The sequence below is a fragment of the Magnolia sinica genome, chromosome 5, assembly GCF_029962835.1.
Source record: "Magnolia sinica isolate HGM2019 chromosome 5, MsV1, whole genome shotgun sequence".
Lineage (NCBI taxonomy): Eukaryota > Viridiplantae > Streptophyta > Magnoliopsida > Magnoliales > Magnoliaceae > Magnolia > Magnolia sinica.
Genome location: NC_080577.1, coordinates 44,733,381 through 44,805,469, shown reverse-complemented (window position 1 = coordinate 44,805,469; position 72,089 = coordinate 44,733,381). Strand labels below are relative to the sequence as shown.

Genomic DNA, 72,089 nt, shown 5'->3' with positions numbered 1-72,089 from the left:
GGCTATGGCCCTGATGTCGCTAGGGCATACAGAAATTATATCACACAAATGCGAGATGCATGAATCATATTATCCAATCATGCAGTAATTTTGCACGTACCATGCACTCATGTGGGCAACTCGTATCAGGGAGTCCCATAATAATCCACTCAATGGTATGTGCTATGATCAATCACTCCTCATATCAAGCATACATATGATGCGCATAGACATGGATCGTGAAACTATACTAAGCATGTTATATGATGATGATGTACTCTCCTTATATCAAGGATGGGCCTAGATGGCCTACTCATATCAAGAATGGGCTAACAATCATGGGGGCCCAACGGTTTGGGTTAACCCACTAAGGGGAGGTGAGAATGGGCCTAACAATGGGCCCTTAGGAGAGTTACAATGTGGACATTTAACCATCATTGCTCTTAAATGTGGACATCAAACCATCATTACCCCAAGGCATGGCCCATCATAAACATCATTACATACATCATGGTAGAATCACACATTACATCGGTCCTCATATACATCGCTTCGGGCCTCACTCATGGACCTTACATGCATCACATTGGGCCTCATACAAGCGCCTCATATACATCGCATTGGGCCACATCCCATGGGCCTCAAATATATCACAATGGGCCACGTCCCATGGGCCTCAAATACATCACAATGGGCCACAACCCATGGGTCTCAAACACATCACAATGGGCCTCATATTTGGGCCCAATATACCTCACATCAAGGTGGGACCCAAACACTATTTTCATTTTATTATATCTACACCATACATCTATTTTTAGAGACTATTATAAAGCATTACCTAAAAAATGAATCATATCAAAAGTTCATCTGGACCATACCACAAATAGCAGTGGAGATAATGATTTCACCGTTGGCAATTCACAGGGCCACCATAACGTTTATTTTCCATCCAATCTGTTCATAAGGTCATAAAGGCCTGAGCTAAGAGGAAAAAAAAATTTCATATTGATTCAGAACTTCTATGATCCCAAACGGTTTCCATGGTGGACGTTCAATCCTCCACCGATTTTTACAGTGTGGTCCACCTGATAGGCAGATCTGTCTTATTTTTCTTCTCAACCCTTAAGACGAGCTTGCAAAGAGGATGGACGGTTGGGATATAACACATACCTCAGGATCAAACCCACAGAACTTGTTGACGTCCGTACATATGAACAATTTGAATATAACACATGCCCCAGGATCAGGCCCACAGAACTTGTTGACGGCATTACAGCAGCTATTATGCTGGGTCCACATAGATGGACGGTGGGATATAACATGTATCTCATGATTAGTCCACAGATGGACAGTTTGGATACAACATGTACATCACGGTGGAGTCTCGCAGTGGGACGACTTAGACAAAACCCATACCTCATGGTGGGGTCCACACGTGTGGCCCACCAGCAAAATGGACGGACAGCCTGGATATAAAACACATATTATGGTGGTCCCCACCATCCAGACCACTGGACGGTGTGGATATAAGACATGCATCACGTGTCGGTCCCACACGGATGAACGGTTTGGATATAAAATATACTTCATGATCAGGGCCCACAGAACTTGCCAACGTCAATACAGTAGTGGTGGGACCCACTAATGGGCGGTTAAGATATAACATATACTGCATGATGGGGCTCACAGGACTTGCAGGCATCAAAGCAGCAGTGGTGGGACCCACTAACTGGTTGACGTCCATACAAATGGACAGTTGGATGTAACACATATATCATGCATGACCCACAACACTGCTGACGCCCAGGGTAGCAACAGCTGCTTGCTGCGTGGGACCCACCGTCCTGCTTGGACGGTGTGGTTCCAGTACATATCAAGGTGGGTCCACACGCATGGGACCCACTAGTTTGGAAAAAACCTAATATTTGTGTTTCTCTTCACCTGGGCCTGTCCAAACGAACAGGCAGCAAGCCTGTCCGTTGGACAGTCCAGCAAGGTGGGCTCTGCAGTGAATCATCATGGATGAGAGAGGGAGAGACGGTGTAATGGAGGGATCCTGCCACTATGGGCCCCTCTTTACTTACAACACATACATGAAAATGGGTCCCATCACAAGTGGGTCTTTAAATGAAAATCAATGGTGGATATCCTAAGATCACCCACCGATTTCGCTCCTTTTTGGCTCCTTGGAATGCTAAGCTCCTAAGCTTTCTCTTTGATGGAGGTTGATGAAGTATGGATGGCCAGGATGAGAGATTAGGTGGTAGGAAGTGGGCCACACTTGGCTCTCTTTGGGAAGAGCTTGGACGATTGCTCTTTCTTGGTTTGCTTGGGAAATGGATTGAGAGAGAGAGAGGTGATGGGATGAAAGGGGATGGGTGAGTGATGTGTGAGTGATGGGTGGAGTGGTGTTGTGTAAGAGATGGGATAGAAATGTATGGGTATTGTTGACTTTTGGGTGAGAGAGAGGGATGGGTAGGGTATGGGTTAGTACTTAACTTGTGATGGGATGTGTACTTGATTGATTGATGAATTGACGTGATGGACAGTAGAGATTCTCTTGCAATTCGCAATGCGCAACGTTTTTCTCGAGATGAACACGGGCCCACAACTCCTGGCCTGGGTATCGCATCGGTGCGCAACTCATGGTGTTGGAACCGCGGCAACGGTGCGGTCGCTAGGGTACAAGTCTCGGGTCGAGTAGACTCAGATATATGGGATACAACTTAATGTCGCGCGCAAATGTCGATTATAAGTCGCGGGTCGCCAAAATTCGACAGGGAGGATCGCGGGAGTCTACGGAACGGTACGGACTAGGATACGGGTCTTACATATGTATGAAAACATAACCAATGCATTAAAAGAAAAAGATATAGTAGAAATTAGAAAACATACCTATCAATGATGTTTATATTCAATATCTACCTCGTCCATCCATTTTTCCATATCGTTTTAGGACATTATCTAAAAAAATGAAGCAAATCCAATAATTAGGGGGACCATACCATAAGAAACAATGGTGATCGACCATTAGTGGGCCACAAAAGTTTTGGATCAAGCTGATAATTATTATTTTTCCTTCATTCAAACTTATGTGGACTACACAAGCGAAAACAGTTGGAATTGATGCTACCATCAAAAACTTCTTGGAGCCACAAAAGGCTCTAATCAATTAATGCTACCGTTGAAAACAAGAGGGCCCACCTCGATGCATGCACGACATATCCGTATCGTCCATTTGTTTTGTAACTTGATTTTAGGGATTGGCCTAAAAATTGAGATAGATACAAATTTTAGGTAGATGTGGACCACTCCACACAAAATAGTGGTTATTGACAATTAAAAATTTTGTGGGCCACAAATTTTTTTTCGATCAAGTTGATATTTGTTTTTTTCCTTTCATCTAAGTCCGTGTGAACTTATCAACAGGTTGGATGGTAACAGTGGACCTTAGAAAGTTTTCAATGGTGGGGGATCGATGACCACTGTTTCTTATAGTGTGATTCACTTGAAACTTGTATCTGTTTCATTTTTGGGACCATGCCATAAAATAAGCAGTCCAAACAGATGGACCACGTTAATACGCAATACATACATCGAGGTATCCAAGCAACCAACAACTTGAATGGAACCGTGACCATGGGGCTACCTCAACATAAGATGGTGTATCAACACCATCAATTCATTTTAATGTATCATTTTAGGATATGGGCTAAAAATAAGGCAAATCCAAATCTGAGGTGGACCACAACACACAAAATAGTGGTTATTGAATGACCACCATTAAATTTTTTTTGGAGCTACAATTTTTTTAGATCAAGCTAATATTTATGTTTTTCCATCCAAGTTTGTCAAACCCGATAAATGGATTGGATGGCAAATAAACATCACGGTGGGCCTAAGAAGCTTCAATGATGGACATCATTGCCACCACGGTTTCTGTGGTGTGGTACACTTAAGCCTTACATATGTCTCCTTTTTGGGTTCATGCCTTACGATTACCCATGAAAATGAATGGATAGTATGGATTGGCTGGTGTACCACACACCAGTGACTTGGCTAACGTGGGTACATGTAGTGCGAAGATGAGCATTGACGATGGTCCAGCTCCAGTTGTACAAACAGTTCAAAGGATATCAAAGTTACATAGGCTCTAAAATAATGTATTTATTATATCCACACCGTTCATCCATTTGGAGAGATCATTTTAGATCATGAGCCCAAAAATGAGTCATATCCAAAGCTCAAGTGGACCACACCACAAATAGAAGTGAGATAATGATTCTCACTATAAAACCATTCGTAGGGGCCACCATAATGTTTATTTTCCATCCAATCTGTTCATGAGGTCACACAGACCTAAATGAAGAGGAGAAACAAATATCATATTGATCCAAAACTTTTGTGACCCTCAAAAGGGTTTCAATGGTAGACGTTCAATCTCCCACCACCTATTTCAATGTGGTCCACTTGATCTTTGGATCTGTCGTATTGTTTGGCTCAAGCTATACGATGAGCTCGCCAAATGGGCGAACGGTTTGGATATAGCATATACCTCATGATGGGACCCAGAGAACTTGGTGACGTCAACACACCATCCAGGTCGATGGTGTGCGGTACACCAACCCATCCGATTCTCGCAAGTAGGGCCGGGAGCCCTTTTTTTTTCAAAGGAGAGAGGGTTCCGACGTTTCAGAACCCTGAAATCTCTCCCAAATCTATGATTTGGCCAAGGATTTCTTTGGATTTCAACGAGGATTTCTCCGGATTTCAACGAGGATTTCTCCGAATTTCACCGAGGATTTCTCTGGATTTAGCGATTTCTCTGAATTCCAACGAATTTCGCCCGAATCTCTCCCAAATCAGAGATTTTGTTACGTCAATTCAAATGGCCCTTCAAATACAGCTTCTGATCAGAGTGATCTCCTCTACAGGTACCGAAATCTACCTGTTGAAAGTTTTTCTTTTTTCTTTTTATTTTTTTCGGATAATGATGTTATCCCAACATCCCCGAGTTGTAGTATCGTTGATATCGCATGATATCGAACGATATTTGGTGATATTATGATATATTTATCAATATATCGATCGATACAAAATATTCTGTAATTTTTTTCAATTTTTTAGTATCTTTCTGAGGGTTTCGTATCGCTGGACTGCGATACCGATAATATTGGCCGATAGTATCGATATTTTGAACACTGCATATGAGACATTTTAGACTTAATATTATTGACATTTAATTTATATTTTTTAGCCAAAAATATATTAATTTAACATATGAACAAGCTCGACTTAAAAGCTTTAGCAAACAAGCTAAGCTTCAATGTTGAGCTCGAGGGCAAGCTCAAGCTCGAACTCGAGTATAGCATGGACGAGTTGAGCCTAGCTTGGCCCACCTCGTCTTGACTCAGCTCGATGTACAGCCCTATGGCTAAGTGTTTATGGGCAATGATAATGCCTATAAAGTGGTAGGTGTTGGATTAGTGCGCATCAAGATGTTTAATGGCATGGAGCTTATCTTGACTGAAGTGAAACATGTTCCTTATTTGAAGAAGTGTTTGATATCTATAGGAGCACTTGAGGCATTGGGGTACAAATTCACTGAATCTAATCGTGTCCTTAAAGTTTCAAAGGGGGCACTCATAATCATGAAGGAACAGAGGAACAAAAACCTTTATGGATTGATCAGGAGTACTTATCAAGTAGAGTTGAGCGTCTGAAGAGGATTCCACATCTACACGAATGTGGCATGCACGCTTAGGCCACATGAGTGAGAGGGGCATGAAGGTATTTTCTGACAGTTGTTAGATTTTAATTTTTAAAAGCATTGATCTTAGTATATGCAAGCATTGCATATGTGGTAAACAATCAAGATTGTCTTTTAAATATGTGAAACATGTTTGTAAGGGGGTTCTAGATTATGTGCATTCTGATGTATGAGGGCCGGCACCCGTGGTTTCTGGTGGAAGGTCGTCATGGTTTGTCACATTCATTGACGACTTTTCTAGAAAAGTGTGAGTTTATTTTATGAAAAATAAATCCAATGTTTTCACCAACTTCAAGCAATGGAATGCAATGGTGGAAAAACCGTCGGGGTGAAATGTGAAAGTGTTGAGGACAAATAATGGTGGTGAATTCAATCGATATTGTAAAGATAAACGGATTATGAGGTACAAAATAGTACGCCACACACTAAATCAGAACAGTGTGGCTGAGTGGATGAATCAGACTCTCTTGAAGAGGGCTCGATGCATGATCAATAATGTTGGGTTGGGCAATGAATTGTGGGTTGAGTCCATTAACATGACTTGTTACTTGGTGAAACGATCCTCTTCTACAACCATTGAATGTAAAATTTTAGAGGAAGTTTGGAGTGGTTAGCAGGTAGACTACTTAGGACTACATGTATTTGGTTGCGACGCTTACTCTCACGTACCGTCAGTTGAAAGAGATAAGCCGGACCAAAGGGCTAAAAAGTAAATCTTTATTAGTTATAGTGATGTATGAAGAGGTACAGGCTATATGACCGGGTCGCATGAAAAATCATTCGTAGTCATAACGTCAAATTTGATGAAGGATCCTTGGTTCGTAAGGATAAATACAAGGAATGGAAAAAGTTGGTTCTGAACGTTCAAATAGACAGAGATGAGACACAAGCTGATACTGAGACGCAGACACAGGTATATAAGCAGGTGGATCAACCACTTGTGAGAAGGAATCCACCAAGGAATCACAAGTTATCAACGAGATATAATGATGACTTAAATATTGCATTTGCCCTCATTACAGATGAGGCTTGTAATGACTTGAAAAATTTTGTGCTAAGACCCGAGTACTACCTCTATTTTCCTTAGAAGTTATTTGTGGGTTATTTAGCGCTAAACTCGATTGCTTGTGAAATTAGCATCAATCACTTTAAATTTGATCTGTAGGGCTCAAAACCTGTAGAATCGTTAGCGCTAAGTTACTCTGAAATCTGGGATTCAACGCTAAGTCCAGTTGCTCTTGAAAATTTTTAGAAGCTTTAGATCGGACCTAAACCGCGCGTCGAAAGTCCGATAGCGATGATCTTAGGCAGTTATGGTCACCATGTTGGACTTAACCATCACCTCAAAAATCAAGTCCAGATGATGTCCTGGGTCGATTTGATTGAGTCCGGAGTAAAGAGTGTGAGAACGGTGAGAAATTAAATATGATTTTATGAAATCTGAGTCGTGTCACTTGCGCGACGATTATAAGCAATCTGACCGTTGGATTCTGACCCAATTTCACCATCGGATCAAGAAAGATTGCCCAAGCATGTCATAATGCTTGTAGACCTGATCGAGTTTCGGTAACCATTGAATTAAGAGTGGTCCGCCATGGCTGATCTGTAAATCCGATCAGTACGAAAACTCAGCCTGACCTAGATCAATGGTCAGTGAGCTTAAGTCTGACCGCACGTGGAGAAAGGACCACCGGAAGTGCTCCGTTGGATCGAGAGAGGCCCGATTTGGTTATAACCTAAGTATACCTTGGCCCTGGGGCTATTTTCATCTATTTTAAGCCTATATAATCTATTTTAAGCCTATATAAAGACCTTAAAACCCTCACTCTCTTTTCCATACGAATTTCCTAACCCTAGCTAAGAAAGAGAGAGGAAAAGAGAGAGAAAGTGAGAGAGAAGTTGGTGAATCATCTTAAGATTCTTTCCTGTTACTCTACATCCTTAAACCATCACTTTTGAATCGTTATTCCGGCGATTTTAAGTTCATCCTTGAGTAAGTTAATCTAACCCTAATCTGTTTAGAGCTTAGAATAGTCTATGTTTTAATGTAGCTCATTTCTATTCTTGCCTTAGGTTATCTAGTCGCCGTTGACGAAGACATATCGTCTGAATCAGTTTGGTGTGCTTTTTCTGATTTAAGGTGTGGACTATATTTGTATAGGTTATGGTTTTCAAGGCTTTCAATGTCAGTTAATGGTTTATTCTTGTTGTGGGTGAAATTTCACATGCCAAATGCTATGTTTACTTTGCGTTCCTGATATGTATGTGTTATATTGAGATTTGTGTATTCTATGTATATGTAGGAAGTATCGTATACGTATAAAATATGAACATGTACTTGTCATGATTAACTGTCGTGTATTTGTGCTAATTGTATGTGTGTCAACTCCTTGGCAAAAGGAATTGTCCAAATACGTGTATTCTAACATACGTCATGTATGTTGAACTATGTAGTCTAAGTGTTTGTATAAATGTCTGAATGGTCTAAAGTGTAACATATTATCCTCTTTGCGGGCGTTGAGAAGCGATTCTCAACTCTCCTATTGGTGTGTATGATTTCCTACATGCAAGTCACATTCTTTGTTGTTTAACTTCAAGTATTACTTATGTGTAAATCCATGTTAAGTTGATATTCTTCAAATGCTCACATACTACATGATTTGAATTATTGTTCCATTACTGTTCTAAATTGTATAGGCATATCTGTTATAATGGAATGTGTTTAGGACTATGAAGTAGTCCAGGAAATCAGTAAGCGGCCTTGAGTTCGTGGCTGAGGTTGCTTTTACCACGAACGACGTGATTTGACGAACCCGAGTCGTATTAGAGTTGTCGGCAGTGGTTTGGCCACACGGAGTGTTTGCGCACTTTATGTCGTTCAACCCAACATGCGCTCGTACTAGTCGAGTTTCAAGTTGGTATCAGAGCATGAATTGGATTAAACCAGACCTGGGTTATGGTCACACACCGCACGCTGTCGCCACCTTAGTGTAGGAGAGTGCGAGTTTATTGTACAATTTGTGTATGTGTTTCCGTTACTTCTATCGGCGAAAGTTTACTGAAAACGATCGCCGAGATCGAGTCTGTGCGCACTCCTGATCATACATAGCAACCCAAAATCTCTTCTAGACCGTCCATTGACGAGTTTAGATGGTTTATCTTCTCATCTCAGCCCTTAAAATGTCTGTAAACCTGTGTTTGTATCAGATTTTAATCCGAGTGGCCCGATATGCGTCGAATCGGACTAAGGGCCCGATCGGGGCAATTCCAAGGGGACCCACATCATTTTAGACTTAGGGGGCCAGGAGGACCTCGCCCAAATGGTGAGTCATCGCCGGATTGTCCAGAGACCGTCAATGACCTTGCTGGTTCGGCGAGCCCTCACCGCCCAGCGGGCCGGCTCGGGCCGACGCATGTGGGGTCTTGTGTGGCCCACTCCTCCATGGTTGCTCAATTTTAAACCCTTCTAAACCCTATTTCCTTCACAAACTCACCCTCCAAGCTTTTCTTTTCTTCAAGTCTCTCTCAAAACTCCACAAAAATCCCTCCCCAATCTCCTTCTTCTTCCATTTTCGTGCACACCCATTCAACCCATCTCAAAACCTCATCTTCATTGTTGTTTTCACTCCTTTTCCCTCTCATTTGAGCTCTCAAATCCTTCTTGGGGATCTCAAGTGTGTGGAAGCCTCACCATTCTTCTCATTTCTCCATTTTCTCTCATTTTCCATGGCCTTATTTAAGTTTATTACGGCCATGTTTTCCATCTCTGCCTTTCTATCTTTGATGGGGAAGAAGAGAGCACTTGTGGATGAAGCCGGGCCTAGCAGCCTAACCCATGCACGGAGGCCGAGAGGTGCCGTAGCGAGCACGACCGCCACCCGTGAGTTTTAGACCAAGCAGGACCTTGATCCTCAAGCTCCCATTGGAAGAACCTTGTTGGCGGAGCTATCTCATGGAGTCTATGAAGGCCGTAGGGTCCTTTTTTAGGCTCATATAGATCCGCGGCTATTTGGCGAGTTTCTCTTGTTGGAGCGCTTGGAAGAGGCCGGTTTGTGTCCCTTGTTTGAGGGCGAATATCGCGCCAATGCGAGCACTGTTCGAGCTTTTTATGCCATCATTCATGATCCTTCGCTGGAGCCTCTGCAGTTCAAGATCCCTTGTGGAAGCGGTTGGGAGGCCACGGTCAACATCGCTTTGATATCCCGACTCTTGAATGTTCCGCTTGGTGAGGTGCATGCTAATAAGAAGAATTTGAGTAGTGCGCGCGAGAGGGATCACCGCACGTGGCTCCTATGTGGTTGTCTGGTCGAATGGCAGCCGAATAGAAGCCTTCTAGCTACCAACATGACGGACGACTTTCGCTTGCTTCACCACATGTGTACATTTAATGTTTATCTAAGGTGGAGCAACCGCAGCGAGTGTACGCGCCTGATGGTAGATTTTCTGTATCAGGTGGGGCAAGGAGAGAAGCTATGTGTGCCAACGTACATCTTGCGTCAGATTATCCTTATCGCTCGTTCAAATAGGAGGACCGAATCACTCCCATTTGGCCGACTCATTTGTAAGCTTGCACATGAGTTTGGCTTCAGGCTTGGGGCAGAAAAGCCGGTACCTGTTCGCTACATTAATGAGATGACCCTAAATCAAATGGACATTGGGCCTCATCGACGACAAGCCTCAGAAAGTGAGGATGAGACAGAGAGCGATGAGGAAGAGAGTTATGGCGAGGGTGGAGCTGAGATTGAAGAAGAAGAGCAGGATGAGGAAGAGGTAGAGGCCCAGGATACGAGTGAGAGTTCTCCTCCTGTGGCACTAGAGCAGAGCGCAGATCAGGCTGCCAGGGATGCCCGTATCGCTCGGCTTGAGGAGGGTCAGGCTATTCTACGTCAGGATATTATGGATCTTCGAGGCTTTGTGAAGCATAAGCTTAAGAAGGTGACTAGAACTCTGAAGTCTATCCTGTGTTGTTTGAAGGATAAGGGTGCCCCGCCTCCATCTCCTGATTCCGACGAGTAGCTGCAGTTGTAGTCGTCCTTTGCTTTGTTTTGTGTTTGCCGTTGTTGGCATAGTAGTTGTTTGTTGTTTGTTGTTTGCAGCTTTAGATGTTTTAGTTCACATGCTTTCTCGGTCGTGATTCATGTAATGCTGCACTTCTTGTATTGCGACAATTTTGTTAAATGAAATGCATGTTGTTTATCGTTGAAGTCGTGCTGTGAATGTTGTGTGGGTGGACTATGTGGATGTTGAATCTTACAGGTTGCATCCTCTGTTGAATGTAGGGTATGCCTCCTAAGGGATCGAAGACTTCGGCCCGTCTCTCTTTGGTCGAGTTGCTTGCCAGGGTTTCTCCCCTAGGCGATAGCCAGACGGATCCACAGTCGGGCCCGTCTTATACTGGTGCTGGGCCGACACCTGTGATTCCACTTATGGCTCCTCCAGTCACGCCTTCGGTTCCTGAGACAAACCGTGCATCTGCGTCGATGCCGTATGCATCTTCGTCTGCTCCGCCTCCTGATAGGTTTGAGCAGATGATGTTGTTGATGCAGCAGCAGCAGATTCAGCAGCAGCAGCACCAGCAGCAGCAGCAGTAGTTCCTGTCTTCCATGGCTGACATCTTTGCTCAGTCGATGGGGGCGACTCCACCTGCTTCACCGATGCACCCATCTGGGAGCACTAGTGCGAGCGGCACATTTGAGCGATTCCAGCGCTTATGACCTCCCACATTTGCGGGTTCTCATAGACCCGAGGAGGCCGAGTACTGGATTGATCCCATCTTTAAGATGCTGAGGCCGCTGCATTATTCTGAGGTTGAGCAGGTCGAGCTTGCCTCCTTCATGTTTGAGAAAGAGCCCAGTTTATGGTGGGACAGTGTTCTTCGCACTTTGTGGAAGAGCATGAGTGGTCGTGGCAGGCGTTTGAGGCACGCTTCCACGAGAAGTATTTTCCGATTACGTACCAACACAAGAAGGAGAGTGAGTTTCTTCGCCTCCGTCAGGGAGGGATATCAGTGACGGAGTATGAGAACCGGTTTATTGAGCTGGGTCGCTATGCTCCTTTAATTCTGGGTGATCAGCCGATGCGGATGCGGCATTTTTCTGAGGGGTTGAGGCCTGAGATCCGATCGAAGATGTGCTGTGCTAGCATATCTTCCTATGCGGAGTTGGTGAGCATATCCCTGCGAGCTGAGCAGGACGGGGACAGGTCGTCCCGTATGCGAGCACCTATGGTTCCCAGACCACGACCTGACTTTTAGAGTGCACCATTTCTCGGCAAGAGGCCGTAAGCAGATTCTCCTCCGAGGCGTTCAGCACCGCCCGCTCAGCAGGTGCGAGCTGATTTTCGTTGTTCGTACTGTGGAAAGATGGGGCATTTGGATCGCACTTGCTTTTCACGTATGCGGGATAGTGGGTTTACTCCACCGCAGAGGATCAGCCGTCCGATGCCTCAGGTTATATCACCTCCACCTCTTCGTTCAGCACCAGCTCATCCCTCCTTCAGACCTTCTGTACCTAGCTTCAGGCCACCTCAGCGCCCCATGGTTCCTCCGCCGACTCGCTAGCAGCAGGCTCGAGTTCACGCGCTCTCAGCTGAAGCGCCTGTGGCTGACTTGATGTGGAGATCCTTCGAGGTACTGCTCACATCCAAGGTATTTCCGTTTCTATGTTGGTGGATAAAGGGTCCACTACCTCTCTTATATCGTATGCGGCAGTTAGGCGCCTGAGTTTGGGCACTGTTACTATGAAGGGAGTGACGCTCACTACCGCTATAGGGATCTCCTCTGCTATGAACAAGCATTGTATGGATTGTTTGATTGATCTAAGGAGTGGATCGATTCTTGTCACACCTCTTTACCAATACGATGTTATTATGGGTATGGATTGGCTCACGAAGATGCGGGCAGAGATTGATTGTGAAGCTAGGTCGGTGACAATCCATGGACCTGAGGGCGAGACAGTTACTTTTCCAGTTCAGGTCAGTTACCCTTTTCGTCTTGGTTATTATACTTCTCTGCTAGAGAGTATTGCTGGATCGGCGTTTGAAAGAACGCCTGTAGTTCGGGAGTTCGAAGATGTGTTCGAGTCGATTCCTGGATTACCCCCTCAGCGCGAGATTGATTTTACCATCGATCTCATGCCTGGTGCGGCACCCATTTCTTTGCCCACCTATCATATGCCTCTGAGTGAAATGGAGGAATTGAGGAAACAGATAGATGGCTTGTTGAATTTGGGTTTTATTCGGCCTAGTGTGTCTCCTTGGGGAGCACCTGTCATGTTTGTTAAGAAGAAGGATGGTTCCTTGCGATTATACATTGATTATCGCAGGTTGAATCAGGTGACTGTGAAGAATAAGATCCTTTGCCCAGGATCGATGATTTATTTGATCAGTTGAAGGGGGCACGGTACTTCTCGAAGGTTGATCTGCAGTCAGGGTATCACCAGTTGCGCGTCAAAAATGAGGACGTGCAGAAGACCGCCTTCAGGACTAGCTTTGGCCACTATGAGTTCCTTGTAATGTCGTTCGGTCTTACGAACGCACCGGCTGTGTTCATGGATTTGATGAACAGGGTGTTTCGGCCATTCTTGTTCCGATTCATCATTGTCTTTATCGATGACATTTTGGTATATTCTGTGAGTCAGGAAGAGCACGAGGAGCACTTAAGAGCGGTCTTGGATACTCTCAGGAAGAATCAGCTTTTTACGCAGTTCAAGAAATGTAATTTCTGGAAAGAGGAAGTCAAGTTCCTAGGACATTTGGTGTCCAAGGAAGGGATAGCTGTCGATCTTACTAAGGTAGCTGCAATTCAGGACTGGAAGCAACCTGGTTCAGTTACTGAGGTGAGAAGCTTTCTGGGTCTAGCAGGCTATTATCGACGCTTCATACGAGACTTCTCAAAGATAGCCAGACCGTTGTCTCAGTTGACACGGAAAGATTTGAAGTTTACTTGGAATGAGAGGGCGGAGATAGCTTTTCAAGAGCTGAAGGACAAGTTGACGTCCACCCCTGTGCTAGTATTGCCAGAGCAAGGGGTTAAGTATACGATATATACTGACGCCTCTTGCATTGATCTGGGTTGTGTCCTTATGCAAAAGGACAGGGTGATTGCATATACTTCGAGATAGTTGAGGAAACACGAAAAAAATTACCCTACACACGACCTGGAGTTGGCAGCTGTCATTTTTGCATTAAAGCTCTGGAGACATTACCTCTACGGAGAGGAGTTCGAGCTCTTTTGCGATCACAAGAGCCTTAAGTATATTTTCACGCATCGTGACTTGAATATGAGGCAACGCCGATGGATGGAAATATTGAAAGACTTTAAGTTCGATGTTTTTTACCATCCGGGCAAGGCGAACCTTGTGGCAGACGCGTTGAGTCGCAAGAAGGCTATAGAGTTTGCGGCTCCGCTAATGATAGCAGAGTGGGACATGTTGGAGTTTGTGCGAGACTTTGAGCAGAAACTTACGGTGGAAGAGCCGTATGAGGTTATCGCCCACATTCGTGTACAGCCCCTCATTGACGAGAGGATCGTTGCAACTCAGGCAGATGATGAGCTTTTGGCAAAGTTAAGAGAGTGGGTTGGTACAGATGAGAACTCCGAGTGGAGTGTTAGTTCAGATGGGGGCTTATGATTTCGTGGCGGGCTATATGTCCCAGACATTCCTGACTTGAGACGGGAGGTTCTCGAGTCAGCCCATACTTATAAGCTTGCGATGCATCTAGGTAGCACGAAGATGTATCAAGATATGAGAAGATCTTATTGGTGGGACAACATAAAAGTTCACATTGCTGAGTTCGTATCTTGTTGTCCCACGTGCCAGCAGGTCAAGACAGAGCATTGCTGACCTCCTAGGCTGCTTCAGCCCATGCCCATAGCAGAATGGAAGTGGGACTTCATCTCTATGGATTTTATTTCAAGGTTGCCGAGAACAAAGAAGGGACATGACTCTATTTGGGTGATCGTCGACCGATTGACGAAGTCGGCTCATTTCTTACTAATCAGAGTCACAAACTCTGCAGACGAGTTGGCTAGGTTGTACATCAAGGAGATTGTACGTCTTCATGGAGTTCTCTTGGAGATTGTATCTGATAGAGACATGCATTTCACGTCTATCTTCTGGACTCGTATTCAGGAAGCGATGGGTGTGAAATTGAAGTTTAGCACCGCGTTTCATCCGCAGACAGATGGGCAGACGGAACGTGTGAATCAGATTCTGGAAGACATGTTGCGAGCTTGTGTTTTGGATTTCAAGGACAGTTGGGATGATTGTCTCCCTTATGCAGAGTTCGCGTATAACAATAACTTTCAGGCAAGTATCAGCATGGCTCCCTACGAGGCATTGTATGGTCGCCCGTGCAGAGCACCGCATTGCTGGGCAGAAGGTAGCGAGCGTAGTTTGATTGGCTCGGAGTTGGTGCAAGCGACTTCAGAGAAAGTTGACCTTATTCGACGTCGACTTATGACAGCCCAGAGCAGGCAGAAGAGTTACGCTGATACGAGGCGGCGACCGCTTGAGTTTGAGGTTGGAGACCATGTATTTCTTAAGGTTTCTCCTATGAAGGGAGTTCTGTGGTTCGGTAAGAAGGAAAAGCTCACGTCGAGATTTATTGGTCCATTTCAAATTCTGGATCGAGTGGGAGCGGTAGCATACCGCCTTGCTTTGCCCACACCATTTGCGGGCGTGCATAACGTATTTTATGTTTCTATGCTGAAGAAGTACGTTCCTGATCCTTCGCATATTATCAGTTGGGAGCAGGTGCAGTTGAGTAAGGATGCCACATATGTACTGCGACCGACGCGTATCCTTGACAGGAAGGAGCAGGTATTGCGTAGCAAGGTCATCCCTCTTGTGAAAGTACTATGGACGCATCATAGTGAAGAAGAGGTTACTTGGGAGACTGAAGCTGAGGTCAGAAAGAGCTACCCTCAGATCCTTGAAGAATATGAGAAGGTACGAATTTCGAGGATGAAATTTTTCTTTAAGGGGGATAGATTGTAATGACCCAGAAAATTTCGTGCTAAGACCTGAGTACTACCTCTATTTTCCTTAAAAGTTATTTGTGGTTTATTTAGCGCTAAACTCGATTGCTTGTGAAATTAGCATCAATCACTTTAAATTTGATCTGTAGGGCTCAAAACCTGTAGAATCGTTAGCGCTAAGTTACTCTGAAATCTGGGATTCAACGCTAAGTCCAGTTGCTCTTGGGAATTTTTAGAAGCTTTGGATCGGACCTGGACCGCGCGTCGAAAGTCCGATAGCGATGATCTTAGGTAGTTATGGTCACCATGTTGGACTTGACTATCACCTCAAAAATCAAGTCCAGATGATGTCCTGGGTCGATTTGATTGAGTCCGGAGTAAAGAGTGTGAGAACGGTGAGAAATTAAATATGATTTTATGAAATCTAGGTCGTGTCGCTCGTGCGACGATTATAAGCAATCTGACCGTTAGATTCTGACCCAATTTCACCGTCGGATCAGGGAGATGGCCCAGGCATGTCATAATGCTTGTGGACCTGATCGAGTTTCGGTAACCGTTGAATTGAGAGTGGTCCGCCACGGATAATCTGTAAATCCGATCGGTAGGAAAACTCAGCCTGACCTAGATCCATGGTCAGTGAGCTTAAGTCCGACCGCACGTGGAGAAAGGACCACCGGAAGTGCTCCGTTGGATCGAGAGAGGCCCGATTTGGTTATAACCTAAGTATACCTTGGCCCTGGGGCTATTTTCATCTATTTTAGGCCTATATAAAGACCTTAAAACCCTCACTCTCTTTTCCATACGAATTTCCTAACCCTAACTAAGAAAGAGAGAGCAAAAGAGAGAGAAAGTGAGAAAGAAGTTGGTGAATCATCTTAAGATTCTTTCCTGTTACTCTACATCCTTAAACCATCACTTTTGAATCGTTATTCCGGCGATTCTAAGTTCATCCTTGGGTAAGTTAATCTAACCCTAATCTGTTTAGAGCTTAGAATAGTCTATGTGTTGATGTAGCTCATTTCTATTCTTGCCTTAGGTTATCTAGTCGCCGTTGACGAAGACATATCGTCTGAATCAGTTCGGTGTGCTTTTTCTAGTTTAAGGTGCGGAATATATTCGTATAGGTTATGGTTTTCAAGGCTTTCAATGTCAGTTAATGGTTTATTCTTGTTGTGGGTGAAATTTCACATGCCAAATGCTATGTTTACTTTGCGTGCCTGATATGTATGTGTTATATTGAGATTTGTGTATTCTATGTATATGTAGGAAGTATCGTATACGTATAAAATATGAACATGTACTTGTCATGATTAATTGTCGTGTATTTGTGCTAATTGTATGTGTGTCAACTCCTTGGCAAAAGGAATTGTCCAAATGCGTGTATTCCAACATACGTCATGTATGTTGAACTATGTAGTCTAAGTATTTGTAGAAATGTCTGAATGGTCTAAAGTGTAACATATTATCCTCTTTGCGGGCATTGAGAAGCGATTCTCAAGTCTCCTATTGGTGTGTATGATTTCCTACATGCAAGTCACATTCTTTATTGTTTAACTTCAAGTATTACTTATGTGTAAATCTATGTTAAGTTGATATTCTTCAAATGCTCACATACTACATGATTTGAATTGTTGTTCCATTACTATTCTAAATTGTATATGCATATCTGTTATAATGGAATGTGTTTGGGACTATGAAGTAGTCCAGGAAATCGGTAATCGGCCTTGAGTTCGTGGCTGAGGTTGCTTTCGCCACGAAGGACGTGATTTGACGAACCCGAGTCGTATTAGAGTTGTCGGCAGTGGTTTGGCCACACGGAGTGTTTGCGCACTCTATGTCGTTCAACCCAACGTGCGTTCATGCTAGTCGAGTTTGTCAAGTAACCCGATTGTCCGATGTATGTTCACCATGTATGGACGCTATTATTTGAATCTAGGGTGCCAAACTTACCGATGAAATTTCGTTAACCGTTGTACCTTGATCCGCTAAGACTCATGAGCCGGACATGGTAGTATGGGACACCATGGTCGAGCTGTCGGCCTACGCTGGGGTGACGAGCCTCCTCGTAATGACTAGTGAGCACACCAGACTCGTGAGCCGATTATGGTGCTATGAGACACTATATTCGTGCTGTCGGCCTACATTGATTGGTGACGAGCCCTTTGTAATGACCTCGAGCATACCTGGATACTGCATTAAGGCGATGAGCCTTAGAGTAGTAAAAAAGGTATGATAGGCGTGCATTGATTGGTGACGAGCCCTTTGCAGTGACCTAAAACCATATGATCGTATGAAATGGCCTAGGACTGACGACCCTAGAATGGAACACCGTGTGAAAATTGATATAAGGAAGGTACCTTAGCTTCCCAATCCTGCTGTATGAAAAGGACTAATAACAACTTGGTAATCATATTCATGCACCGCATTGCATGTGCGTGGAAGTCGTTGGCACTGCGGGAGGTTGTCATGTGTAACGTAAGATGAAGACACTGAGGGAGTGCAGGCGAGGGCATGCATCATTTATACATACATCCTTGCATTAACAAGAGTACTTTAGGGTTGTTTAATTGTATTGCCTTACCATTATTGCTTGATTGATTTGATATCATGTTAACTTTTACGGTATTGTTCCACTAAGTTGATCACTTACTCCCATGTTCTAGGGTGGTGTTCAACACCAACCAGACTCTGTCTTAGATGTAGATGTTGACGCGACCCCCGAGGCAGAGCAGGAGTTCGAGGATGATGAGGCCGCGTTTTCTTTTATGCAGTTCTCAAGCGGGTTCTTGTGAGCCATGTCCTGATGTGCGGGGATTCTGGGTTTTCATTGTAATTTTAGTAGATGATCTCATTTTGATGCTTGTATTTTTTATAGCAATACTTGTAAGTATGACCAGGCATGTATACGTATTTCAGGGACTTGCACATGTACACATATATTTCTTTAAGTCTTCCGCTTGCGTCTTTCACTTATCCCTGAATTATGTTTGCAGTTTGGCTTAATCTATTCTATGTTTTATGTACTCTTACAGACAGCATATATCCATCATTAAATATGTTGCATAAGTGATGTTTTAAAACTCGGGAACTGAGTTATGCTCGACCCCTGAATTTCAGGGCGTTACAAGGCTCTTGATGAGCCAGATGCCAAAAAGTGGAAAGCATCGATGAATAATGAGATGGACTCCTCATATAAGAATGAGACATGGGAGCTGGTGGAGCTTTTCGTCGGCGAAAAAGCGATCAAGTGCAAGTGGATTATTAAGAATAAACAGGATAGGTGTTGCTTAGAGAGAATGTGTGGACTTCACTGAGATATTCTTGCTGGTAATAAAGCAAGTATATATCAGATTTATATTGGCGCTGGTTGCCCAATACGATCTCGAATTAGAACAGATGGCTATGAAGACTGTCTCCCTGTATGGGGAATTGGAAGGGTGGATCTACATAAAGTAAGTCGAAGATTTCAAAATACAATGGACAAATAACAAGGTTTGCAGGTTGAAGTGGTCATTGTACTACCTGTAACAGTCGCCTAGGCAGTGGTATAAGAAATTTGATTATTCCATGGTAAGTCAGAAGTTACCATGAGTGAGAATGATCATTGTGTCTATTAGAAGACACTGAGTGATGGGAAGTTTATTATCTTAGTATTGTATGTTGATGACATGCTTATTGTCAGTCATAGCATGTCTAAGATCGACATACCGAAGGCTTAATCATCAGAGACATTCGAGTTGAAAGATCTGGAGGCTGCAAAGAGGGTTCTCGGCATTGACATACACAAAGACATAAAGAAGAGCAAGTTGTGTTTATCTCAGGTGGAATACCTTGAGAAAGTATTGAAGAAGTATGGGATGAACAAGGCAAAGCTAGTCAACGTTCCTCACGTGGATCATTTTAAACTTTTTTCTGAAAAATGTCCTAAAACAGATTAAGAAAGCAGGATATATCTTGTGTGCCTTATTCGAGCACAGTTGGTAGCTTGATGTATGCCATGAACTGTACTAGACTAGATATTTCATATGCGGTGGGTGTTGTTAGCAGATACATGTCTAACCCCAGCAAGCAACACTAAAAGGCAATGAAATGGCTACATCGATATGTTCGAGATAATTAAGATTATGTCTTATCATTTGAAAAATCATGAGACAAGTTAGTAGGTTATATGGATTCTGATTATGCGGGCAGTGTGGATAATAAAAGGTCGACTTTCGATTACTCATTTATGCTAACGAGTGGAGCAATCAGTTGGATGTCAAAGCTTTAGTGGCTCTTTCCACGACCGAAGCTGAGTATATGGTGGTGATAGAAGCATTCAAGGAAAGTGTTTAGTTGAGGAGAATGATTAATCAATTGGGGCTTCGGCAAGAGGTCGTGCCAATCAATTGTGATAGTGAAAGCATGATCAATTTGGCTAAGAATTTTGTTTATCACTTACGTACTAAACATATTAATATGCGTCACTATTTTATCTGATATGAGCTGGAATGAGTCGCGACTCTAGAGAAGATTCATACAAGCGTGAATTCAACTAACATGCTTACTAAGGTAGTTTCCACATAAAAGTTCAATTTTTGTGCAACTTCTCTGAGCCCGACGAAGGCGCAAATGGAAGACAATGTGCACGCGAAGCGATGGTGGAGCTATGATTGAAGGCGAAATTAGATATGAGGATAATGAGCTATGATGAATGAAGATTGAAGACATAGTGGAGATTGTTGTTGATGTCTTAAATCTGTCAATAATAGGGTTTGTCGATGTCATCGACAGACCACTTAATGTCATCAAGTAGAGGTTGATGCCATCGACAGGTGCTAGATCCCATCGAGAAAATCTAGAAAATTCCATGTTGGTTGCTGAAACATTTTAGTGTTGCTACTCGATGTCATCGAAGTAAGTTTGATGACATCGAGGGTTGTCGATGACATCAAAGGTCCCATCGAAGATACATGGAGAATTGCATACGTGTGAGATTTGTTTCCTATTCCGGTTGTGATAGTATATATCGGGTGTAATCGGGATTAGAACAATAAAGATGTCTTTCAAATTCGTTCCTAGGGCTTCCAAGGGCATAGTTAAGACTTGTGTAAAGTAGATTTGAGGCTTGTTCGAATCGGTAACACTCATCTCTTGTAATTTTCTGCTTTCATAGTGAATACTCGTCACTTTGTGCCATGGCTTTTTCTCATAAAGATTTTTCCACGTAAAACTTGGATTATTCTTGTTTGGACTAGGTTGTGTGATTGCGAGTGCCATGGCTTTTTCTCATAAAGATTTTTCCACGTAAAACTTGGATTATTCTTGTTTGGACTAGGTTGTGTGATTGCGAGTACTTTGTTTGATTCGTTTCCAGGTGTTTCCACAGTTCCCCAACATAGGATGTGTCACCACCATTTCTTAAATGATGCAAAACTCACAAAGGACTCTTTGCAGTTTACAAGAACCGTGCTACTCGTGCTATGTATCTCACGCACCGTGAGATCCACTCATCCATCAGGTACGTTACTCATGTTCTCCTTGTAACCCAAAAATCACAACCATCCGGAACTCAGGTAGGTCACACGAACCCTAAGAAGTTGGGATGGGACGCTGACTACTAGTTTCATGTAGGGCCCACCATAGTGTTTACATGCCATCCAATCCGTTCATCTGATGAACGTCATCAGGATGTAAGAACTAGCCAAAAATCAGAGTATTCCAAAACTCTGGTGGGCCACAGCAAGTAAAATTAGAGGTTGTTAGGTATAATTTTATGGGTGGCCCGAATGTTGAATCAGCCTGATTTTTTGGATCAAAACTAAATAAGAGGGAGATGCACCTGATGGACGGAACGGATTTCATGCACGTTAACTCATTTCTCCCATCGCAGTACGCAAGTGTTTTCCAATTTACCAAAGTAACAGCATCCTACTTCCACCCTCTAGGGTAATTTGTTTGAAGTGGAGGACATCAAAGGTACAGATAAAATAACGGTAGGAATAGGACTGGGGAAATTGCAGTGATTTGCCAGCACCGCTCTCAACTGACAAAATGGAAGTCACTGCAAAAACAGTATACTTGGGTTTTGAATACTGAAAAGTGGGACCCATGGTTCGGCAGTCTCTGAGGTTTCCACAGGGATCGCAAATCATCCCACCTGTCCATTCACAGCCTTTCCAGTTGAATGTGGGCCTTTGTTGTGTTTCTCTTCCCAACCACCTATTTGTAGGCTCCAAGGAGATTTTGGGGGGCATTGTCCATTACTGGTTCAAGGTCTCAGACAATTTCACCAAAGCCAATGGTTGCCTGAGTCACCCAAGTTATGACTAGCAGTGGCGACTTGTATCCAACCAGGAAAAATAGGGTCTAGGCAATCCATTTCCTATATGGATTGGGTTGGGTTTGTCTTGTCAACCCAAAATGAGGTTGTCATTTGTCACCCCGAAATTAAACAGGTCAGAGTTTGAGTTTGCCAGGCCGGACCCAATGGTCATGAGTATGGTCTACCTTTTGCCTTCTTGCTAAGGGCCCGTTTGGATAGCACCAAATAAGTTACTTTTTCTACTTACAGCAGTAGATAAGTAATTTATTTTAGATAAGTTTAGTTTAAGATCAATTATAAGTAACCTTTTGTACTTAAAATTACTTAATCATTTCATATTAACAAGTAGAAACCAAAATAAGCTAGGTGAGGCATAAGTAGCTTATCTTAAGTAACTTAAGATGCAAACACCCCCTAGATGCTAACCATATATTTGTATTACATGTTTATAATATAAAGTTCAAAAATCCTAAACTTTAGTTAGGATGGTTGTACTTTGTTTATGATAAGGGTTTGATTTTATATTAATTAAGAATTCTAAGTATGTAGCTGACATTTTTATATTTTTCTACAAAATGACAATATTTTAATTTAATTTAATTAATTAATTAATTTTTATTTATTTATTTTACTTACATATGTTAGGTGAGTTAGGTTTGGATTGACACATTTCTAGATAGGTTGGGTTTGAGTTGAGATTTTCAACCTGTTTAATAAATGGGTTGGATTTGGACTCATCCTCCCAATTTGACCAGCCCCATTGCCACCCCTAGTTAGAAGTGAATCGGGGTATCACACCAGATTAGGTCCAACTGAGTACGAGTCGACTCAGACATGTTGGGAGTCCCCTAGTTAGCTAAAGTCTACTTTAGACTCGGTGTTCCCAATACTGGGAAGAAATGTAGAAATGGTTGAACGCTTAAAACTCCGCATGTTACATGTTTAAAAGTCGGGTGTATTGCAAAAGATTAAACGAAAAATAGTATCTTTTCAGGCAAGCCATACTAGAGACAAAAATAATAATAACAATAAAAAGTGCTTCAAAGACTGTCATTGATCAAGTAAAAAGAGGAACTTTTGATTGAGAGCTATCAACATAGATATGAAATGCTTGAAAAGAAAAGAAAAGAAAAGAAAAGAAAAAGATTTCCTAAAGTCAAAGATCAATATTAACTTGCTATTTAATTACCCATGTACATTATTTATTACTCACGCACATTGAATTTTTACATTTTACTTTAAATTGATATCATAGTCTTATTTATATGAAAAATATACACACATTGTAGCTGCTTTTGTCACTTCGTTTTTTGGAGTTAAAAACGCATTGAACTCAAAACTTTTCGCTCTTATTATTATTATTATTTGAAACCACATCGAACCCAACCTTTTCATTCTCCATTTTTTTTTTTTACCATTTATAAGGATTGGAACAGAATTAAACACAAACATTGCACATAACTCTTTTTTTTTGCCGTATGCCATTTTACTAACCGACTTGTCCTATTATTTTTAAAACCATGGCCGACATGGACCATGCACCACTCCAAACAAATAATAATAATAAAATGCATAATCCAGGCAGCTGACATAGATAAAATGGGATTTTTGAACTCAAAATACCACTTGATGAATCCATTCGTGCCTGTTGCTCTACATTCAACAGCTTCCAGCAGCACCACTCCAGTCTGAATGATCGCACACTGATCACTGCGATTCTTTGGAACCTAGTGGAATACACCCATTTACAATACAAATCATAGAAGCAGGATTAGTCTTCTTCTTCTTCTTCTTCTTCTTCTTCTTTTTTTTGGTCTACAGGTTAGAATTACCTCCTTCGCCCTCAATTGTGTGAGAAAATCTGGTCCCCCAATTCCAACAAGCTATACAGAAAGGGCAACAGCACAAGCTTCCTTTACAAATGCATGTCTTGAAAGGATCCAATGTACTATACACTGACTGCGACCTGCCTATGTGCGAATGATACATTGGATATGGATGTCTCTGACCAAGAAACCAAAAAACGGTGAAAAGCTAGGGCCGTAGCTGACACAAATATCACAAAGGAGGCCCAGCAGAATCTGAGCATCAATATAGGATCTTTCCTCACGGCATTTAGCACCTTGTAAAATATCACTTTCAGTCGGCGATCTTGTAGTGCAACCTGGTAGAGGAATGCTGGTGATTCTGAAGAGAGGCCCATCGGGTTCTGTAGGTTCGCCATTTTCGTGCGAGAACTGTAGGGGCTTGCTATTTTATGGTCCCATCCAAGAGCTTTGATCATCCATAGGTGGAGCACGTCGGCAAGGGTCCTACTAACATGCCGACGGAAGAAGATGGCCTCCTTAGAAAGCATAGCTCGGACTAATGAAGTCGCATCCTGTTCATCATCATAAGAACCCATATGAGTTCAAGCACTTCTTTACCCAAATGAATGATTGACGGAAGAAGGAGACTCTGGCGTGTCATTGTCTACCACAATGAAATTAGCAAGTACAAAATAATTTGGATCAATTAGGGGGGGTTTGGATCATGAGTTACTTATGATATGCTACTTGCCTCAAGTAGCTTAGTTACTTATAATTGATCATAAACCAAACTTGCTCATCTAAAATAAATTACTTATCTACTTCTGTAAGTAGAAAAAGTAACTTATTTGGTGGTATCCAAACAGGCCCTTATTGAAAGAAAAAGAGAAAAGGAATAAAATACTAGAATAATTCAGCAGTTCAGTCGGTGGTGTAGGGTGCTTTCAAATCTTTCCTAGATACTGGTGGGCAGATGCGCACACCATTCCTAATATTTATCTAACAGATAAATTAACATATAATACAAATAAATGAAATCATGCAATGTATATCAGAAAAAAGAGCAAGAGAGGGTTGTGTGCCCCTCACAACTCCCAACAGACGAACCCACCCCTATAATCAAGCCCCACTTTTGTTATTCCTTAATCCACTTCCATTACTCCTAATAACCACCCATGGAGTTTATAGAAACCGCTCTATCCGACTCTTTTCCAGAAAGGCAACGGCAGCGAAAGACAGTGAAAACAGGAAATTACACAAGATTTTGACAGTAATAAAGAGGCATTTTTACCATTGATAAAATAAACCCATGTCGAGAATGCAAAAGGAGAAAAGCTGCATGTCTTTTACAGCTCCATCACCAAAATATCACTCAAGGATGGTGAAAAATGGCCACCCTTTCACAGCCCTACACCAAATAACCAACTCCCACCAGGAATGGTGTCCAGGTTTCCTTTATCAGTACCTAGATATGCCTTGGCAGCTTGTATATCACCAAAATATCAGGATGCGGATGGGGCACGGATAGCCACCCTTAGCCCCTGATTACTAACTCCCTCCAAGGATAGTATACAATGTGTCCTCTCGACAACTGTGATATGTTGACAATCCCTCCTATGAAAGGTATCCAAGTTGCGGAAGAAAGCATTCGGGGAACTGATATAGTGAACTTTCCTGAAGAGTTATGTAAATCAATGTGTTAAATATATCATCGATTGAATCTAACAGCTCAGATGCGCGACCCAAAAACTAAAGACTCATGATCATTGGATATCAAACCCAGCAACTATAGCTTGGATCTGACTTCTAATAAGCTCAATGTGACTGTTGAAGATAAAGTGGTGGGCATTAGATATCAAACCCAGCCATCCTAGATTGGATGTGACTGGTCAGAAGTTTGATCCAATCATTGAATACAAAGTTCTGTGGTTCCTGTATTTAATGGCTGGACAAACAAGGTTGAAGAAAGCATGGTACTGGTGTCAGAAGATAATCAAATTTGACGAAAACATGCTACTGATGTATGCTATCTGATTGCATATCATGTTCTTGAAAATAACCAATGGAATTAAAGCCATGAAGCATGAATACCACGATCACTAACTGTATGGAGAATCATTAAAGGATCTCGATGAGATGGTTCGGATAAAAAACTTCTATGAGAAAAAGAGGAGCTGCTTTCCAATGATAGCAATAAATAAATATAAACCATCTGATTGCATACAAATTTGCAGGTTTCACCAACGTAGGCTATCTATTCGTAAATAAGTCCTGATACGCACCGCAGTCATCAACAGTCTTCTCAGCACAGCACCATCTTTAGATGGTAGAAGCGTCATGACCAAGTTTGCAACTTCAAACACACTGTTTTGTTCACTTGTACCATGCTCAGGGTGACTTCCAGAGTCAGATGTAATGAGCTCATGCATGGATTTCCTGAATCCATCACAATGAGAAGAGAAACCAAATGTGAGAACTTACCAACTAAAATATTCAGGAATAAGTGAGAAGAGTGATTTTCAAGCATATTTTTGAATTATTAACCATATTATTATTCTACATACTATCCTCGGGGCTAGGACAAGGTTGATATCAGGTAGGCAGCTGGTCATCAAACTTCTGTGAAGCTACCATGAGAAATAAGCTGATCCCAAATGGCTTGGACAAGGTTCCGATGATAATAATGGTGATGTTGATGATTAAATAGTGTACCAGCACCAAAGCCCACTACCAAATTTAAGGCCATAGAAAAGAACTATACTCTCTTGCCATGCCTTTCATATGGCAAAAGAAAATATTAGGATTTTTTATTTCATTTTTTTTGAAGATTTAAGGAAAAGCTTAGGATTGCTGAAAGCTTCCAGAAACCTGTTTCATGGATGGTAAAGGAATTTAGGGAGGACTTAATGCAGCCAAATTCCCAGCCCGCACACATGAGGGGACCCCAAGTGGACCCCACTTGGGCACACGTGTGTCCAATCTGATCAGGAACAGTTTAGATGCTTGCTTGTGTATTTGGCAGGACATGCACAGCTGTACAGGTATATATGCAGCACCTATGAAGCTTGTGCATGATATTATAGCAAGTTTAGTAACTTTAGAAGTCCTTACTTATTTGTTGCTATTTGATTTTAGAGAACCTAGTTCTGGAAGTCTTTCCTAAGTGGTAACTATTGGTTTTAGAATGACCCTATTAGTATCTTTAGGGGAGAGTAGCTTACAAAATAGGAAACTCCAGACAGTTGTTCATACATAAGGCCTTGGGCTGTATGCAATGCATAAAGGAGATTATGATGATTTCGAATTAAGAAATTTCTGGATGTGATCTATTTTATGGTTCCATAAATGCCTAGGATTTAGGTTCCTTGATATATTTCTCTGTTGCAAAATCTGTTTCATTACTGGCGATTATTACTGCAAAATTCTATTATTTATCATTTAAATTTGTGCAATTAGTTCTCTCTGAATCTACTTTGCAACTTTGCATTAGGACCTCTTGACATGGAAGCCTTGAGCCTGTATAATTGGAGACCCACGATTTGGTAATCCAGATTGTTGATCTGATGGACCATGATCTAAAACTCTCCAAATGGGACAATCCTAACCTTCAATCAGTTGTCTCTGAATAATGTGCTGAGAAATAACACTGCAAATGTCCACATTCATTGGAAAAACAAGAAACAAAGATTGGATAGCTAGAATGCTCCAACCAAGGAGATTTTGGAGGCATGAACAGTTCGCCGTAGGGCCCATCAAATCAATTGGCTGGATCACCAAACATGGACACCACTTCTCCAGACTCAAGGTCCAAGGATACTAGGATATCCTCAGGTACATGATCATATCATTTGTCTAAAAGATAACCAAGGTCAACAAAAAACACCAATGGAGTTCCAACATAATTATGTAAAAGTATCTTATTCCATTGAAACGCTGCAGCTTACCTAGTTGCACCTACTCTCAAGAACAGTGCAAGCTTCTGCCATTGGAATTCCTTCCGCTTGTTGAAGACTACCTAAATCGGCATCATGAAATCAAGCATTGAAACCAATGATGATCAATTGATGCAGAAAGATTCCCAAGTTATTACTGAAATTAACTGTTACAGAAGTGCATAATTTTCTAGGTTTATTCAAGAAATGCACTTAGGAGAAAATGTAGGGTAAAAAGTCATAACCCATAAAGCATTCGAATTTTAGTTGTCTGATAAACAAAGATAGATACCGAGTGTAAGATTCTCCTCGTATCAGGTGAATTATCAGTAAGAAGTTTACGAACGACATAAGGGTATGCAGCTTGAAATGTCTTAAAATCTCGATCTGCCGCCACTGCCAAGCCTGATGAATAGAAGAAGAGTAAAATAAATTGAGTCCTTGAAATTGTCAGAAGCAATGGATATTCTAACCTTTTCAGCCACGTATGTTAATGGGGAAGTCGAGAAAGCCTTGATTTAGTGTTTATCCCTCTTTACAGCTTTATATTATAATTTATATAGACAAGAATTTCCTATTCATGTACATAGATAAACCCTAATGACAATAATATCTAAAATGTCAGTATTTATAACAGCACAGGTCAAGCAATTTAAATAATAGAAGTAAAACCTTTTTAACTTCACAAGACCTGGACTAATGCGCATTCCATAAAGTCCTTCCAGGACAGGCTGAACAAACATACAAACCAACTGGAAGTAACGTGGCCTATCTTACCTTCCAAGGAAGCCAAAGAGCGTAAAACCAGTGTATAATATGGCGGCATACGAAAATGATACTTGAAGGCTATAGACCAGATTTTACCAAGAACCTTCAAAAGATATAAGTAGCCATCAGTCATGTCTAAATCGAAAGCAGCAAGAGGTAATACATACATATACAAGACAAGGAAAAAACAAAGATAGATTCATAAAGTACCATTACAAATTATCCTGAGCAAGAGAAAAGAGATTGATACTTGAAATAAATCCCTAATTCAATATAATCATGAAGACAAATTCATGGAAAATATGGGTGTTCAATGCAGGCTGAAAGATGCAAAGTTACAAATATTTTCTTGTTTTTGATAAAAGAAGATAGATATACTATGGCGATTATATATCTAACATACAGAACGTCTTGCCTATGACTAGCCATAAATGCAACTAGTTGAGGCGTGAAGCCCATCATGGGCATCCAATAGGTCTAACAGGGGCTGCCCATAATGAAAATAGGATTCCCCAACATTCATGCCGATCTAACCATCAAGTGGGCGACCACGTGAGTCTTGGGTTTTTTGATATCTAACATACAGAACGTATCGCCTACGACTAGCCATAAATGCAACTAGTTGAGGTGTGAACAGGGGCTGCCCATAATGAAAATAGGATTCCCCAAAATTCATGCCGATCTAACCATCAAGTGAGCTACCACGTGAGTCTTGGGGTTTTTGGATAGTTGTCCATTGTTTTTTTTTATCATGTGGCTCACATGATTATTGGAACAAAATGATTTTTGGGCCATACCATTTTCATGGAGAGACAACACTACTAGATGGATTGGATGACATACAACATGGCAGGCCCCACATGCAGCTAGTTGCATTTTTTTCATCTACAACTAGTTGTATGTGAAACCTTCCCATATATATAGATCTATTCATGAGAAATGCTAACACCCAGATCCATAGCTCAACTGGCAGACTGAGTGGAGAAACCTCGTTTCAACACTTGAGGTCTTGGTATCGATCCCTAGCGGGGGTGGCTAATCATGCAAATAGGTGCATGTCGGGCACATCGGGGGCATGTGTATGGCATCAAATTGTCCACCAGGGTCCCCCCACCATGAAAATGGGACACTCCAAAAATCAGGCCAATCCAATAATCACATGGACCCCCATGTGACTTTGGAGGTTTTTGGGTGGTCCTCCATAGTTTTCTATAGCGTGGCTTACCTGATAATTGGATCGGCCTGATCTTTGGAGCATTCCACATTCATGATGCAGTTAGATGGGTTAGGTGCTATACACACACCACAGTGGGCCCCACACAGAGCCAGTTGCATGGTTTTCTCATCTACAACAGTTGCGTCTGCGACATTCTCTGTAAATGAGAATACACACACACACACACACACACACCCAAGAAAAGGGGTAAGGACCGTAAGGTATTAAGGACCAATGAGATAACATGAATCCAGATGATGATGTCAGGGAATGATACATAGCGCTAAAGAAGGAACATTGGATGATTACAAGTACGTCTAGATAGCAAACAGAAAGCTCCATAACATGAGACAATTTTCCCTTAGTAAGTTCATCCATAGGATTAGATGATTTTTCTATGAATTATGATGGTATCATAACTTGAAATTCAACATAAGTGGACATAAGAGACAGTGCATGCGTCAAGATAGAGTGAAGAGACATCAAAGTAGAAGTCATAATAAGATCAGATACTAACCCTACTGAACTTGACATCAGGAATTCCATCTTTAAAGGAAACTTCACCCAAGGCATCTTCCAATTCCTGAGTCATTTTTCAAACTTGACCGTCAGGCACAGCTTAAAATCAGCATGTGAGAGAATACACCCTCAGCTCTGAAGTTATTATAAACTGATATAAAAGAACACTCTACCATGGTCACGCGACGGATATTAGTTCCCGGCCTTACAACATCCATTTCTGTCAGATCATAAACAAGAGCACCCCAATCTCCATTTACTATGTGCAAAATGGATGCGAGCATGGCAAACTGATGTTTCTTCTTCATCCGACAAAGCAAACCAAAATCAAGAAACCTAACAAGAAGATTTCAAATGAATACCAGAATACTTTTTGGACAAGAAAATAATGAAGGATACAAGTGCAAACAGTGCAAAACACAATTAGAACTTGTGGCCTTTGCTAAATGAAGTATCAAGTACAAATACGATAGATGAAGAAAAGGGTCAATAAGGTACCCAATCTGTCCGGCAGTTGTATAACGCAAGTTCCCAGGATGTGGATCAGCATGCAACAGGCCCGTTTCGAGGAGTTGAACAAGTGTTGCTTCCACTCCTTTGTTAACCTTGAACTCAAATGAACAGAGATGACACAGTAATTCAATTTCTAGGAATGCACGTCAGTAGAAAACTACCAAAAAAAAAAAGATGATGGTAACAGAGCTGATCTATATGATACTCAACCAAGGATATGCAGCACCCACAGGTCTTCAGTTTGTACAAGTGTCGCCCATGGTTCAGTAACCCAGAGTATTGATCTAATGTGCCCCACCATTGGTGGACAAAGCCCCAAAATTTTCCCACATTGAAAGATACTAGCCCTCCAATCTTCGGCCTTTGTTAAGTTGAATGTGGACCATTGCTGCATTTCTTTTCTTGCGTAGGATTCTCCCAAAAGGAGAGATTTGAGCATGGTTTGTTCACTGTGGTGCTCATCAGATCAACAGGTCAGATCACCAAACCATGGGCCTCTTCCATAAACTGACCCAAGATACCATGTGTATCCTCAGGTCAAGGATTACATAATTCCTCACTAACAGATTTGGAAAGATCAAAAGCAGAAAACAGAATGTATTGCTAGTTAATGCTCACACAAGCTAAGGATACATTTTGTAAAATATAACTCGTTCCTACAAATTACAATGCAGCCAACCAAAACCTACAATTTTTATTTTTATTTTTAAAGAAAAAGTGCAGTGGAATATATTTGCTTTTCTTCATCTTGATAATAAGAAGGAAAATGAAGGCAGAACAATAAAAGAAAACTTCTGTGTGTGTTCACATAGGATCGCAACACATGTTAATGATCCACAACTAGAATCCACTTTAGATCCTCACATAGGTTTCAACAAGGTGAGGCAAAACTGGAGAACAACATAATGAAAAAAATGTCGACACTCAAACATCATTTGATAACTCAAACATGCAAAGAATTATGAATCCAAATTAACCATTCATTGTGTAGCACGATCATCGTTGTTGTCGTCATAATAATAATAATAATAACCTTGTCCCAGCAATTTTGATCAACTTTATGAATCCTGTTTCACCACTCAATACAATCTTAAGGCCCTATTGTTGGTCACTGAACAAGCCTTTACATCCCTTCTCACCATCTCATCCAAATCCTTTTAGGGATCCCTACTGATGATTCATCCCACGTAGCAATCATGCTTTTTCTTTTCGATTTATCCTTCTTAGGACATTTTAAAGCTAAATGTCTATATTCAGAGCAGTTGAAACATTGGGTGTATTTAGATTTAGATTTCCAATAGTTTAAGTTTCCTTTTCTCTTGTCAACTGGTTTTTGAAAATCAGATCTTTTCTTATTTTTGAAAATTCTATAGAATTTCTTTGCCAACATGACCATATCATCTTCATTTTCCTCAATATCTGAATTATTATTAAAATCATTTGATTTTGTTTTAGAGGATTTTAGGGCAATGGACTTAATCTTAGGAGCTTTGAAATTCAGCTCGTAAGTTTACAGAAATCCAACCAACCCTTCAACCTTCATTGTATCAGTATCTCTCAATTCCTGTATAGCAGTAACTTTAGAATTAAACCTATCAGAAAGTGATCACAGTATTTTTGCACAAACCTTGCTTTCAGGAATTCTATCTCTAAGACTACACATGGAATTGACTATATCATTTAGTTTCGTATAGAAGTCCATAAATGACTCATTTTTTTCCATCCGAATTTCATCAACATCCTCTTTACAAGCCTCACAACCCTAATATAGGTTCCACTCCTGCAATCCATTTCTGGTCTCCATTGCACAAAACAGGATCATCCCAATATGCTCTCGACGTTTTATCTCCTTTTGAAACTACTCTTAGGCTGCTTTAGACGACCTAATTCTTAAGCTTATCATCTATGTCGTGCAATACAAGATGACAACAATAATTGATCATATAGATATGCACAAGTACAATCTTGCTTGGCAATCTCGTCTGGCATTGCATGCTAGAGACCTTAACTGCTTGTAGATTCCTTTCCTAGGCAATGCACCATAGGTAGGCTAAGGTGAAGTATCAGGCATAATTGCATTAGCAAGTGAGATTTTTGGGTAAACACGTGTTGATGGGCTCCCTGATATTTTTTGAATACCCATGCATGACTTTTCATGTGTAAGGGTACCCGTGCTCAGTGGGCTCATCTGCAATGCATGCTTTATGCATCAACTATTCACAAATTCCTTTTAAGAGTAGCACGTAATAGTTGTGTTAAGGTGTAGTGTGCAGCTTGATGAGTTGGCATGTTAGTCATGTTGACAATCATGTGTTCATAATCTTTCATGTATGTGGATGTTTAGTGCTTAATGATTTGCCTGGCAACTGCCCCTTCATGACTCTACGATGCCTGCAGGCCCTTTAGGGCATGTATGTAATAGTTGCATTGGGGTTCAATACAACATTGGACCATTTGGCATGTGAGTGGTTGATGGGGGCATCACACTACGGACACTATTATGCACACATCAGAGGTGGGTCTGAGCCCCAGTGTCCCTGTGGCTAGGTGATTACCCGTTCGAGCCTTGAGGAGGAGCCGATCCCTGTGTAGGCAACTACCCGTTCAAGCCCAAGGAGGAGCCGAAGACCCCACATAGCATGTGGGTTGCGTGGATGATGTTTTCGGACCATTGGATCACGAAGATTTCATGATCGAACCATTGGATGCGACTTGATCGTGGCCCGCCGTGATCGTGGACATCTTCAAAGTTCATCGTATACTCTTAATTACTTAGGATTATAGTGATTTTTGTTTTGAGCACTTAGTTTACTTTTTGAAATTTTATTTACATGTTTTATTGGTTTTATACTTTTACATGAGGGGTATTTGTAATTTACAAAGTAGGGGATTAAAAGCAAACGGGTTTTCATTAATGGTCTTTTTGTAAAAGACCAACTTTTAGACTACAAAGGCTTGGACATCCAACCCTAGACAAGGTGTCCCGTATCGGTATCGGTTGGCGTAACGGTGACCTCCAAAACCGATACGGATACGGGGGCGTAACGGTGATACGGGGGCGTAACGGCGCATTTTTTTTTTTTTGCCAAAAAAATATGAAAAAATATGGATTAAATCCGAAATATTCTAAGCATTCCAAATATGCATTCATTTATAAATTGGAACATGTTTATGGTGGTGTAACGGTCCACTCTTTAGTGAGAAGTTGTATCGGACTGTCTGATGAATTTATGAACCAGATAACCTGAATTTGACTACAAAATTCATATATTTAATTTTCTAACTATCTACTATCAATGATAGATATATTAGAATGAATGTAATATGAAAATATCTTACATTTAGGTGTTTGCAATTATTTTTGAGGGCCAAAATTCATGCGTAAATAGAAAAAAATATAAAATGGCACCCCAAATATGTAAAATGCACATTAACATGTTCTACTATGATTAACACATCATATGGCATCATTAAAACAGCAAAAGAATCATTAAAAAATGATTTTTCGAATTTTCAAAAAAAGGGCCGAAAAAAATGCGTAAATAGAAAAAAATAAAAAATATATATAAAATGGCACCCCAAATATGTAAAATGCACATTAACATGTTCTACTATGATTAACACATCGTATGGCATCATTAAAACAGCAAAAGAATCGTTAAAAAATGATTTTTCGAATTTTCAAAAAAAGGGCCGAAATAAATGCGTAAAAAGAAAAAAATATAAAATGGCACCCCAAATCTGTAAAATGTATATTAACATGTTCTACTATAATTAACACATCATATGGCATCATTAAAACAGCAAAAGAATCATTAAAAAATGATTTTTCAAATTTTCAAAAAAAGGGCCAAAATAAATGCGTAAATAGAAAAAAATATAAAAAATATATAAAATGGAACCCCAAATCTGTAAAATGCATATTAACATGTTCTACTATGATTAACACATCATATGACATCATTAAAACAGCAAAAGAATCATTTAAAAATGGTTTTTCGAATTTTCAAAAAAAGGGCCAAAATAAATGCGTAAATAGAAAAAAATATTAAAAAAATATAAAATGGGACCCCAAATCTGTAAAATGCACATTAACATGTTCTACTATGATTAATACATCAAATGGCATGATTAAAATAGCAAAACAACGATTAAAAACTGATTTTTCGAATTTTAAAAAAAGGGGGCCAAAATTCATGCGTAAATAGAAAAAAATATTAAAAAATTATTAAATGGCACCCCAAATCTGTAAAATGCACATTAACATGTTCTACTATGATTAACACATTATATGACATGATTAAAACAGCAAAATATATTAAAAAAAGTATAAATACCTATTTTTGACGAATTTCTGAAAAATGACCCACCGAGCTTTGATTCAAAAAAATATATAATACAATGTGTTTTTCTATCAAATACCTAGCTAAGGTTGGTCGAAATTAGTAGTAGAAGGACTTAGAAACAGTTTGGAAGCAAGAGGTTTCAAAAAAACAGCAAAAACAGAGCTAAAAAAAAAGTTACCGTTACGGGCCCGTAACGGCCCGTTACGCCCGTATCGGTCCCGTATCGGCCGATACGGGTACAAAAAATCGAATCGGTCGTTTCGGCCCCGAAACGGGTAACGGTTCGCACCGTTACCGTTACGTATCGGCCGATACGGCCGATACGTAACCGATTTGGCATACCATGACCCTAGCCTGATGAGGACATCACATCACATATGCCCTTGCGTAAGTATCAGAGGAGGCGTGCCGCACTGATTTCCCTGTGGCTAGGCGAGTACCCATGATCGTGTTGAAGAGCACATGTGCATGTACGAGCATCTGGAAGACCCCACACTAGGAAGATGCATATGGGCTACTTTATGGAGTAATCCAAACCGCTGGATTGGAGGGACGCGACAATCGGGCCATTGGATCGCATGGATCACATGATCAAGCCATTGATCGTTGATTGCTCACATCAGTTTTAGACTTTATCATATTTTAGGATTTAGTTTTTGATTATTTTATATTTGGACACATTATAAGTGTTTTAGTTAATTTTATTTAGATTATGGCTATTTTCGTTAAAATTCACAAGACGGAGATTATTGTAATTTTTAAAACTTCTTAGATCTATAAAAAGAGGGGGGCATGTGACCTCTCCCATTGGATTTTGTGATTTTTTTAAAAGAGAAAAACTCTTACTTTCTTCTTTCATCTTCATGCGATTTAAAGATACTTCCATGCAATTTGGAAGGAAGATTGGTGCAAGGGTAATCTTCATCAACGGAGGTGCAAGGTCTATCCCCACATCTTCTCTTTTCTCCCACATCCAAGTATTTTCTTCAGGTTCTTAATTGTCCCATACCAAATCTTCATCTTCTCCCAAACCCAACTTTCTTATACCCATCCACAATCCAAACCCTAACCGACCTAAACCCATTCACCCTACACCACACGTGTGACCGTACAGCCACACATGTGAATTCCACCTTGACCCTTTTTGGTTTCTCATCATCATTATATCAAAACCCCTTTCTTCAATCCCTAAAACCCTAAACCTAAAATTCCTAATTTTCCTACTTTCCCAAATTACCCAAACCCTAATTTTCACCATAGGTTGTATTAGGTTTTCTATTTTAAAATAGACTATATACCATGCTAATCGAATGTCCCTACATATATTTGATCCTAGTTTCTTTTTGTTTAATGATCATGTTACGATGTTGGTAGCTTAGGCAAGGATTATGCATGATTTTCTTTTAATTTTCATGATATTTGTGATGAATATAACAATATTGGTGTTTTTTTTAATTAAATATCTTAGTTCGGCTATTTGATCTCACATGTTACTTAGTTCATGCATCAGTCCTGTGTCATAGCGTTTTTTTTACGTGATGTTAGTGAAAACACTTGAAGTTCTCCTCTCTCTTGTTTTTATGGAGAATGTTGTGTAAAACCCCATTCGGTGTGAATCCGAATGAAAACTAAGGGCGTGTTTGATTTTTCAAACCATCGATAAATACATTGCAAATGAGTAATAATGATTTCCTTTGGTAATTATGACATTGTTACCGATGTTTGATTTGACGCTACTTTTTTAGCATTAAAATGGAGGACACTATCAAATATATGTGGGGCCCATCGTGATGCCTGTGGCTTATCCACACCATCCATCCGTCATGCCAGCTGAATATAGCGCTTTGACCAAAAAATGAGGTTGATCCAAAGCTCAAGTGGACCACAGGCGCAGATTGGTTACTAACAAGGTCAGTAGCCAAATCGCTACTGAAGTGATGTCACCAAGCTCTGTGGACCCCACCATGATGCATGTGTTGTATCCATACCGTCCAACCATTTGTAGAGATCGTTTTATGGCATTACAAAGAGAATGAGATAGATCTAAATTTCAAGTGGACCCACCACAAAAAACCGTGGGAGCCATCACACCCACCATTCAAAACTTCTTAGGGGCCACAGTAGTTTCTCATGAAGCTAATATGTTTGTTTTCACTTCATCTATCTCTATGTTAACTTATGAATAGGATGGATCTCAAAAATACATCACTGTGGGCCCTATAAATGTTTCAACGATGGGCGTGACGGCTCCCACGGTTTTCTGTGGTGGGTCCACTTGAAATTTAGATCTATCTCATTCTCTTTGTAATGCCATAAAATGATCTCTACGAATGGTTGGACGGTATGGATACAAAACATGCATCATGGACCTACTGACCTTGTCAATATCCAATCCACGCCCGTGGACCACACCATAGGATTTAGAGAATCAAACACCTACCGTAAAAACTTCTTGGGGCCACCGTTTCCTTTGGTGTGAGCCACTTAAGTGTTCGATCTACTTCATTTTTTTGGCTCATGTCTCAAAATGTTATGCTAAAATGGATGGATGTCATAGATACATCATATATATCATGGTGGGGCCCACAAATTTAAATAATTCATTTTGGTCCGGTTTTGAAAACAAAAATACAAGTGCATTTTCAAACAGGATGGAGGAGTAATGATTGCTTATTCACATGAGATTTACATAGGATTTGGAAAATCAAACATGCCCTAACTTGGTGTGAAGCCTTATCCATCCATCTCTTCTTTCTATTTTCTCTCATCTTTTCTCTCTTTTCCTCTCAAATCTTCTTCTCCTTTATCTTATTTCCTTTCCTTCTTAAACCCAGACCATCCCAACCTATACCCGAACAAAAAGTCCAACCATACATGTAAATCGTACGTTCGTATGACTGTACGGACAGTCCATTGCAGACTGTTTTGTGGACCTCACTTCAGCCCTTTTATTACATCCTTCCTTTTTCTTCTTTCTTCAACCAAACCCTAACCTAAAACCATAGATTTTCCATTCAAATAAACCCTAATTTCAGATTTCCCTAGACCTAGAATCCCTTTAGGACTCGGGTGATTTCCTTTAAAATAGTTCTATCCTCATGTTTTGGATGGAATTTCTTAATTCCATTGGGCCTATTTTGAATCAACATCTTACCAGTTCCTTCGTACGAGCGAGTGATAACCTTGGATTACATGTAATTGCTTATTTGATTAATTGTTTGGTTTATGATGAGGTTGCTGAAATTTCATACTTTTGTTGCTCATGTTTTAAACTGAAAATCCGATTTCGTCTATCATCCTAGGTTTAAAAACCATCCTACATCAATGGTATTAGCCATGGCCAATTCCAAGAGCCCAGATAGAGAAGGTTGATGTCTGGTGGGCAGCTGACCGTGAAACTTTAGCCAATCTACATTTCAATACCCAACCCCAAATTAAAAGCTAAGATGATGGTGAATTGGTGATAATGATGAATATGCGTATGTACTTGCAGACACACTTGTCTATGGACAACCACCATGAACAGAACCACGTGCGCACGTAAACACATTTATAAAGGTATATAAAAGGTTAGTTAAAAAGGAAAAGAAGGAGAAAGACAGAAAGAAAGAAAGAAAGGAAAACTCCTTCAATAACAAAACTTTAAATTGTTCTGATGAAGCGGCATCCAATTCTATTTGCTGAGGACTTTTTACTGAAACAAAAGAGAAGGAAAAAGTTGACAAACAAGCTGCATATGATGTTAATTGTTACCATATCAAGAAGATGCTTCTTAGCCAGTTCTTGCCTCTCCACAAACCCAACACTATGCTGATCAGAACCTTGGGCTAGAAGAAGCAACTCATTTGGATTTTCACCAACCACCCACTCCATTGTTAGAACTCGCTTTCTGCTCAAATGTCTAAACACTTTTGGAACATGCATAAATGGAAACTGAGCATGAGTTTCCTGTACAAGAAAGTAGTGCAATAGCTAAGTGAAGAGAAATGTATACATAATGGAAATTAATTTAGATGCATAGTCGCTTGCTCATGTGCATCAACATAAAGTGGAAAGTGATTTGGGCCCAAAAAAACTTTATAGACTTTTAATAGTTAATAGCCCAAAAGAAATGAAATAGATAATAATTTCAAACAACAGGTACCAAGAACTCAGAAGCATTTGCAGCCTCTAAAGAGTAATCCAACTCCCCAACTAAGCCTTTCCCAAGCTCATCTGCATAAAGGCGAAGATCGTTCTTCCTTTTTGCAACTTTCTGCACGAGCTCCAGCTGCAGCAATTAAGAAATAACCTTAGAATAAACACCAGATATAAATACCAGTGAGTGAACTGACTCCTTGACAGACAAGCGAACAGCATTCCTTGTAGAAACTTGATGAAGAAGATGTAATTAACAAGATTCCTATTGACGCACTTTGGTCCAAATAGAAGTAGTCAAGGAAAGGTAGTCCAGGCAGCATGTGGGCATGAGATATCAAGTAGGTATTTCCGTCATGGGAAATTAAGACACTACGAAATAATAGGCAACTGCAAAATATCTGACACCATCAGCCATGAAAGGTGGATAGGAGGTTTTGGCTATCAATACACCATGAAAGTGGAGCCTATCCACCTTAAGAAATCCTCTGAATATGGAAATACACTGTCAGCAATCTATATTTCCATTTCAACTAAAGTATCATTTGAGTACCATTTCATCACAACAACAGAGCGTAAATGAATGAACAAGGGCATAAACTTCATTACACTGTCAATCAGTATATTGTGGTGAGAAGGCATCTGGAAGTAGGGTATTCGCCCTTAATAAAAATAAGGCAATGCATGCATTGAGAAATGCTATTCATTTGGTATTAAATTTTGATTCAGTAATGCATCATTACTAAGCAAAAGATCGAAACTTTCAACTAGAACATATTATTCCAGAAAACAAAACCAAGGAATGTCTTTGCTGCAGCGTTATGTTGCTAATGAGATTCATATAACAAGCATATGCATACACTAAGTGACATCACACTGTAGTTCTTATATAGGTATACAATTTATCAAAGCATTAAATAAATATGTACAGGTCACAGCGTTTATTTTAAAAAGGAAAAGAAAACAAATTTAAATACTAGAGAGTTTGAAGTTATAAAAGCTTAGAACAGGTTAATGATTGTACCCCAATGCGGAGGATATAGACATCTAGAGCAACTGCATGATGCAGGTTAGGCCGCTGAACTTTCACAGCAACAGTACAACCATCAGAAGTACACCCACGATAGACCTGCAATGCATATCACCAAAAACACTTAAATTCAAACATCAGAAATTGTATGTTGATGGATATGGAGTGGATGCTCAGAAAATATGCGGGGAACTCCAAAGCAATAAAGATACTCAAAACATATTAGGAATAACAAAATGCAATGGAAACTCAGAAAGAGGGGCCTAATTAAAGATAGCAGCAGCACTGTTAAGCTTCAAAGGCAGCAAACCTGTGACCTGAAAACTATAACCAGCATGACCAAATCCATCTTACATGGATATTAAGGGCCTGTCTGATTTCTATTTTACGAAGTAAATACAGTATAAATAGTCATCATTATTTACATTCGTATTTCCTTCTCTTATCCCAACATTGATGTTGACAGGTTAAAAATTCTGGCACAAAACAGAGGCGGGAAAATTTTGGGGCAAAAAAACTGTGGGGCCCACCATGATGTATAGATCATATCCATGTTGTCCATCCATTCCGCCAGCTCATTTTAGGGTATGAGCCCAAAAATGAGGCAGATTTCAAGTGAACAACACCAGATTAAAAAGTGGGAATTAAAATCTTACCATTAATAATTGCTTTGGGGCCATAGAAATTTTGGATCAAGCTGATTTTTTTGTTTTCCCTTTCTCCATGTCTGTATAATCTTATGAACAGGTCGGATGACAAATAAACATTAGTGTGGGCAGGCATTAACTTTCAACAGTTGAGTTCCATTATAACCACTGCTTCATGTGTTGTGGTCCATTGGAGTTGTGGATTTGCCTCATTTTTTTTTATTCATGCCCTAAAATGAGCTTGTGGAACAGATGGACAGCATCGATATAATATATTCATCACGGTGGGCCCCACATTTTTATGCATGTATAAATACATGAAATTCAATTAAAATTATCACAATTTTCAAGTAATTTCTCACAAAAACAAACAATTGTAAATGGTAATAATTACCCATTTACATTTCATTTACACGTAATTAGAAAAATCAAACAGGCCATAAATAAGCTATGGAAAAGGAGGAAGGAAATAAAGGCTGATATTTTTATGGTATTCAACAAGAGGGAAGAGAGGGGAGTATAGAAGAAGAAAATGAGAGAGCTTATGTCCCTCTCTCTATCAATTTATTTATAAAGATTAAGAAACAGTTACAGTAGATGAGGATAAATGCAATATTGATAAACCACAAGAGAGAAACATAAGTTTATAGTACTCCATAGGACTATGCATCTGAAAGTTTTTAAGAAGGCCAATCCAAACACTTTTTTTTTTTTTTTTTTCTGATTATCCTTTGGATATCCACTGTCAAAGAAAGATACTACGACAACGAGAATCAGAAAAACAGTCTTAAGTTTGTTATAAATACTATTACAGGAAAACCATAACCAAAACATATGAAGGCCAGAATATGCTAAAAATTAAATTCCTTGACATTTACAAGGCAGGGGATAATAAGGAAAGAAAGAGAGAAAGAAAAGAAATGGTCTCCAAGTTTTCCAATATGCAAAACCTTGTAAATAAAATGTTGATCAAAAAACGAGAATTTGCAAAGCATCACGTGGGCAAAACCAGTAACACTTCAAACAGAAGGAAGTTGAATAAATTCACAATGCAAAGACAAGAAAACCCGCTAAACATAACCTTCATCAACATGAACACCGCAATTAAGTAAATGAAACTGTAAGACACTGTCAAGTGTCAAGCATAATCACCTGGCCAAACGAAGCAGCAGCCACGGGTTTGTCGGAAATGAAGCTAAAGACTGTTTCTACGGGACAGCCCAATTCCTCCTCAATGATTTCCATAGCTGTGGCCCTAGGAAAGGGAGGGATTTGATCATGCAATTCAGATAGTACCTGCAATCATTACCCAAAGAACGCTACAAGTCAAGAGACTCAAGTCTCACAGATCCCAACAGAACATATTTCAAGACTCAGAACAAAAGATTAACCAGTATGAATCTGAAGTTCTTGGTGTTAGAATGGAGGAAGGGACAATTGAAAATATTGCTTCAAGCTTGGCATGCAAAGCAGGCTCTAGTCCATCTACATATTTGGGTTTGCCTCTATGTACTGGTAAAGCTTCCAAGAAACTTTGGATCCAGTCTTGCAGATAATCAAAAGAAGACTATCAGCATGGGAGAGTAAGTATTTGTGGTTTAGTGGAAAAGATTAAGGCCATTCTTGTGATTATACCTATTTACTTCATGTCCTTATTTCACTGCCTGGCAAATGTTGTGGAACGAATAGGAAAAAATCCTAAGGGACTTCTTGTGGCAAGGCATAGATGATAAAGGCAAGTACATCTGGTTGACTGGAAAGGGTTGTGTATTCCCAAAGGAGGTTTTAGCATTAAAAGGCTTAAGTTACTTGTTGGGGGTTGGGGGGGGGGGTAACTTGCAAGAGGAAACACGCCATATGGCGCTCCACCACCTTACGGAACATCTATGTACCCTACTGTGAATGATGTCCGTAAACCTCTAGTAATCATACACTCCAGCCATCCAAATCTCTCCACTATTAGTGGTCACCATCCTTCGGCAATTCCCATGCCACCCAATGTATGGATCATCTCATATCAAAACCATTGGATATCCATTAAGTGTAATTTAAAACAAATCAACAGTTGAAAATGAAAATGAAAATCAATGGTTGAAAAACTTCGGTTAACCAATTGAAAACCTTATAGGTGTCGGCTGGCCTTTTAAACACTTGATGGATCGTGCACACTTTAAAGACCCAGATGAAGAAGCCCAGCTACACCTACTTTTATTGGCTATGCAGAAGCCTCATAAGGAGAAACAAAGCATGATCAATCAGGGCCTCTCCATCCGCACATCCACAGGTCATGGGATTTGACGGAACTAGTGCAACCACAAGTTTATTCAAGTCTGGACACGATGGGTCTCCCAATCTTGATGTTTGTAAGCGATCAATGCCAATGCAAGTAACCAAAGGCCCAATCCAAGACCATCTATGGTTTACTTATACACTTATGTGGGGTAGAAAGAAGCAATCCGACACCAAGTCGGCCCTAATGGGTGGAGATTGTCCATACTGGCACCAAGTGAGTCCGCTCACATAAGATGACCATCTAATCATACCCAGTGTTCGTAATATCGATACTATCAACCGATATTATCATTATCGATGGCCGACGATACGAAACCCCTAAGATTTCCCTTAGAAATTAAAAAATAAAAAATAAAAAAAATCACGGAATCCTGTGTATCGTGCGATATATCGCACAAATATCATAAAATATTCTGCGATATTGCCGATATCGATGATATATCGGCATTTATCATGACTTTTCCCTTGATTGTATACACGATATCATCGGAATATCTTCATGTAACCACCTACGATTCCACAAATTCGAATATAATATATATATATATATATATATATATATATATATATATATATATTATAGGAAAAAATCTCTTACCTCAAATCTGCCTGAAGGGGTGGCCTTCGACTGGATTTGGTGGGCCAATCGTCGACAACGCCAGATAAGCCTAAAACCCCTTTTTTTCCCTTCCGGAGAGAATTGCTTTGAAAGAAGTTAGATTTCTGTCGAGATTTTTGGGATTTGGGTAGGGATTTTGAAAAAAGAAAGAAAGAAATTAGAGCGAAAATTTTGGGATTTTGAATGGATTCGAAATCGCAGCTTGCGCACTGCGCCTTTAACGGAGAAGATGAGGGTTTCTTCTTTGATTCGAGTCGCTCCTGGATTCGATGCGACTTCGGTTACATTTAAGACGGTGCAGCCCATACAGTGGGGCCCACCTTGATGTATATATTTTCTATCCATTCCGTCCATTTGTTTCGAGAGATCAATTTAAGTCATGGGACAAAGAACTATGCATACCCAAAGCTCAAGTGGACCCATAACAGAAAATAGTGGGAATTGAACGCCTACCATTAAAATCTTCCTGAGGGCCACAGAAGTTTTCGATCATTCTAATATTTGTGTTTTCCCATAGTTTATAACTTCATGAACTTATGAACAAGTTGGATGTCAAATAAACATTATGGTGGGTCCCACCATAAGTTTTAAATTTTCAATGGTGGGTGTCACTGTCCCCACCGTTTTCTGTAGTGGGGTCCACTTAAGCTTTGGATCGGCCTCGTTATTTGGATTATGCCTTAAAATGATCTCTCCAAATGGATGGATAGTGTGGATACAACACATACATCATAGTGGGGCCCACGGTCAGGGTCCTGCCCACTTTGTCAGCGCGGATTGGGGGAGTACCCAACTCGGGCACGATTTTTGTGGATTCCCGGATCTACACAGTTGATCCCTAACTGTATGGCCCATTGTAATGTTTGAGCCTTACATCCATATCGTCCATTCATTTTGAAACCTTATTTTAGGGCATGATCCCAAAAATGAAGCAGATCCGAATCTTAGATGGACCATAATATAGTTAACAGTGTGAATTGTCTGTCTACAATTGAAAATTTACTAGGGGCCACTGAAGTTTTCAATCAAGCTTATATTTGTTTTTTCCCTTCATCCAGATCTTCTTGACCTTATGAACAGGTTTGATCTCTACGAAGGTTTCAACGGTGGTCGTCACTATACCCACTGTTTTCTGTGGTGGGATCCACTTGAGCTTTGGATGGGCGTCATTCTTTGACTTGTAACCTAGAATGTTCTCTCCAAATGTATGGACGGTGTGGATACAACAAATACATCATGGTGAGGCCCACAGTTATGGTCCCTCCCACATTGTTGTTCCGCATGGATTGAGCACAGGACACGGATTTCCCGTGAAAAGCCTTTCACAGGAGGTTCCTACCCTATGATGCTAGGTGGGGCCCACCGTAGCGTTTGTGATGAATCCACATAGCCCATCTGTTTTTAGAATTCATTTTAGGACATGCGATAAAAAATGAAGTGTATCCAAAAGTCAAGTGGGCTGCTGCACAAGAGGAAACAGTGGGGATTCAGTGACCACCGTTTGAAACATTTGTATGGCCACGAAGTTTCATATCAGGCTATGTTTGTGGTGTTTTCACTTCATCCAAGTAGGAATGACCATATAAACGGTTTGGATGGCATATAAACATTAAGGTAGATCCTAAGAAGGTTTCAACGGTAGGAAACACCTTCCCCGATTTTTTACTCTTGTACAACCCACTTGATTTTTGGATCCACCTCATTTTTTGTCGCATGACCTAAAATGAGCTCACAAAATGGATGGACAGTTTGGATTTCTCACAAATATTGCGGTGGGCCCCACCTAGCATCTCAGCATAAGAACTTCCTGCTTTAATGGGAAATATACGTAAACACGCAACTTGGGTAGAAGTAGGACCCCACCAGCGATGTGGGTGAGGCCCTGACCGTAGGGCAAACCTCGATAGATGTATTATACATCCATGTTATCCATATGTTTTTCCATATTATTTTAGGATATGATACAAAAAATGAAGCCGATAAAAGTTTCAAGTAGACCACACCACTAGAAAAAGTGATCATTGAACTTCCACCATTAAAAGCTTTCTAGTGTCCACAATAATGTTTATTGAACATCCAACCTATTGATAAGCTCATACAGATCTAGATGGAAAGAAAATGCAATATCAACTTGATCTAAAACTTTTGTGGCCCATACGAGGTTTTCAATGGTCATTAACAACTATTTCCTATGGTGTGGTCCACCATTAAAAACTTCCCAAGGCCCACTGTTTCTTGTGGTGTGGTCCACCTGAGAATTGGATCTGCTTCATTTTTGGGCCCATGTCCTAAAATGAATTGGCAAGAAGGATGGACAGTGCAGATATATCACACACACATTGAGATGTGGCCCATATAATAATAATTGTGTCTAATGGTTTTATTTTAACAATTAAGTGTCCACTAATCAGGTATTAGAATTTTTTTGCCCTAATAATAATTATTTTTTCATACATGTCTTGATACATTTATAAATATTATGCATTTTATTTTAATATAGTTGCCCTAGTTCAATCGGAAATGCTTGGCTTAGGACCCTATACAAAGGAAACCTATTGTGTGCATTTTTATTTTTATTTTTTATTTTTTTTATTTTTTTTGTGATGTTATGATTTAAAAGTGTGTATTAAGATCTTTTTTGACAATCCCTAAAGTTTCATTGAAAAATTCAACCATTTTCCCAATGTTTCCCCATGTTTCCCGAAAAGTGCGATAAATTATGCGATACAAACGATATATCCCGTGCGATAACCAATACGTATTTGTATCCCAAGGGTGCGATACATATCGCGATACCAATATTTCGAACATTGATCATACCACAGGTATGCTCTAGAACCTGTATGGTCATGGCCAAGACAATGAGATACATGAATGCAACTCTCCCCTAGCTACCAAGCCGATGTGTTCATTCTTGAGTGCCCAAGAGCATCAAAGGCGATGCGCCTCTCAAAACCCCACACAAAACATGTTCCATAAGAATTAATTAACAATAATGAAATGTATCATGACATATAAACTGAGGTCCAATAACATTGGTTTTCTAGGGCACAACCCCAACAAAAACAACTTATTGAAATGATGATATCTACTAAATACAGTATGGCTATGAATGGGTGGAACATTCATATTAGACCTGCTAACAAAGTATCACGCTGTGGAGAGATTCAAAAGTTGGAGCCTCTGTTTAATGAAGGAATCAGAAACGAAGTCGGAAAGGGTGATAGAATTTGGTTTTGGAAAGATACTCGGCATGGTGAATATCCAATGATCCTATCAATTCCAAAATCTTTGGTTAGCAGTGCATAAAGGATGCGTCGTGAATCAATTGTTACTCTAGATTGTGCAAGCAACTCATGAAGAATGTCTAATTCAAGATACTTAGAAACAACAAGATTGAGTCTTATGCAAGCCTTCTATCTAAGCTAGAAGAGGTTTCCATTCCGTTAAATTAGTGATTGTAGAGTTTGGATATGGGACCATATTGGTTCTTTCTTGATGTGATTGTTTTACACCATGTTTGCGATGGGCCATGCGTTGCCCTTAACCATCTTGGAAGGCTAGTTGCCACCCTCAGGTTGTTGGCTTCTATTGGGCGGCAGCCGGCATGTTAAAACAAAATCCTTGCACTTGATAATCTTCACCATAGGCAGAGAATTATTAGAAACGGATGTGTCCATTACTTAAGGGAAAAAAAGAGACCATCAGCCATCTTCTCATCCATTGGCAGTTTTCCAAAGGGGTTTGGTGCTCAATCCTCAATCTTTTTAGAATTCAATGGGTGACGCCCAGTGTTCGAAATATCGGTATCGCGCTATGTATTGCACCCTTGGGATACAGATACATATCGGTTATCGCATGGGATATATTGTTTGTATCGGATAATTTATCGCACTTTTTGGGAAAAATTGGGAAACATTAGGAAAATGGTTGAATTTTTCAATGAAACTTCAGGGATTGTCCAAAAAGACCTTAATTTACACTTTTAAATCATAACATCTCAAAAAAGAAATGCAAATAATAGGGTTCTTTTGTATAGGGTCCTAAGCCATGCGTTGTCTAACTGAAGAATGCAACTATATTCAAATTGAATGCATAACATTAATAAATATATCAAGTCATGTGTGATCTGCACTGATGCATAGTAATGCATGAGATTTGCATTGTTCATAACAATAGAGTGAGCCCCGAAAGGTTTTCAATTGTAAGTTTCCATTCCCACTGTCTTGCTATAGTGGGGGCCATTTGAACTCCAAATCCACCTCATTACTCGGCCCTGGCCCATGTCCACATCCAGTGGACCTAATCAATGGTTGGATGTCAAACAGGCACCATGGTGGGCGTAAGGTGTTTAAACTCCACTTTTTCCAGTATTTGGGACCATGTTTCTTATAATGTGGTCCACTTGAAACCTCATTGGTGCACCATTGTTTGGGACCATACAAGGCAACATGCAAATAAACTTCATTGGTGGACCACTATTTCTTACAATGTGGTCCGCTTAAAACTTGTATCTGCTTCATTTTTTGGACCATGCCCTAAACTAATATGTAAAAATAGATGGACGACATGGATATGCAAAACATAGGGAAAACACAAATATCACGTTGATCCAAAACATTGGTGGCCCCTAAGAATTTTTCAACATTAGCCATTTAATTCACACTGTTTCATGTGGTGTGGTCCACTTGAGCTTTAGATATGCTTCATCTTTGGGGCCACCATCCAACTATTTTCAAAGCACATTTTAGGGCATGAACCGAACAATGAAGCATGCCCAAATCTTAGGTAGACCACACAAATATGATCCAAAGCTTTTTTGGCCCACAAGAAGTTTTTAATGGTCAATTACTACTGTTTCTTGTATTATGGTCCGTTTGAGATTTAGATCTGCTTCATTTTTTAGATCATACCCTAAAATAAGTTTTCAATGCAGATGCACGGTGTGGATATAGTCACATAGATCTAGGTGGGCCATGGGTCCCGCACACCTAGGTAGATCCAAGGTCTCACCTAATCAACTCCCACTTCCGACGGAGTTGGGTAGTATCCGCTCCGCGCATGCAACACGAAAGACTGCCAATGTGGGTGGGACCCTGACTATGGGCCCCACCATGATGTATGTGTTGTATCCACACCGTCCATCCATATGGAGACATTTTTTTAGGGCATGAGCCAAAGAATGAGACCGATCCAAAGCTCAAGTGGACCCCACCATAGAAAATAGTGTGGACAGTGACACCCACCGTTGAAACCTTCCTAAGGCCCACCATGATGTTTATTTGAGATCCAACATGTTCATAAGTTCAAACAGATATGGACAAAGGGAAAATGCAAATATCAGCTTGGTCGAAAACTTGTGGCCCCCTAGAATTTTTTTAATGATAAGCATTGAATCCCCACTGTTTTCTATGGTGGGGTCCACTTGAACTTTGGATTGGCTTCATTCTTTGGCTCATGCACTAAAATGATCTCTCAAAATGGATGGACGGTGTGGATATAACATATACACCATGGTAGGGCCCACATAAACATGGTTTTATTATTTTTAAGGAAGAGTGCCTCCTTGGCCTAACCCAATACAATGCGCCACTTATGGTGGGGGCCACCTTGATAATTTATTGCATATCCAAGCCGTTCATATGTTTTTACAAATCATTTTAGGACATGAACCAAAAATGAAGTAGGTTCAAATATCAGGGGGACCAAACCATAGGAAATAGTGATGATGGCTCATTAAAACTTGCGAATGGCTCATAAAAGTTTTGGATCCACCTAATCTTTGTTATTTTCCCTTCATCCACGTTTTTGTAACCTTATCAACAGGTTGGATGACAAATAAACATTACAGTGGGCCTTAGCAAGTTTTTAATGGTGGAGGATCAAATACCATTCTTTCTCAGAGTATGGTCCACGTAAGATTTGGATCTAATTCATTTTTTGGATAATGCCATAGAATGACCTAACAAAACGTATGGACAGAATGGATATACAATACATACATAAATGTGGGCCACACTGTCAGGGTCGCACTGTATTTGGTGCAACCAAGTCGCACCAAATACAATCCTTTAATTAAGGCAGAGAGCGAGAGAGTTCTTCGAAGCTCTCGTTGTCTTCTCCGTTAAAGCCGTGAATGCGCAAGCCCTCATGCCTGACTTCTAAATTTGTTAAAATCCCAAAAATCTCTCCTTAATTTCATCTTTTTTTCAAAATCCAACCCAAATCCCCATAAACCTCGGCGGAAATCTGGTTTCCTTTCGAAGCAATCCTCTTTGAAGAAAAAAAAAAAAGAAAAAAAAGAAGGGGAGTTTTAGGTTTTCTTACATGATCTGGCACTTTCGATCGTGATTGGCCCACCAAATCCATGTAGATCTTGAGTAACAAGGGAGATTTTTTCCTATATATATTTTTTATTTTCTTTGAATTTCTAGAATGGTAGAGAGGATTGTCACCTATGTCGCCGAAGATATCAAACGATATCTGTTTTTTTTTTTTTTTGGTACTCCTAGGCAGTTTTGTATCGCTGGACCGTGATACCGATAATATCGGCCGATAGTATCGATATTGCGAACACTGGTGAAACCAGAGATAGTTGCAAATCTTTTGGAAGCCTCGAAAATATGGTCTAAACAGATTTAAGGGTGTTTGTGTCATGTACCTATCTAAAGGTTGGTGGGCTGTTTGGAAAGAAAGGAACGATTGGTGTTTCAGTGACAAAGCCACCTCGGCGGAGTCCACAACGTTTAGGGCGATCCAATTACTGGTCGAATGGGCTTCTTTCTCTTCAAAGGTTGTAGATCGCAATTTTGATATCCTAGTTGTTTAGCAGTTCTGCCATCTCAGCAGTGCTGCGTTCCTTTTTTGTTTTTGTTTTCTCTTTTTTCTTCCTCTTGTATCTCCCTTTCTTTTTGTTTTAATATAATCCCCTGAGTTATCTCTCAAAAAAAAAAAAGGTTGGATGGAGGTAATTGAGGAAAGTGCTATTCCAAGGCCACAAAATGATTGGCAACCTATGCCTAATGATACGTGGAAGTTGAACTTTGACAGAAGCTTGAAAGGGAACCGAGGTCCAGCTGGATAGGGGGAATCATTCAGAATAACCTGGCCGAGGTTCAAGATCCATCTGTTGGGTTCATTGGCACCATTGGCTCCAATGAAGTAGAGGAGAGTCATGCATGCTCTCTGGATTGGCATGAAAGAGTTGGTTCATCAGCATGCTCCCCCTTCAATTGTTGCAGGTCGCTCATGTAAATAGAGGCCAAAGTTGCCACCAATGATCTAGCTAGGGAAGGAAGTGAGATTCAGAATCTTGTAATTTGGGACTCTATTCTCCTTTTGTAATGCTTTCTATTCTTCTTTTAATAAAATCTTCTACTCATCAAATAATAATAATAATAATAATAAAAATATATTACTCAGGTATCTTGTGGGAATTTTTTGTGATTCTTATTGTATATTCAGTTCATTATCAAGATGGTAAAACCCGAAAGAACTGCTAACCACATTCCAGTGATGATCAACAGATAAATGCCAAGGAACACAAATTGAAAGTTCAAAAGTATTGACATGCTTCATAATAAATTCACAGCCACACATGCATGTGTGCACATATGCACCAAAATGATAACAATTAAAGGAGAATTAGGGTTCTAGAAAAGTTCATCTAACCTTGGAAATCTCTGAACCAATTATATCAGGCCTTGTGGAAAGGGACTGACCAACTGCATTAGCAAGCAAAGGCATGTAACTAGCTTATTTGGTAATCTCGTGACTGCATGAAAAGAAAAGCGCAAAACGTAAAACTTTGAAAGTTTTATGGAAATAAATAACAGTTCAAAAGGAAAAGGTGAAACAAACAAAGCATTAAGTAATGCTGTTGTGTAATTGTAAGCAAAATTTACAGTTAAGCTGCAATCTTAGTAAAGAGTCAAGCCCGCCTCTCAATTGGATGGTGCTCTTCGCAGAAACTTCAAATCCACAGATTTGGTCCCAGCTAACCTACCAAAACGGGCTACATTTCCAATTAGACTGTACATATCTCACCTTTGATAAAGGTCGGACCAAGGTTCAGCATTGTTTCTTTTAGCAACTGCCCGATATAGTAATCTGAGCTTTTCCTTTCATCATCCCTGCCCATGCCGAATCCATTGAACTTGAAAATTTCTGAGGTTCGCATTTTGATTGTTGCAGATGCGAATGATGAAAATACCTTCAGATAGACCAAATTATCAGTCCACAATATCAATGCAGTCCCAAATGCCTATCAATAGTTCACTCCAATTTATCAGTAACAACAATCTTTTCTAGAAAATTTGATAAAATCAACATCTTCAGTCATGGCATGAAGAACAGACCACCTCAGAATATCAACAGCTACTAAAAACTGGTCTACAAAAATAAAGGTCACTTCAAATACATGGAAACTTGTCATTCAAATATGCTAACAATAATCTCATGGATCATTTGAAATACCTCGAGAACCCGAAAGGCCACAACATGGGGCCTGCAACTGAAATAATCTACAACTTTCTGTGGATCATAAACCTCGGGAAGGGGCTTGGACCAAATCTTCGAGGCAAAGTAGAAATAGATAGCATAGTCCTTTAAAGCCTTGAGATCAGCCATAAACAAGTCTGTACCAGATAGCCCTGTCAAAAGAACACACTCCAAATCAATCATAGGGACTAGGGAGATTTCTTTTTCCTTTTTTTTCGGGTGGGGTGGGGGGTCGTCAAGGGTGTCTACTATATATTGAATAATATGCGCTCCTTTTGTCAATGGTTACTATTAAAAGTAGAAATAAAAATAAAAACTCAATCAAGCACTCAAAAATCTTGCCAAGTTGTTGGAACTCAGTCAAGATCTTAAATCAATACTCGGAAACTCGAAAGGTCAAACAAAGGTATAAGCTTCTTAAACTGGAAACCTCAATCAAGTACTTGAGTGAGTGTCGGATTAATTAAGGTCCAAGTAAAGTTTCTTGAGTTTTTAAATCTGGCATGTGTAGTTTTCTCTATTAATATCTCTCACTCGTTGGCAGGTGCATCATATATTTTTTTTAAGATTGAAATTTATTAAGGGAGTAGAAGCAACCCAAGGAACCAAATAAATAAATAAATAAAAAGGGAACAAAAGAAAAACAGACACAGAAAAGAAATGAAATGAAGAAACCTAAACAAACAACTATACAACTCAAGATAGGCCTCCCCTTGATGCGAGGACATGTGATGGCCTAACTTTAGATGTATGTATAATCAGGATGACGAGATTCAAATAAATTAATTAATCAACCAACTACTTTCTAATTAAAGAGATTAGGCAAATCTCAACACAGAAATGAGATCATTAGGCAAATCTCAACACATAAATGAGATCATTCCGTCAAGATCATGCACCTTAGCATAAAATCGCATAAACGGTAAAAAGAGATGACCTAGGTATATGAGGATATCCCAGATCTAACATAAGTCAGTCCACAATCAAGCTTGGATCTGATTCTATTGACTAGTCATCCCTCTTTTCTGTTTTAATCAAAGGGAATGTCCAGAAGAACGAAAGGGATAAAGAATGGAGGGTTCGAGATGAAGAAACTACGGGTCCTTTGTCATCAAAAGAAAAGAAGGCGGATTTCTTACCTCTTCCTGCACCTCGAAGATTTGGGAAGAAGGAAACCTGAAACCAGGGTGGAATCCTCAACACCCAAGGGCCAATCCTAAAACCCTAATCTCTTGATAAAAGAGGGAAAAAAGATACGAATTTTTATTTATTCAATAATAATAAAATAAGGTTTCTCATAATGTATATATAAGCTATTAGAAAAAGTAAAGTGCATTAAAGCCCCTGAAAACAAGAAAAATAACAAAAAAATGAAATTTTTTAAAAAAATGCACTAAAGCCCCTGAAAACAAGAAAAAGAACAAAAAAACGCCTAAAACTAAAACACCCACACGACGGGGTGTGAAATCCACCCCATGGGTGGTCATGCCACTCCTGCACTCGTGGCATGTCAAAAAATGGGTTCGATGGACCTAGCGTCCATCCACGTTAACTCCCCCACTCCAGTACTCTGTCGGCAACACCTCCTCCTCTAGTACACTCTAAAGGTTGCACTACTAATGTCTGCATCAATTCTCCCCAAGTAGGAAGAATTTACCACCGGCGAAAGTGAACTCTTGTATCTCTCGAGCAAATCGGGGTCGATGCGCTGTAGCTCTGTCTCTGTGATCCAAGAGTTATTTGTAATGGGCCTATTCCTCCATTTGACTAGGAATTTGGAAACCCCCGGAACGAGTGGAAACTGCCTCAGAGTCCAAAATTTTCTCTATTTCGTCTCTTCTCGGTGCAGGTGGAAGAGAAGATGGGTACAGGAATGTCAAGCTATGGCTAAGGCCCATATATAGGGGGGTCTAGGAAGAAACAGGGGAACCAGTAGATAGAGGTGATGACTCGTGATAGAGAACTATATCTTCCACATTAAATATGGAATTGATGCCCATGGTAGCAGGGATATCGACAATATAAGGGGTTAGACCCCAACCTTTTTACAATTTTATGTGGGCCTATGCTACGGGCATGAAGCTTCTTCACGGATCCATGCGAAAACTGATCAGACCTAATACGAACCATGACATCATCTCTATATTAAAATTCCTTAAATCTCTTATGAGTGTCAGCAGAAAGTTTATAATGTTCATTACTTAGAAAGTAAAACAGGTCAAGTTTATAATCTCTTGTGACGTCTTCCTGACTCAAGGTTTGCTCCCTCCATCCCAAAGGGTACTTTGGGGGTTTCCTTATAGCAATGGTTGCCCAAGCACCCTGAGCTTTGACAAAGTGAAACAGGATAATGTAATCGTCTTCATTTTCCCTGAAAGACATTCCCACCAACTTGTCGAACTCTATAAATGCTTCCTTAACCTTATGAGGATTTTCGCAATTGGATAAAATTGAGGCAGACCCCAAAGGGGGTCCCTCAGAGCTCGAGGGGAGAGTATGCATTGGCAGGGGAATGTCTTCAGGGACAACTTGAAGAGGGGAAACATTTAAGATCAGAGAGGAGGAAGAGTGTAGGAGACAATTAGAGGCGAGTGAAGAGGAGAGGTGATAAGCAGTTGTCTCCAGATTAATCAGCACAAGCGCCCACTATGGGTCAGCCAAAAAGGGATGAGAAGGGTTTAGAATAGAGGCAAGAAGACGTCAATACTAGTCGGGAATAGAGAGAGATGAGGGTTAATGAAGAAAGGGAAAGAGAAAATTTGAGGAGATTTGTCGTTGAGGGGGAGAATAAGAGAGTTGTAGAAGATTTTAGAAGCGAAGAGATCAAACTCCTAGACCTTGAGCGTCCCACCCGAAGCTAGTCCTCCACGTGGCGAGACTAGGACCAAAGCATTGTCAGGGGAGGAGATATTTTCTCCCACCATTGGAAGATATTCGAACACATGGTCCACGCGTCAGGAGAGCTTTAGGCTCTTGGGGGCTAGAAAGCTAAGAAGGCTTAATTGTCTGACAGAGCAAGGTAGACGTGTCAGCATAGGAGGAAGGGAGATCATCTCCCGAATCTGGTTGCTGCCAGGATGAATCATGGGGTGTCGACACATTGTCTCCGACCTCACCTTCGTTGACGTAATCATCAGACTCGAACGAGGAAGAGAGGGAGGCCTCTAGTGTTGGCTTTGAGGTAACACGTGGCACTTTCTGAATGGCCCCCAATTCAGCAGCGTTAATGAAAGGGGGCTTGAAAGATCTCTCTGCTAACGTCATCAACAAAGGATCCTACCAAGGATAGATTGCAAGATCGTCTGAAGGCTCTCTTAGCATACCATAATAGGGGGAGCTAATCTTGATGCAACCCAGTGCCGGACAAGTGTCGACATTAGGCTGTGGTTAGACAATAATCGTAGCATCAATAGGTTCTTGGAGACGAAGAACGGATGGCAAAGATTGTGCCACACATCGAAGTCCCTAGAATGGCAAGATGATCGGGCTCGCGAGATGAGGGTCCCATGTCAACAGTGGAGATGGAAGGCCCCAATGATGGGAAGTTGTTCTCCCATACTTAGCAGGCACAGGTACATGAGAAGGGTTTGGTGCTCCTATGGAGGATGGGGAGGTCGTGCTCCTTCGATAAGGTCGGTCGTCGGAAGAGACACATCATGGAAATTGGCACACGTAGGAGAGACGAACTTTGGCCACACAACAATTTGAAAATCGGACCTCCCACACCACCATTGGAATGCTGGAGATGAGAGAAATGGACCGATTTCTCTTCATTGTGACATGAGCAAACCAAAGATCCTATCCAGACTCCGTCGCCATCTCTGACACACGAACCCACCATCAACAAGAATTCCAAGTTCCATAGTTTTTTAGGAATGCCAGAAAACAAGTACCAAACATCGATTGAACCAAATGGGGAGATGGACATCATGGGGCCATCTTGGCAACAAGCACCCGCTGAAAGAATGTAGTCTAGGTTGATTACTGGCTTGAGGTTAAGGAGAAACTCCAATACTTCAAGTGGTTTTAGACAAAAATCCTCTTACCTAATCTTACAACTAATACCTAGATGAGACTTAGTATCTAGCAGAGAAGCTCCTTCCCAATACAAGATCATCAGGCTTATTTTGTAGGGTGAAGCAACTTCGCTAACCAGACAACACTCCACCCAAATTTTCGAACCCACGTTTGAAATGACTTTTTGGATGCGGGCGAAAAAGGGGATTGGATCCAGCTTGGGGCAACGGGAGGGGCCTTATGAATTCAGAGACGGCAACGAGGAACCCTCGATACCACGTCCAAGAATGAGCGCTCTACAACCCTAGGATGCCCAACGCCCCCTGGCTTGACGCACTTCATAGCCAGGTCAAGAGCAAAGGATTGGCCAATGTTCTTAGATGTTAGAGCAACCGCCAAAGCCTCCTAGAGGAGGCCATACTGCGCCATCTGGACTGAGATCCGTTGCCCATTAAACCCTAACTGCTCAAGGAGGGAGAGAGCAGATCTAGCCGTTTCCATGGACTCAACTCGGACAAAAGAAAAACCCCATTTTTCCAAGGACCCTTTCTTTCTGGGGATTACTATTTCCATAACTTTACCCATCTTTTGAAATATTCGGGAGAGCATGTATTTGTCCCAATCTTCTAAAAAATGTTTATGACAAATAGGGTTGGGAAACTAGTAAGCTTAGAGATCGACATTTTTTTCGAAGTGTCTACAGGCTTCTTCTTGGTGACAAGAGTCCAACTTTCTTCCTCCAAAGATTTAGGAATGGCCGCTTTAGACAAAGCTTTACCCAGAATACCCCTATGGCCTTCATTGAAATGGTAACTGAGTCTCCTCCCTTTGGCTGAATCAAGTTTGGCTGAGAGAGATCAAAGTGGAGATAATGGCACCCCCAACTTTGAAGGATTGGGCATGTACTCCATGTTCCAGTGACCTTTCTCCCCTCCCTTCCGATCTGCCACAACCATGCCTACACCGTGAGGACCACTGAGGAAAATTGTCTCGTTCAATCTCAGTTGATCTTCCGACTCCAACCATCAATCTATTTTAGCAAGCTCTTTGCCAATCTTTTTTGACTTCTCACTTTTTTCCTTGCCGGGAGATTGCCATTGGATCGGAGGATCTGTCACTGTAATACGCCTCCTTGTCTTTATTCTGATTGAACTTCAGACCTCCTCTTTGAGAGTCTCCCTTCACCATCGATCCCTTCTCTTACAACCAGAGATCTATAGCAACAAGTAGCTATTTTTGGCAACGAGTAGCTTGTTTTTTACACCACCAATTCTCCCCTTTGCATTTGAATAGAATTTCCATTATTTCTCAAAAGAATGAAAGAAAAAAACAATAAATAAATAAATAAATAAACAAAAGAGGCCAATGGCAGGTGCATCATTAAAGAAGAAAAAATGATAGGGTACTTTTATAATGATGTAAATTTTATCGAAAGGAGAAGGCAATACAAATAACCATTAAGGCAATGGATAGATGTTCCACACACAAAGCTCAACCCTGTTAAAACCATCCATAGCTAGCATATCGGGCATTTGCTTATAACAAAACAAGGCTGAACGAGACATTGATGGAAGGGAGTAAGGTCCTATTTTCAATGTCATTGAAAATTACAACTCCAAGGAGCCGCATGGACTGGATATAACATGACATGGTATTAGAAGAATCTCCTTCCAAGATAAGAGGGCCAATGAAGAGCTTCATTCCAACCCCCATCATTTCTAATTTAGCTCGATTAGAATCTCGAACATCCATTGGGCCCAAAGTAACCACCAACCTTACTTCCCCTTTATCATCACTCATGACACCACCAACACCAGAGGCTCCCAAGTTCACCATAGAGTTGTCACTGATGTTTAACTTCCACCACCCTCCAGGACAAGGAATTCAAACATCACTTTTCCTCGAAGAGCAATGGTTCTCCCCAATGATCATTACCCAATTTCTATCAAGACACCTTTAAACTAATTAGCAATAAGGCCCCCATTTCAAAAGAGAGAACTTGATCCCCTCCATTACCTTCACTAACAATAAGGGGTTCCCATCAAACATCCTACTACTATTATGCTCTTTCCGAATACCTTGGATGACAGCAAGCAGAAGCATTCTCCACAAAATCTCTCCTTTCCAGTGGAAAATACCAGTTAAACAAGTCAACAGATCCTCCACTGAATTAGGTCGGACCCATGCAGCTTCAAAGGGATTAAAGAAATAGAACCTAACTTCCCACCCAACATCACCATCAAGAAGACCTTGCTTCTAGAAGCCGTTGGCCGTAGCTTCTACACAGGAAGCACAAATGGAGCCCAACACTTTGGCATTGTTGTTATTAGGGTAGACAACAACACAAAACACCTTAAAGAAACCTTTGACAGTGAATGAGGCACGAATTAAGGAAGCCCAGATTCTCTAGTCGAGCTCATTGATTGGGAGATGCATGCCATTAAGCACTTCCAAGCACTATATTAGCAACTCCACTTAGGAATCACAATTTTTTCTCCTTCAATAATCAAATTGCCTTCAGAAGCTGATAAGAAAATAGGAAGGTGTTCATGAAGCACAATCACATTGGCACTGTAATCTTCTATGCTAATATGACAAGAGAAAACGATTTTGATTTCCCCATTGCCATCCCTTAATTACTCATTTTAATATGATAATCAGTTTCTGCTATGTTTCAGTGCTTCAAAAAAATGGAAGAACTTCTTTGTGTATATGTGTGCCCGTGCAAGGTCCCACATGTTTGTGCTGGCTGAGCATGTGCATGTGCACATGTGCGAGAGGGCACACGCATCTCTTCTTCTTTTTTATCATTTCCTTTGCAAGGGTTGTTGAACTTTCAGACCTTTGTAAATGTTCTGAGAAACCTTTGTCCATGATAGTGGCTCATTGGCAACATCTGTGCTCACTGAGCATGTGCATGTGCGCATGTGCGAGAGAGCACCAGCATATCTCTTCTTCTTTTTTTTTCTCTTTTCTTTTCTTTTTTTTCCTTTGTAATGGTTGTCGAGCTTTCAATTCGTTTTTTCTTTTTTTCCTATGTAATAGTTCTCTCAACCAGGCATATATGCACATACCCCCTCTTGGGTCATTTAAAAAATACACATGTAGTTCCCTCTAGGGGTGCCAATGGGCCGGCTTAGGCCTGCTAAAATCAGAATTTTGAATAGGGCTGGCCTGATGGCCCGGCTGGAAACAGTTCAAAATCCGAGCCGAGACCAACCCCAGGCCCGGCCCGTTGACAGCCCTAGTTCCCTCCCTCCCTACCCAACGACTAAACACATACTAGCATCACCTTCCATGAAACTCGTTTGAGTTAACAAAGAAATAAATTTTTTGCTTAAAGCCTAAACTGCTAATGGTGCATTTGGTTGCTCCAAATATCATGAAAGATCATGAATATTTTGCACCAAATTAGAATGACTAATCATGAAATATCACAAATTTTATGATATTTGGTGCAACCAAATGCACTCTAAACTAATAGTCACAATCTATTGCTCCAAAAGGTAATAGCAAGCCAGGCCCTAGCTTATTTAAATCATGGCCTGACTATATTAAGTATATTTTCTATTTGACTAATGAGAGCACCAATTTAAGTTTCTTTATTCTACTTTAATCTTCTTCGCAATGTTGTCATATGCAGTCGCATAAGTGATTATGCCACCGCATATGCCATTTTGGACTAGTGGACCGCATATGCCACATATGTGGTTATTGTCGTTGGGGCTAATGCAGTCACATAGAGAAGTATGCGATCGCATAAGTCATAATTATGCGGTTATGCCATCACGTACACAATATACGATGACATAACCTCCCGACGGTTAAATTTCTTATCATTGGGACTTCTATTCCCATCTCTCTCTCTCTCTCTCTCTCTCTCTCTCTCTCTCTCTCTCTCTAAGATACTCTATACAAAGTTCATGGATTTGAAACTCCTGCTCATAATGACACATAAATAAAATTTATATGTTGTTTTTCATATTTTTTTTAGTATATGTATTCATTTGAGCAGTTTTTAGTTGACTTGTTATAGTCTAATAGTCTAATAAAACAATTCCCTAGTCCCTACACTTGTAGTATTTTACTTAATTTTTCTTTTTTCTTTTTTCCTTAAATTTTCAAGTTTTTTCAAAAGTAAAAAATATATATATTTGGGGGGTTGTGCTATCGCATAAGTGAACAGCCCCCTTGGGTCGCACGGAATCACTTATGCCATTTGACAACATTGCTTCTTAGTCTTAACGACATTTCAGACTTTCATAGTAGCGGAATACTACCATGACGTGTTATTCGTAGAATTTCTATGCAGTTCCCTCCTCACCATACATTCAACAAACATGTATGAGTATGATAATTGGGATTGTTGATATGGTGCATGGTTTAAAAGATCGTATGTCATTGATATTGAATTGAGTATCGGCCAATGCTACTATGAGTCTATGACATGTGAGTCGCAGAAGTTCCATGCATTTCCCTCCTCACCATACATGCAGCAAAAATGTATGAGTATGACGACTAGGATTATTGATATGGTGCATGGTTTAAAAGATTGTCTAAAATAAATATCAAGTTGACTCAAACGGTTCGAGGCCTAAACTTGGAAGAGAGGCAAAGACTCCCTCTAAAACATGCAAGTCCCTTGGAACTCATTCCAACTCAACAAAGTCTCATGGTCTGTCCATGTCGGCAACCATGTTGGCAATATGCATGGAGCCAGATGATCGACTCGTGCCACTCATCCAAGTCCTATTGGTATCAATGATACAATGTGGACTCACAGTCAACCAAACTTAGCATAGAAACCGGTCTTTTAATCCATGATCTGGTGGGGCACCACAAGGATGGCGCTAAACCATAAATGACATTACTACTGTGATTTGTAGGGTTGTAAATGGGTCAGATGCTTGTCAAATATTGCAATATCTATAGCTGATCAGCTCAAAAGCCATGTGATCGAGCAAAAGATCCCATGTTCAAATCTGATTTCTCGGATTGGAAATGTACATGACTATCCATTACCAGTCATAGATGCACTATACCCAAATGAGTCAATTTTATATGAGTGTGACCCAGCATTCCAAGACCAACAGTATGTTGATCTAGACCGTTGATATGATGGGCCTCGCTATAAATGTGGTATGGGCCAAACACTGCAGATTAGCTAATCCTATCCATCCGATCTATCACCATTAAAATAGTATCAATTGGGTCAATTAGGAAAATGGCCTCTAGTAATCGAGTAAGCATTGGGAGAAGGATCCCTTCTCAACAACACACACAACAATATCAATCAATCAAGAGAGAGAGAGAGAGAGAGAGAGAAGATGCAAATCACAACACAGATTTACATGGTTCCCTTTTGGTACGTCCATGGATTCACACAAATTCACTGTGCTAAAAGGCAAAAAACGAAGAAGCAACTCTCAATACAATGACTCCTCTCGTTCTCATGACAATATATATTGCCCCAAAACGAACTAGGGTTTACATAAAACACCTTGTGAAATTCGAAAACCCCCCACAATGTTGGCTGGATTATTGGTACATCTTTAGTGATCAGGCTCCACAAATTGTAACAATAAGAAGAAATGTATATAGTACTATCCGTATCCAGTCTACTTAGAAGTCGAGGATTGGGTAAGCAGATCTGGACAAGAGCAAAATATTTTCATGCCATAGCTAATGCGCGAGCTAGGGCCAAGTGCATTTAATCTCTCATGGTAGATGGGGGATAAATCCCCCATTTCTGATGTTGTGGTTAATTATTATAAGAACCTACTCTCGAATGAGGGATACTATCGACCTGGTTTAGATCCTGTCTTTCAATTCCCTCTCTATTGTCGAGGCAAACTCCCTGTTGCCCTTCTCCCCCGAGGAGATCTATCAAGCTATCCACGAGCTAGCTAGGGACAAAAGTCAAAGGGCCTGTTGGTTTTCCTTTGGCATTCTTCTAGTCCTTCTGGGATTTAATCAAGGAAGACTTTTTTGAGTTTGTTAATGATTTATTTGCCTCTAGTAGAATACCCTTCGAGTTTGGATGCACATTTTTTGCTTTGATTCCTAAGGTTGAGGGCATTGACTCTTTGAAAAACTTTAGTCCTATTAGCTTGGTTGGTAGTCCTTACAAGAGCATCACGAAGGTCCTTAGCAAGCAAATTAAAAGGGTTGTCCCTGAGGTAATCTCTCCTTTCCAAAGTGCCTTTGTAGCGAACCGTTAGATTTTGAATAGCTTACTCATAGCTCATGAATGCCTCAATTCTTGCTTCATATCTAGTAAGAAAGGTAGTCTGTAAACTTGATTTGGAAAAGGCTTATGACCATGTTGATTGGTCTTTTTTAGACTATATGCTTAGTCATTTGGGGTTCGGGGAGAAATGGAGAGGTTGGGTCAGAGTCCATGTCTTCAGCACCAAATTTTTTGTTCTTATTAACGGATCCCCATTTGGCTTCTTCAAAGCCTCCCAGTGGCTCCGCTAGGGAGACCCACTATCTCCCTTTCTTTTTGTAATTGTGGCAGAAGCCCTTTCTCGAATGCTGCTACAAGGGTAGGCCAAATATCTTTTTCTAGGTTTTGAGGTCCCCAATTTCCCTCATGGCATTAATCATCTCTTGTTCGTTGACAATACTCTTTTACTTTGTGAGGCAGTTCATTCTCAGATAGCTTATTTGAGGATAACAAGAATTGGTTTGAAGTTGTTTCGGGTTTAAATATTAACTTTGCAAAAAGTGAGTTGCTGGGTTAATTTATCTCTGTAGGAGGTGGGGGATTACTCTAAGATCTTTGAATGCAAGGTAGGATCCTTCCCATCCTCATACTTAGGGCTCCCCTTTGCGTAGGAAAGCCTCCCTTGTTTCTGTAGGACAGAGTTTTGGATAGGATGGAATGCAAACTTTCTCCCTAGAAGGATAAACTCCTTTCCCTGGGAGCAAGAATCACCCTCATCAAGGCTTCTCTATCGTATATTCCTATTTATTTCCTATACTCGTTCAAATGTCCAGCTTTGGTCTTGAAACATATAGACAAGCTCAGGATAGACTTTCTATGGCAAGGGGAGCCTCCAATAGGAAACTTCATGCGCTAAATAGGCATGAAGTTTGCAATCCAATTTCTGAAGGTAGAGCTGGTATCAAGAACATATCCTTAGTTAATTCGGGCCTCCTTGGTAAATGGGTCTAGAGATTTGGGTTTGAAGAGTCATCTCTTTGGAGAAGGGTTCTAGCTACCAGATATGGCACCTCAGCAATGGGGTGGTGGACTAGAAATTCTTCCCTCTACAAGGTCTCCTACATTTGGAAATCCATCGCTATCTCGACCCCTTTAGTCACAGCTGGTTTTAGGTTTTTGGTGGGCGAAGGCTCCAGAGTGCGGTTTTGGGAGGACCTGTGGTGTGGTCCCTCCCCTCTTAAGGACTCCTTCCCCTCCCTTGCAAACCTTTGCCCGTATACATGCATTTCTGTGGCCTCGTGACTGACTTACTGTCCTTGCCCTTCTGCAGGGCAAGGAGCTCTCAGAATGGTTTTCTAATTCTTTGGAGTGGTGTCATTCAACCAAAGGGGAGTTCTCAATGAGGTCACTCTACATGGTGCTAGCTACTAATATGGCGGGTAGTTGTTCTAGTCACACTTCTCACTGATGGTTTTACGGTGCCCGCCCAAAGGTGGCTGCGTTTGCTTGGTCAGCTGGCAGGAACAGAATCCTCACCATGGACAACCTTCATAAGAGGTCATTCATTATTCCGAATGGCTGCCCTCTCTATCTCGAGGCAGAAGAATTGGTCGATCACCTCTTCATTCGTTGTGCCTTCTCTTAGATAGTTTGGTCCAGTATTTGGAGAGTAGCCTAAGTCTTCTAGGTCATGCCCCTTTCGATTCCTGATTTGCTTTTCCAGTGGCACTCTAAAAGTGGAGGCCTTCTCGGCAGAAGAAAGTGGAGATTGGGGTTGCTAGCCTCTTTATGGGCCATCTGGTTAGAACAGAATAAGCACTGTTTCTGCAACTCAGTTGAGTCAGGAGCTAGGGTTGCCCAATCAGTCAGGGATTGGGCCCTGTAGGCAGTCTGTTATTGTTTTTCCTTTGGGGTAGCTTCCTAGCCGCTGGGGCTAGTGTTTGTTTCTGAGTTTTTTCTGTTTCTTTTCTTTTGTGGCTTTGCCTCTTTTTATTTTTGTGGCTTTCTGTCAATAAAATTATCATCTTTCAAAGAAAAAGGAAGTCGAATTGGGTAAAAAATTGGGTATCTGAATCTGAACATAAATGGATATCCATTGCCAGCCCTAGTGATTAGAGAATTCTGACCATCCAATTCGTGTGGGTATTGCATTTCAATGTGGAACATTCCTCTGTTTTGCATGAACGTTCCTTTGCAGGATCCTGTTGAGACAATCCAGGTTACTGATAGAACAGCTACCATAGTCCAATCTGATTTACAGAATCTGGTCCATCCACGTGGTCTACCCCAATCAATGGTCCCGATCACCATATGCTAGCACCTTCATGATAAATCAACTAAATGCTCGCATGGAACTCACAAGAAATTCTACTCGGCATCCAAATTTTCCAATAAAAAATTAAAGTCGACTCCAAACTTAATAAGAAATAACAAATAAATGAGTGCAAGCGGGAGAAGGCCTAAGGCCTACAATTTCGGATAGTCCCACGGAGTATGAAACCCCTTTCCACACTTGAAAAACAGAGAGAGAGAGAGAGAGAGACCTGGATAGGAAGGTTTTGGAAGCTGAATCGGACCGGGATCGGCCTTTGGATCTTCGAAATTCCTTAGCCAGAAAAAGTCAGAGAAGGTCTTGGAGAATTTGGAGAGATGGACGGTTTTAACCCCGTCCAACCCTCTTCTTATGAACTCTCTATCATTGTGAATGACCTCCGAGAAGTGACTGAAGCGTCGTTGTCTTTGCTTTGGCGTGGTAGATGACAGGCAGCTGCATATTTGAAGGCCTGTAGCAGCAGACGCCATGAGAGAGAGATGGGAGTTTCTGGAGTCAGGAGAAGGCTGTTATTACTGCCTCACATTTGGAAAAGCATATGGCAGAGAGAGCAGTTGCGTGTCGAAGGCAGGAGGTGTGTTTGTACGGCGGGGTTATTAATTAAAACGGACCTCAACTATGATGTAATAAAGCGACAACAGAATTGAATCCATATATTTTTTTAGTCATGTTTACATTTTTGTGGAATTTTAAAATGACGAAAATGTCTCCATGTTCACTGTACTCCAGAGTTGAATCGTTATATTGAGAATGGAGTCGTTACTCCACTGGATCAACAATTGATACTAGCAAGGTTGATTTTATCAATTTACTTTATTTGGATAATTGTTATTGTAATATATAGTCATTTAAAAAAATAAAAAATAAAAATAAAATTATTTATGACTCACAACTGTATTAATGTTATGAGTTAATTCTAAACTATTTCCTCTAATGTAGATCATTCATGATGAGTTTTGACTTCAATCTTAGATAAATGATATGAAATTAAAATTCATTTTCATGAGATGGCTTGAATCTACTATAAGATAATCCAATAGGCCTCACACAAGATGTGGATGGGTTCAATAGGTAAGTCCCTCGCACGAAAAAGTCATTTTGTCTTTTCTTTCTCTTTCTTCTTTATTTTTTTCACGAGAGGGGACCATTTGGTTGTTATGACCATCGCCACCTCTGTGAGGCTCGCTCCGACAAGCTTTTAGCATCATTCCCTCTATTTTTGTGAGCTTCTGAATGTTTTTTAATATTTTTTGTCACACTCTTTGACGTAAAAGCTATGACGGACAAATGTAGGTTTAAGTTACGATAATAATAGCTTTTGTGTTTTTTTTTTAATCAATGATAGGAGTTTGTGAAATGGATGAGGATATGGTGGTTCTTTTTATAATTGTTTTTTTTTTTATGGGTATAAATAGTGAGAGTTTGTAAAAAGTATGAATTTTGTAATTAATTAATTTTGAAATGAAAAGATGTTGTAATTGATAAATGTGATGAATGTTGTAGTTGAAAATTGTTGAAATGAATGAACGTTCATAGCTCCTTGTGGGTTGCAGATTCTACAAAAACTGTCATAAATCCCTCGTTACATGTCTGATTTTGGTGATATTATATTTGTTGGAAAGGTAATTTGATTTACTTTCAAATGGCTTTGAAACTACCTCATTTGGATACCATTTGATTACCCAAAAGTAGGCCCAAAGTTATTGTGTTTTGTCAATACTTACTGGATCGTCCGTCTCACGAAAACGGTCATAACTCCATCGTTACATGTTCGATTTAGGTGATCTTATACTCGTTGGAGATATGTTGATAAATTTTCAAATGAATTTAAAATTACCTCATTTGGACACCATTTGATTAGCCAAAAGTGGGCCCAAAGTTACTATGGTTCATTGATATTCACTATGATCTCTGGCACTCACTATGAATCGTCTGTCCCACGAAAACGGTCATAACTCCCTCATTATATGTCCGATTTAAGTGATTTTATACTCATTGAAAAGGTAATTTAATAAACTTTCAAATGATTTAGAATCACCTTATGTAGAAATTATTTGATTTCCCAAAATTAGACCCAAATTTATTGTGATTCGCCGATATTTATTGTGGATCACCGGTACTTATTATCGATCGTATGTCCCACGAAAACTATCATGACTCACTCGTTACATGTCCGATTTAGGTGATCTTATACTCATTGGAAATGCAATTTGGTAAAGTTTCAAGTGAATTTAGAATCACCTTATTTCAACTCCACTTGATTGCTTAAAAGTGGATCCAATTTATTATGGTTTGTTAATACTCACTGTGGATTGCATGTCCCACAAAAATGGTCATAACTCCTTCATTACATGTCTGATTCAAGTGCTCTTATACTCGTTGGAAAGGAAATTTGATGAACTGTCATGTTCTTTTAAAATTACCTAATTTGGATATTTCTTCATCACCAACAAGTGGGCCCAAAGTTAATATAGTTTCTTTGATACTCATTATGGATCGTTGATCCCATGAAAACGGTCATAACCCCCTCGTTACATGTCTGACTTGGGTGTTCTTATACTTTTTAAAAATATAATTTCATGAAATTTTAAATGAATTTAGAATTACATCATTTTGACACCATTTGATTAGTCAAAAGTGAGCCCAAAGTTATTATAGTTCGTCGATATTCATTGTGGTTTGCAGATCCCACAAAAATGGTCATAACTTCATTGTTACATGTTCGATTTGGGTGATCTTATACCCATTGGAAATATAATTTGATTAAATTTCAAATGGCTTTAGAATCACAACATTTTTATACCATTTTATTGACCAAAAATTAAACCAAAGTTTATTACAGCATTTATCACCAGAATAAGATATCCAAATATATAAACCTTAGGCACACTTTTAGGAAATCAAATGGTGTACAAATGATTTAATTCTAAATCTATTTGAAATTTCATTAAATTACCTTTCCAACAAGTATAAGATCACCTAAATCGAACATGTAACGAGGGAGTTATGACCATTTTCGTGGGATCTGTGATCCCCAGTGAGAATTGGCAAACCACGGTAACTTTGGGTTAGGGTTGTACACGAGTAGAGCTAGCTCGAAAAGCTTGCTTGGCTTGGCTTGATCTAGCTCGAATCAACTTGGCTTGAAGGATGACTTGGGGCAAGCCAAGCTTCATACTACCCAACTCGTTTTGAAAACGAGCCGAGGTCGAGCATAGTGCAGCTCGACTCGAACTCAGCTCAACTCGAAGCTCGAGCTCGGCTCAACTCGAATATATTATTATTATTATTATTATTATATTTTTTAAAAAGTTAAAATTTCAAAACTTAAAAAAACCCTACTCGTACCTAGCCATCCCTTTCCCTTTCCCTTACCCAACCCGCCGCGACTCGCACTCGAGCAGGCAAGCTCCACAATCTCTCTCTCTCTCTCTCTCTCTCTCTCTCTCTCTCTCTCTCTCTCTCTCTCTCTCGGCCACTCACCCGGCTCAGCATATGCTCAACTCGTCTTAGCCCAATTCAGCATCTACACTCGGCCACTCGCTCAAGCTCCTCTCTCTCAGCACCTACAAAGGTAGCTCTATTATCTATTTCTCGATCTAATATATATTTTTTTTATGTAATTGAATATTTGTTTTGTTTGGGGGTGGGTTGGGTGGATGGGTTGAGTCGAGTGCGAGTTGGATGTTGGATCCAGTGCAGGTTGGGTGTTGGGTTGGGTCAGGCTGGGCGTTGAGTCGGGTTGGGTTGGGTGTGGGTTGGGTACTGGGTTGAGTCAAGTTAGGTGTGGGTGTTGAGTCGGGCTGGGTTGGCTGCGAGTTGGGTGTTGGTCTACTGGGTTGGGTCGAGTTGGGTGCTAGTCTGCTGGGTTGGGTGTTGGTTGAGTTGGGGTTGGCTTCTAGCTTGTTGGGTTGGGTCAGGTTGGGTTGAGTTAGATGTTGGGTGGTTGGGTTGGGGATGTTGAGTGTTAAGTCGAGTAGGGGATGGCCGCTGGGTTAGGTCGGGTGGAGTTAGTCAAATTAGATTTGCATTTTCTAGAGTTGAAAGTGAAAAATGATGAATTGTAAATTTATAATTGTGAATCTGTATATCTGTGAATGGATATTATAAATTATATTTGCATGATTTTCTTTATTTTTCTTATAACAATATTTCTCTTACAATGAAATGGTGTGCATCAATGTCTTTAGATGATCCATCCACCAATATTTGGAATTATGGTTCCCAATTCAACTCCCCATACTATGGAAGAATGAATATTTAATGCAATTTGTGTAGGGATAGATTTGTAAACAAAACAAATCAGCTTAGACTACACTTATCAGGTTGGAGGGAGACGCAAAACCATGTCCCAGAGCATCAGGGAAGGTACGTGTTTTATTTCATGCTCTTGTAGACTCCAACAAGAAGCCTTCCACCCCCTCCCCACTTAGAATATAACCAGCCATAAGATATACCATAACAGACCTATTTCAATCAATGAAGAATCTGAAATAGAGAGAGTGAAAGAATTAGTAGGAAAGAGGAAGAGGAGAAGGAAGCTAGATTGAGAACTTTGGAAAAAGAGCAATTAAAACTAGCCTTGAAGTTAAGTAAGGAAGAGGTAGAGGCATCTAGATGTCAACAATGTTCTCCTCAACAACATGAGACTAAAGAAGGGCTAAGCTCGGCTAGCAAGAAGCCATTGAAGTTTATTTCCAAACTCACCTCATTCTATAAGATCTTGGGTACTCTGTAAAATCAACTCACAATTAATTTTTTTTGACAAAGATAACTAAATCTATACAAGAACATGATGGAAAAGTCTCCCCACCTTTTAATTCAGGGGAGGTTGATGAGCATTTTGGAGAAGATACTGAAATTGCAGTTTACACTGCTGATACTAAAGAAGGAATCTGAGCTAAGGTCCTAGAGGGGGGTGAATAGGACTTTTCAATTATTTACGCCTATTTAAAAACTTGATTACCTAACTTAAATGATCATTCAATTTAAAGCAAGTAAGGCAATATAACTCTAATGACTTCCAAGCCAATTAAAGGATCTAATCATAAAGACTATTAGAGATATGCAGATATAATGACTAGCCTACTGTTGTGTGCTTGTGTGTGGAATGTGTTTCCTATTAATGAATAGCATTCATCCAATCATGTATACAAAATTAAGCATTCATGCATATATAAACATGATTAAACAGATGCGTAAATGACAATTCCAAACATAAGCATTTATAATGGTTCGGCTACGTGCCTACTCCACTCCTGGCATCCACACTCAATCCCAAAGTGCACTGAATTTCACTATCAATGGTTTTTAATAGGTTCACCAATAACCTTTTACAATCCTACACTAAGGATACAATTTATGCACTCTGAAAGAGCAAAGGTCCTACACCTAGAACCCACGTTTAGACACACTGGCCAAGGTCCCACACTAGGCACCTACCGTATAGGCCCACCAGCCAAGGTCCCACACAAGGCACCTACGTTTAGGCCCACCAACCAAGATCCCACACAAGGCACCTACGTTTAGGCCCACTGGCCAAGGTCCCACACTAGGAACCTAATTGAGTTTTTGATAGTAAACTCTTAACTCAATCTACACGAGGAAAGAGACAAAACTTTTGAACTCTTAAAATGACACTTACTTGTCGGATTGAGTTCTTTCTTGTAGCTCGTTTCGGGTTGCTGGATCTTCGCGCTCCCGTGCTTGAATCAGCTTCTCGGTGCTCCCCCGATCGCTTAGCTTTGATTTACTTATTGGTTCAGCTTCATGATAAAAAACCTTGCATAAGATGTACCTAAAAAGGTGACCAAGGTTATGGGAGTTGGTTGAATCTCCTATCTAGGATAATGAGTGGATTTCCTAAGAGATTCAACTTATGGACGCTCTAGAATATCAAAGAATCAAGGATATTCATATTAGGTTGGTCTTTGTACTCTAGAGAAGGCATGAGTTCATGTTCTTCATTAAATAGGAGTTTTGAATGTTCATAGAAGTGAAGGATCACAATGAAGAGAATATGAACTCATATGGATAGAGTCTAAATGGGCTAAGATAAGCTTGGGATACACTAGAGACTCTATGGTGCCTATTTTCACTAATTTTGTAAGTTTCTACAAGATGCTTTTATAGACAAAAGCTTCTAACAGATAGAAAATAGCTATAAAATGGCTAGTTTATGGTGCTACCGAAGTGACCTTCGGTATTACCGAACTTGCTTCGGTGGTACTGAATTGTCTATCGGTAGTATCAAATTAAATTCTCAGGTTGCCAGTTGAAAACAGTATCTTTCGGTGGCACCGAACTTTGTTCGTTGGTGGCAGTTGGTGATATTGAATTAACATTGTAAGCTTGTTGGGCTGTTTTGAGCCCCTTCGGTAACACCAAAGGTATCTTCGGTGGCACCGAAGGTGCTATTCGGTGGTACCTTCATCCTACCGACAATGGATAAATTTTCATGTTTTGTCCAATAAATCATTCAACAACTTGGGATATGCAAAAGTCAACACTATTGGATATAAAATATGGACTTGGGATTGACTTATAATAGATGACCTAAGTAGGTATTCCTATTTAGGTTGGGATCATCTATTTACAAGGTTAAGATCGCAGAAGCAGTTCTTTGTCTTCAATGTGGCTTTAATGCTTCTGATCTAGTTGCGTTGTCGGTCTTCACTTACCAAGAACTCATCCGACTACGAGACAACTAGTCATGTAATTGACAAACATGGGTGCAAAGAAGTGTACTAACAATCTCCCCATTTGTCAATTACGTGACAAAAACAACCTAACCTAGGCTGTGTTATGGTCCATACCAATGGCATACCAAAACAAAATGAATTACATATCAAACATATAGATTTACAACTTAAGACTTGACATGTCATACAAAATCATGCTGCTCCCCCTTAGTGTTTACCAAGAATAACCTGCAATAAGGGAAACAAACAATTTCTACGAGAAACAAACATTGTTTTGGTGGGTAGGTTTCTTCTCCCCCTTTTATCAGTTATTGGCAAAGAATTAATCAAGAAGTATTCTAATAACATAGAGATAACAATCTAGAGGGTAAGAGAACAAATCATATAATTATATAAGTATAAAGATCATCATCCAAACAAGGAAATATATCATCATAAGCAAGCAAATTATATGTTAGATAAAAAGATAACAATAAAGAGAGTATCTAACATGAGCAGAAAAGATAATA

The 72,089-nt window shown here is 40.3% G+C and overlaps 1 protein-coding gene across 4 annotated transcripts; it reads right to left on the bottom strand.

Moving 5' to 3' along the window:
- Positions 1–23,824: 23,824 nt before the first annotated feature.
- Positions 23,825–65,462, bottom strand: LOC131245999 (uncharacterized). 4 transcript variants are annotated; one of them, XR_009171067.1, is made up of 17 exons: positions 65,091–65,462; positions 52,338–52,513; positions 51,909–52,074; positions 51,534–51,586; positions 42,104–42,247; positions 40,299–40,403; positions 39,282–39,407; positions 38,891–39,085; positions 30,777–30,889; positions 30,452–30,614; positions 30,277–30,342; positions 28,553–28,646; positions 28,068–28,180; positions 27,788–27,858; positions 26,126–26,279; positions 25,309–25,517; positions 24,294–24,415 (listed from the first exon to the last, which is right to left on the bottom strand). XR_009171067.1 is itself a non-coding variant. In XM_058245843.1 (16 exons), the coding sequence occupies exons 1-16, from the start codon at positions 65,347–65,349 to the stop codon at positions 23,984–23,986; spliced, it is 2,430 nt and encodes an 809-aa protein (XP_058101826.1). In that variant the 5' UTR covers positions 65,350–65,458; the 3' UTR covers positions 23,825–23,983. The 4 variants fall into 4 exon arrangements, 3 of the variants coding, with proteins under 3 accessions (XP_058101826.1, XP_058101827.1, XP_058101828.1); XM_058245843.1 differs by lacking the exon at positions 25,309–25,517 and having other exon boundaries at positions 23,825–24,415; positions 65,091–65,458; XM_058245844.1 differs by lacking the exon at positions 25,309–25,517 and having other exon boundaries at positions 23,825–24,415; positions 30,777–30,883; positions 65,091–65,457.
- Between the last annotated feature and the right edge of the window lie 6,627 nt (positions 65,463–72,089).

What these genes read in the sequence shown, in the direction of transcription:
- LOC131245999 (XM_058245843.1), bottom strand. Translation starts at nt 65,349, where the DNA reads ATGGCGTCTGCTGCTACAGGCCTTCAAATATGCAGCTGCCTGTCATCT. An exon ending in TCTATATCCTCCGCATTGGG is followed by an intron (nt 39,408 to 40,298) that starts GTACAATCATTA and finishes TAATTGCTGCAG; the next exon opens with CTGGAGCTCGTGCAGAAAGT. An exon ending in CTCTTTGGCTTCCTTGGAAG is followed by an intron (nt 28,181 to 28,552) that starts GTAAGATAGGCC and finishes TCTATTCATCAG; the next exon opens with GCTTGGCAGTGGCGGCAGAT.